The sequence below is a fragment of the Hyla sarda genome, chromosome 3, assembly GCF_029499605.1.
Source record: "Hyla sarda isolate aHylSar1 chromosome 3, aHylSar1.hap1, whole genome shotgun sequence".
Lineage (NCBI taxonomy): Eukaryota > Metazoa > Chordata > Amphibia > Anura > Hylidae > Hyla > Hyla sarda.
This window is the reverse complement of record NC_079191.1, coordinates 387551454-387623386: the sequence shown is the minus strand read 5'-3', so window position 1 is coordinate 387623386 and position 71933 is coordinate 387551454. Positions and strand designations below refer to the sequence as shown.

The 71933-nt window shown below is 46.7% G+C and overlaps 2 protein-coding genes and 1 long non-coding RNA gene across 16 annotated transcripts in view; 2 read left to right on the top strand and 1 right to left on the bottom strand.

Annotated features, from left to right (window-relative positions):
• The window catches only part of LOC130362852 (zinc finger BED domain-containing protein 4-like), a 9378-nt gene extending 1850 nt beyond the window's left edge, over positions 1 to 7528 (top strand). For 3 of the 8 annotated variants that reach the window (XR_008891597.1, XR_008891595.1, XR_008891596.1), the window contains exons 2-4: positions 2645 to 2727; positions 4041 to 4362; positions 7338 to 7528. Coding sequence is in view for 5 of the 8 variants with exons in the window: in XM_056567927.1 (XP_056423902.1) it covers positions 1087 to 2394; positions 2645 to 2662 (1326 nt within the window). In the remaining 3 variants the exon portion in view is untranslated. Of the gene's footprint in view, positions 1 to 18; positions 2395 to 2644; positions 2728 to 4040; positions 4363 to 7337 lie in introns of those variants that run through there. The other 5 variants (XM_056567927.1, XM_056567926.1, XM_056567928.1 and 2 more) reach the window with 5 other exon arrangements.
• Positions 7529 to 29871: 22343 nt separating this feature from the next.
• On the top strand, positions 29872 to 39242 carry LOC130362854 (zinc finger BED domain-containing protein 4-like). Of its 7 annotated transcripts, none has more exons than XR_008891598.1 (4): positions 29872 to 30354; positions 34366 to 34448; positions 35762 to 36083; positions 39086 to 39242. XR_008891598.1 is itself a non-coding variant. In XM_056567932.1 (4 exons), the coding sequence occupies exons 1-2, from the start codon at positions 32808 to 32810 to the stop codon at positions 34381 to 34383; spliced, it is 1326 nt and encodes a 441-aa protein (XP_056423907.1). In that variant the 5' UTR covers positions 31827 to 32807; the 3' UTR covers positions 34384 to 34448; positions 35762 to 35835; positions 35914 to 36042. The 7 variants fall into 7 exon arrangements, 5 of the variants coding, with proteins under 5 accessions (XP_056423907.1, XP_056423906.1, XP_056423910.1 ...); XR_008891599.1 differs by lacking the exon at positions 29872 to 30354 and adding an exon at positions 30766 to 31190; XM_056567932.1 differs by lacking the exons at positions 29872 to 30354; positions 39086 to 39242 and adding an exon at positions 31827 to 34115 and having other exon boundaries at positions 35762 to 35835; positions 35914 to 36042.
• On the bottom strand, positions 36077 to 41184 carry LOC130362855 (uncharacterized). The gene is made up of 3 exons (XR_008891600.1): positions 40646 to 41184; positions 39083 to 39196; positions 36077 to 36304 (listed from the first exon to the last, which is right to left on the bottom strand). It is a non-coding gene; the product is annotated as an uncharacterized LOC130362855 (long non-coding RNA).
• Between the last annotated feature and the right edge of the window lie 30749 nt (positions 41185 to 71933).

Genomic DNA, 71933 nt, shown 5'->3' with positions numbered 1-71933 from the left:
TTCGCGAATTCACGAATATGCGATATTCGCGAATAAAATTTGCATTGCGAATATTCGCGAGCAACACTATTAGACACCAAGAAGGAGAGGGAAACAAGAAGCAGGGCTCACAATCAGACATGGACATAATGCATTTAAGTACGCCTCTTCAAGGTGTACACATTGGAAGCATAGAAGAGGAGGTACCCCTTGATTTCATTCATGATGTGTCCAGTCGTGAACAATATCAAAGTCCTGTATTGCCACTCCTATTTACAACTGACCTTCCAGAATCATCACCACCATCATCCTCTGGCTCTTTAGTTGTAATGGATACACCACCCTCCCATTCAAGTAGTGCCACCGTCCCCAGTACAAGGCCTCCAGCTTCCAAAAGCAATCCCCTCCCGCAAAATGCCCCATCTGCACTACCCGGTTCCAGTTCCAGCCGGAAATCTAAAGTTTGGGAGCATTTTTCAATAGTTGGTGATGGTAGATCAGCTAAATGTAAGCTATGTGGCAGGGAAGTCAGTCGTGGTAGAGTTATAGGGCATCTGACTAATTCTGGCATGAATCACCATTTGCGCACACACCACAAGCCAGTCCTGTTAAGAGAAGACAGTGGGTTGTTGTCACCTCAACCTAGTAAAAAAGGGCAAGTAGTTCTAGTTCCAGTGCTACCATCAGCTCAGATAACCTGGACAAGGGGCACAGAGGTGAAGCTGTTGACCCCAGTCAATCAAAACAGCCCACCTTGGATCAATTTAGTGGATTTCATTCCAGGGGGATTTCAAGACAGCAGTCCCGTAAAATTACCCGCCTCATTGGCGAGCTCATAGCCGTCGGGGGAGCTCCCTTTAACATGGTGGAGGGGGAACCGTTTAAACGTCTAATGCAGGCAGTTGCACCCCAGTATGTAATTCATCCCGTACTACATTTAGTCGCAGTATAGTACCCTTCTTACATAAATCTTGTGTGGAGTTAATAAAACAGGAGCTAGGCAGAGCCGCAGGACAGTCAGTACATTTCACCACAGACTTGTGGAGTGCTCCCAGTGGGCAGCATGCCTTCTTATCACTAACAGCACACTGGTGGCAGCCCATTGTAATGGAACCAGCCCAAATTACATCAGGGTCAAGAAGCACAGGAGCTGATGTTGTAGAAAAACAAAATCAGGGGCACTGCTCATTCCTACTGCATGCAGAGGTTTTAGATGAGCAGCGCAGCTCGCATAACATAACTCGTGCATTACAGAAAATGGTGGCAGAGTGGCTTGGGGAGCAGGCAAATACACAGGCGAAGATGGGGTTTGTGGTCACTGATGAGGCAGCCAATATGTTAAAAGCACTGCGGGATGGCAAATTTGTTGGTGTCCGATGCTCCGCCCATGTCCTCCATCTTATAGTAAAGGCTGGTATAGATGACACCACTGAGAGCAATACAAAGCTCTCTGAAGTGTTAGACTCCTGTAGGAAAATTGCAGGCCATTTTCATAGAAGTGTGAAGGACAGTCACATTTTCAGGCAGGAGCAGATTAAGGCAGGTCTTCCTCAACACCGCCTGAAGCAGGATGTAAGCACCAGGTGGAATTCTACATTGGACATGCTTGAAAGAATTCTGGAGCAACAAAAAGCAATACATGCAATGTCACATGAACATGTCCTCGGTGTGACCAGACCACTTAGCAGGGAGGAGTGGAAAATAATAGCTCAGGTGGTGACTGTACTAAGCCCCTTTCGTGCAGACACAGCAAACCTAAGTCAAGAATATGCAAGCTTGGCTCAAGTCATCCCCCTCTTTACCCATCTTGTTAACAAAATGGATGCCATCCTCAACCATAGAGAAAACTTGTCTGGAGGATACATAGTACCTGATGTTGCCACACTTGTCAGGAGACTGCATGGACAATTAAACCGGAGGATCACAGAGCTCACTGATGCTTGCCCTGAACTGATGCTTGCCACCATGTGTGACCCCCGAATTAAGGGCAAAATGGCACTCCAAGCCAATTCCCTAACAAGCTGGAGAGAGAAATTAATCAACAGGGTGTGTGACAGGCAAAGACACTTGGTTGTGCCGTCAGAGAGGGACAATGATGATGATGATGAAGAAGAAGAGGAGGATGAGTCTGCTATGTCATCATCACCCATCACAAACACTGCTGGACACTCATCAAGAGCTGCTGACTTTTGGGCAGAAACTTTGCAAACCTTGGTCGGACACACCAGACAACCCTCAAGGATACCCAGAGATAAGGTTGCAGAGACTGTAAAAAGTTATTTGTCTGAACCCCATCTGGCACCTACAGCGGATAGTCTCAAGTACTGGGATGAAAGGAGGGCGATTTGGCCTGCTCTCTCCATGGTGGCCCAGGAGCTCCTATCCTGCCCCCCAACCTCTGTGCAAAGTGAACGGGTATTTTCAGTCACTGGTAATATTCTCTACCCACAGCGTTCACAGCTGGCCCCTCAGCTCATGGAGCAGATGACTTTTCTTAAAGTAAACATGCCCAAGCTGGGATATCCTGCCCTAAGCTTTGACACCGATTGGTTATGAGTTCTACAGTTCAAGTTAAAAGTTGAAGTTCTTGGTTACAAGTTGGAATGTTGGATCCCGTTGTGTTATCAGTTGTTATTTAATTTATCTCTTTCCCTCCTTCTTTTAGGATTTAGTGGACATTTAGTGGACAATTTTGTGGATACAACAAGGACGTAAATTTATGTGGTAAAGGAGTTCAGCAAATCAGTGGTAAGTAAATGACAATTTTTTTTTCTTAAAGGGGTACTCCGGCACTTAGACATCTTATCCCCTATCCAAAGGATAGGGGATAAGATGCCTGATCGCGGGGGTCCCTCCGCTGGGGACTTCCCTCATCTTGCATGCGGCACCCCAGTTAAAATCAGTCACCGGGGACTGATTTTAACTGGGGTGCAGCGTGCAAGATCACAGGGGTCCCCAGCGGCGGGACCCCCGCGATCAGGCATCTTGTCCTCTATCCTTTGGATAGGGAATAAGATGTTTAAGCGCCGGAGTACCCCTTAAATGACAGTAGTGCTTTACAATGCATTTGACACTTAAGTGACCTCTATTAAATGGAGCACAGATCCCAGCAGCATATTAAAAGTCACAGTGTAATAAATGTATAGCTTTAGTACCTTAAAGGGGTATTCCGGGCAAAAACATTTGATCCCCTATCCAAAGGATAGGGAATAAGATGTCTGATCGCGGGGGCCCACTGCTGGGACCCCCAGCGATCAGACATCTTATCCCCTATCCTTTGGATAGGGGATAAAATGCTGTTGGACGGAATACCCCTTTAACTTTAATCCCCAGGTGGACCATTACACTTAAAAAGACAATATGGCTGTGTCTCAACATTCGGAAAAGCGGGGCCCAGTGTCATGGACCGACCAGGGACAGTGAGAGTGAGCCCTAAACTGAGCTCTCCCTGCCTACTTGCCCACTCACCCTAAACGGTGAGTCGACAACTTGGAGCCGGTCCCTTCCTGCGCTAAAGTGCAGTGGCGTAAAAACACAATATATATTACTAAGTCGGTCCAAGACAAAAAAGGAAAACAATAATACAGACTGAGGTGGAGTTATTAAGCCACACTCGCCTAACACATGTGTGAAAGGCTTAACTCTTCCACGCCTGGAAGAAAAGCACAGAAAACATATAATGCATGAAAAACAATGTCGGAACAGGGCCTGAAACGGGAAAATGCAAAAACAAATAAACGGACATTACACCGAGATTCACAATGCCTCAGGACCCCACCTCTCCAACTGTTGAGGTAAATAATAATAATAAATTAGAGGTACTATTGCAATACACATTTCATGCACTGGTGGAATCTGTGCTCTGCTATCAAAGTTATCATCAATCATGTAGACACCACAACAGGAGATCAATTTTTTCTTACCTACAATATTTTGATGGCAAAGGCCTTGAATGCAAATGTAGCAATAAATAACAACTGTAATCATCATTTTTTTGCCTTGTATGCCTGCTGTCTACAATCAGCCAGCATAATCATACCAATTGCATGTTTATATTGTAGGCAGGATTTGGCACCATTTTGTATGAGGCTACAATATACAAGTCAACATGAAACTTTGGTAATAGAATACAGAGGTAATACAATAAACCTGAACATTGCCAACATTTCTAACATAACAAAACTGTCAACCAGCCTAAAAATATTGCCATCAGGAGGTCCACCCTTAGCTGTGCTGTGGCCTGAAGGTGCTGGCCAACATCACTTGGAAGTCGTCAGCCTGCCGACGGTGAAGTCGGTGCATGGTCCTATTCAAGCGTCGCATCTCCCATGCAAGGTGCCTCGTCTCCCTGGACAACCTGTCCCTTTCTTGGAGTACCCTAAGGTACGTGTCCATTGGGACAGATGCGGGTGCTGGGGTTGGAGATAGTGGACTGGGTGGACTGGGGATAGCTGGTGAACAGGCAGCTGAGCTCAGGGGTTGGCCCATGTCCTCCTCAGGTACTGGCACATTATCATCTGCCTCAACGTCCCTCCAGCTCTCCAATTGTGACAGGACAGGTGATGGTGGGGAACTGTCATGGTGACTCCTTAATGAAGCCTGGCCTTGTTGATCTAAAAAATAAAAATAATAATAAAAATAAAAAAAAGGTATTTTAAAATAAAAATCAAGTGACTGAAAGCAGTTGTGTTGTTGATCATTACATGATACACAACATACTCTCCCTAATGCTTAACAATATAATAATTAAGTTATTGTACTGGTGTATATTTGTCATCTAACCCTATAAATGTTATACACCATTATAGACCACAAATATACACCATTGCAAATAGCTAACCATGCTTTTTTATCACAATAGGCAATTTAGCTGAGTAATTTACATAATATCCACATTGCTATCAATATAGAATTAGAAAGTACAAATTTACGAGTTGTGTGGACATGTCAAAAGATGACATTACAGTGTGTCTCATTCCTTTGACTCGCTGACATCTTATTCTTAAGGAAAGGGGTGGCCGTAGATCACTCTATTTCCGGGCTTTCAATCATGTGACCATTTCTCAACATAACTTACCTGTCCTCGGGGCTCCGGCGCATCCTCTTCAGGATCCCCTGCATCGTCAGCGTTGTCATCACGTCGCTGTGCACGCCATCCTGTCATCCAATAGGAGCGTCTTGCATAGTGGCGTAATGGCGGCGACGGAGAGCGAGGATGCCGAGGAAGCAGAGGCCTTGCCGGAGCGTCGGGGACACGGCGACAGCAATGGCAGGTGACATCCAGGGCAGCGGTGAAAAGCGGTGACGGTCCGTAGCGGCGGGGAAAGGTGAGTATAACCTTCAATACCAGTGGTCTTCAACTTGCGTATCTCCAGATGTTGCAAGACTACAATTCCCTGCAGTGCCCGGACAACAGTTGGCTGTCAGGGCATGCTGGGTGTTGTAGTTTTGCAACATCTGGAGGTCCGCAGGTTGTAGACCACTGTTCTATATTTTACAATGCACGGATCCCTCAACATACGATGGTTTCAACAAACAATTGTTCATTTGGAACGGATTACCATCGTATGTTGAGGGACCACTATATATGCTGTTCAGTTCAGCCATTTTGTCTGATATGCTCTATGTTAATTATTTAATCAATCTCTATGGGGGCCTGCTCTACTTCGTTATTTGGTCTGATAGTACAGTGGTCCCTCAACATACGATGGTAATTCTTTCCAAAATGACCCATCGTTTGTCGAATCCATCGTATGTTGAGGGATCTGTGCAATGTAAAGTATAGGAAGCTGTACTCACCTGTCCCCGCTGCTCCAGACCGCATCCTCACCGCTCCCGATGCTGTCCCAGGGGCTCCCGATGCTGTCCCGCTGCTCCGGGTCCACTTCATGATCCTCCGGCTTCTTCCGCATCTTCTGCAGGGTCCGGGCCTTGCTTTCTTGTGACGGTATTGCGTTGCTGCGCCGGGACGGCATGCGTAACGACGTAATAACGATGCCGGAAAGTGAGGCCCGGACCCTGGAGAAGATACAGAAGACGCCAGAGGATCGTGAAGTGGACCCGGAGCTGCGGGAATAGGTAAGTGAACCTGTCCGGGATGCTTAAACTGCTATCCGACAGCAGCTTAAGCATTTTGCGCTGTCGGATAGCAGATAATGCGATGGCCCCGACATATAAAAGCATCGTATGTCGATGCTGACATCGACATGCGATGGCCTCTGAGAGGCCATCGTATGTCGATTTGATCATATGTCGGGGCCATCGCATGTCGGGGGGTTACTGTATAGGACAACAACGGGGTAGACTAGATTCCCTGGCATCTGCATGTCCCAACATTACAAATGGCATAAATGCTTTAAAGGGGTACTCCGGTGAAAACCTTTGTTCTTTTAAATCAACTGGTGGCAGAAAGTTAAACATATTTGTAAATTACTTCTATTAAAACATCTTAATCCTTCCTGTACTTATTAGCTGCTAAATACTACAGAGGAAATTCTTTTCTTTTTGAAATGCTCTCTGATGACATTACGACCACAGTTCTCTCTGCTGACATTATTATAACACTTATCACACTTTATTTATTTTTGTCCTTAGTGGGATTTGAACCCAAGGCCCCAGCACTGCACGGCAACAGTGCTAACCACTGAGCCACCATGCTGCCCTTAGCATACATCCGCTATGCATGGTTGCTAAAATGGACAGAGATGTCAGCAGAGAGCACTGTGTTCGTGATGTCATCAGTGTTCCAAAAAGAAAGGAATTTCCTCTGTAGCATTCAGCAGCTAATAAGTACTGGAAGGATTAAGATTTTTTTGATAGAAGTAATTTACAAATATGTTTAACTTTCTGCCTCCAGTTGATTTAAAAGAAAAAAGGTTTTCACTGGAGTACCCCTTTAAGAATCAGTATTGAGCTAGGGGTGGGGGGGGGGGGGGATACAAGTATATAGTAATACAGTTATTGTATAAGTTCTAATAGTTATTTTTTATTTTTATTTTCTTGTTGGTTTATCAATTAATATTATTGTAATACATAATTAATCATATATATATATATAAAAGGGATGACCGCAGCACTCCATAGATTAAAAAAGGCTTGAGAATGGTGTTGTGAGGACACCGAAACGTCGCACCAAGTTTTGTTCATGGAATAAAGACAATTTTCTTTTTTAATCTATGGAGTGCTGCGGTCATCCCTTTTGTTTTATGCTGTCCATTTGGACCCAGGACCAGGGTCCCAGCGACTGATGCGCACCCCTACTATTTTTCCTATTTTCCACTGAGGTGCTGCTCTACCCCGTTTTCTCTCTATCTCTATCTCTATCTCATCTAATCTATCTATATCATTTTACTCACCAGATCTCTCTGCCTCGGATGTCTGAGCCTCTGGCAGGAGGTGCTTCTTCAATTCCAGCTCCCAGTTCTTGAAGTTGAAGTTTTTTGACTACTGATGCCCTGCAGTCATAGTACCTGATTGTGTTTTACATAAAATAGTTTATTCAAGTTTATCATACCATTTCCGTTTTATGACAATAAACTGTTTTGTTGAGAAACAATTTTGTTCTTTTGCTTGAATGCTCATATTTCTGCATTTATACCACACTACACAGATATAGTCAGACTTATCCTCTTTATCTTTACTAGTTTATCAAACCAATCCTTCAAGTCCCGGGAAATGTCAAAATATACTATAGCAGTGTTTACCAACCAGGGGTGCCTCCAGCTGTTTTAAAACTACAAATCTGAGCATGTTGGACTATACTAGTATATAGTCCATAGGTTAGTGTTTCCCAACCAGGGGTGCCTCCAGCTGTTGCAAAACTACAACTCCCAACATGCTGGGAGTTGTAGTTTTGCAACAGCTGGAGGCACCCCTGGTTGGGAAACACTGACCTATGGACTATATACTAGTATAGTCCAACATGCTGGGAGTTGGAATTTCATTTGGAGCAGCTGATGAGCCACATGTATGAGGGCATGATGGTAGTTGTAGTAACTAACTGCAACTCCTGACTTAAAAAAAAAATAAAAAATACATAAAAAAAAGTCACATTAAAAAGGGTACTTTTTTTTAAATCAACTGGTGCCAGAAAATTAGGCAGATGTGTACATTTTAATTAAAAAAAATATTATTCCTTCCAGTACTTATTAGCTGCTAAAGAGGAAATTATTTTGTTTTTCAAACAGAGAGCTCTCTGCTAACATCACAAGCACAGTGCTCTCTGCTGACATCTCTGTCCATTTTAGGAACTGTCCAGAACAGCATATGTTTGCTATGAAGATTTTCTCCTACTCTGGACAGTTCTTAAACTGGAAAGAGATGTCAACAGAGAGCACTGTGCTCATGATATCAGCAGAGAGCTCTAGGTTACAAATAGTAATGAATTTCCTATGTAGAATTCAGCAGCAACTTAATACGTACTGTAAGGTTTATGGAATCTGATCAACTTTCTGGCACCAGTTGATTTAAGAAAAAATAAAAAAGTTTTCAACCAGAGTACCCCTTTAAAACAAAAATGGTACTGTCAAAAACTACAGATTGGGGTGCATCATACAGGACCGTATAAGGAGAACTAAGAAAGTTATAGGGGTCAGAATACAAAAAATTGCCCCCTCATATGTGTATCCTCATGTCACGCATACATAATTACCGGTAGTTATGCAGATGAGCAAGTCCACTATTTTTTTGCAAGAACGGTGGTTCCCCACTTATGGAGCATTTGCTTTAGGGGCGAAACCACAGATACACCGGTATACACTAGATGTAATTACAAATTTAGGATGTAAAGGACATATGTGTAACAAACAATAAAGGTTATGGAATGGTATTGTCCTAGACCAAGACCAGCATAGTTTATGCTTTGCAATATGTCTTTGCCAACACATTGATGATGATATCATACTGAAATATTTACTCACCGATGCCTGATGCTGAGAACTGTCCTGTCCGCTGTGCCTCTTCCAACTTGGAACACTTTCTCCCTCACCCGGCTCCAGGCGGCCATCTTCTCCTGGGTGCCCACTGTCGTGTTGAATAACACAGATTTTTCTGTGCTAACAGCAGCCACCAGTGCTACGTTCTCTGCCTCCGTGAATTTCGTCCCTCTTTGTTTTTTGGCTGGTGGACTCGCATTGAGTGCAGACTCTCAGACTCAGATGTGTGGCTGCCACTGCCAGAGTCCGATATTGTCCAACCACTTTGTCTTGCGATTGGACCTGCTCGGACTTTACTCCTCCTCTTCTCTCCTCTCCTCTCCACGCCACCACTACACTCAGACACATCATCCGCACGCTCACTCACACATGCTCTATCACTCACATCCACAACAGCACGCTCACCCTCACCATCGTCTCTCCCAGACACCACAGACACAATTTCTCTCATTCCAGACATTGTTTTTTTCACACAATTTACGCACAATACAATCAATTTCTCACTCTCAGTACACGCTGGCAAGATTTATCAATCTGTGTGAGAGAAAAAGGGGAGTGACCACAACAGCCAATCACATGTCAGATAATGAACTCTGGTAAAGTGAAAGCTGAACTGTGATTGGTTGCTATGGGAGACCAGACCACTCCACTCTTTCTCTCACACAGTTTGATAAATCTGGGCCACTGGGTGAAAACTCTGAGCCCCTGACTGACCTGGCCTAACTTTACTTTGGCTGTTTTCGTTAATCGTTAGGAATACAGCAACATAAAACGAATAATGTAATCTGCCGAATTCGAAAGTGAAACGAATGCGGCCGAAATAACGAATGCGGCCGAAATAACGAATACGTCCGAAGTAACGAATGCGGCGAATGTAACGAATGTGTCCGAAATAATGGACGGGTCTGATATAACGAATGCATCCGAACGATATTTTGGATGGATCCGAAAATATACGGATGCATCCGAAAAACAATGAAACGAATTACTCGATAACGAATGTGCAACAGAACCGACATTTTTTTAATACGAAAATGTACGAAACGAAAAAAAACAAATTTTTTGGTCGTGCACAAGTCTAATACATATGCATATATATATATATATATATATATATATATATATATATATATATATATATATATATATATATATTAGTAGCCAGGGCAGTGGGAACAGCACAATGTATATGGCACAGCAGTATTATGTCACTGTATATCAATGACTGTGCTGTGTTCTCTGCCTGGCCTGGCCCATATATCATATATAATATATGTAGTATGGGCCAGTTCAGATGACACAGCACAGTCATTGGTATACAGTGACATAATAATGCAGGTCTATATACATCAGCTGCCCTGTACTGTACCCACGGCCCTGGCTGCTATATATAAACATATATATATATATATATATATATATATATATATGTATTGTTACACCAAGCGCTCCGGGTCCCTGCTCCTCCTCGGAGCGCTCGCGGCGTTCACCTCTGTGCAGCGCCCAGGTCAGATCCGCTGACCGGGAGCGCTGCACTACTGTCACTGGCGGGGATGCGACCCGCGTAGCGGGACGCACCCGCCCGTGGCTCGCATCTCAATCTCCTCACTTGCCCTGTCCTCCGTCTGCTCTGTCCCGGCGTGCGGCCCTGCTCCCAAGGGCGCATGCGCCGGCACTCTGAAATTTAAAGGGCCAGTGCGTCATTGATTGGCGCCTGGCCCAATCAGTACCTGCACCTGCTCCCTCCTTATAAAAACCCACTTCCCCTTCCTGTCATCGCCGGATCTTGTTGCCTAGTGGCCAGTGAAAGCATTTTCTGTGTTCCCAACCTGTGTTCCAGACCTTCTGCTGTTGCCCCTGTCTACGACCCTTGCTGCCTGCCCTGACCTTCTGCTATGTCCAACCTTGCTCTTGCCTTGTCCTTCTGTATTGCGCCTGTCTCAGCTGTCAGCTGGGGTTGAGTCGCTATCGGGTGGAACGACCTGGGGTTACCTGCCGCTGCAAGTCCATCCCGCTTTGCGGCGGGCTCTGGTGAAAACCAGTAGCCCCTTAGACTCCGTTCCCCTGGTACGGCCCACGTCATCACCCCACTGACACAGAGGATCCACCACCAGTGTCCTCGCTGTATACCTATCCGGATCCTGACAGTAGATTCGGCCATGGATCCCGCTGAGGTCCCGCTGCCTAGTGTCGCTGACCTAACCATGGTGGTCGCCCAGCAAACCCAACAGATCGCGCAACAAGGACAGCAGCTGACTCAACTGACCGTCATGCTGCAACAACTTTTGCCACAGCATCAGCAATCATCTCCTCCGCCAGCTCCTGCATCTCCTCCGCAGCGAGTGGCCGCTCCCATCTCCGCCTGTCTCTACCGGACAAGTTTGATGGGGACTCTAAACAGTGCCGTGGTATCCTGTCCCAATGTTCCCTACACTTGTAGATGATGTCGGACCAATTCCCCACTGAACGGTCTAAGGTGGCTTTCGTGGTCAGTCTCCTGTCTGGAAAGGCCTTGTCATGGGCCACACCGCTCTGGGACCGCAATGATCCTGCCACTGCCACTATCCAGTCCTTCTTCGCTGAAGTTCGTAGTGTCTTCGAGGAGCCAGCCCGGGCCTCCTCTGCCGAGACTGCTTTGCTGAACCTAGTCCAAGGGAGTTCTTCCGTAGGCGAATACGCCATCCAGTTTCGTACCCTCGCCTCAGAGCTATCCTGGAACAATGAGGCCCTCTGCGCGACATTCAAGAAAGGCTTATCCAGCAACATCAAAGATGTACTGGCCGCACAAGAAATTCCTGCTAACCTGTCTGAACTTATCCATTTGGCCACCCGCATCGACATGCGTTTCTCAGAAAGACGCCAGGAGCTCTGACAGGAAAAGGATCTTGTTCGCACCAGGCAATTTCTCTCCCCGGCTCCTCTCTTCCAAAGTCCACTACAATCTGTTCCTGTGCCTTCTGCCGAGGAGGCTATGCATGTGGATCGGTCCCGCCTGACCCTACAAGAGAGGACTCGCCTCCGTAACGAGAATCTATGCCTGTACTGTGCTAGTACCGAACACTTCCTAAAAGACTGTCCTATCCGCCCTCCACGTCAGGGGAGACGCACTCCGTTACCTTACAAAGGTGAGACGACTCTAGATGTGAATTCTGCTTCTCCACGTCTCAGTGTGCCTGTGCGGATTTCTCCTTCCGCCAACTCCTCTTTCTCTGCTGTGGCCTTCTTGGACTCCGGTTCTGCAGGAAATTTTTATTTTGGCCTCTTTTGTTAATAGGTTCAGCATCCCAGTGACCAGTCTTGTCAAGCCGCTCTACATTTCTTCTGTCAACTGAGAAAAATTGGACTGCACTGTGCGTTACCGCACAGAACCCCTGCTTATGAGCATTAGACTGCATCACAAAAAAATTGAATTTCTTGTCCTACCCAACTGCACCTCTGAAATCCTCCTCGGTCTGCCATGGCTCCAACGTCATTCTCCTACCCTTGACTGGAAGACCGGGGAGATCAAAAGTTGGGGTCCATCTTGTCTCAAACAATGCCTCACATCTGCTTCCACTTGTCAAACCCCTGTGGCTCCACCTATACCGAGTCTTCCCAAGGCCTACCAGGACTTTGCCGATGTTTTCTGCAAAAAACAAGCAGAGATCTTACCACCTCATAGGCCTTATGACTGCCCCATTGACCTCCTTCCTGGTACCACTCCACCCCGGGGCAGGATCTACCCTCTGTCTGCCCCAGAGACTCAAGCCATGTCCGACTATATCCAGGAGAACCTTAAGAGACGTTTCATTCGGAAGCCCTCATCCCCTGCTGGAGCGGGGTTCTTCTTTGTCTCTAAAAAAAGACGGATCCTTACGGCCATGCATTGACTACCGCGGTTTAAATAAAATCCCCATCAAAAACCGCTATCCCCTGCCTTTGATCTCTGAACTCTTTGACCGTCTTCGTGGTGCCAATATTTTCACTAAATTGGACTTAAGAGGCGCATATAATCATATTTGCATCAGGAAAGGTGATGAGTGGAAGACCGCATTCAATACCAGATACGGACATTTCGAATATCTAGTTATGCCCTTTGGGCTCTGCAACGCCCCTGCAGTCTTCCAGGACTTCGTTAATGAGATATTTCGGGACTTGTTATATACCTATGTTGTGGTTTACCTGGACGACATCTTGATTTTCTCCTCTAGCCTGGAGGAACACCGCCGTCATGTCCGTCTAGTGCTCCAGAGACTTCGTGAAAATCACCTGTATGCCAAAATGGAAAAATGTCTTTGAATGCAATTCTCTTCCTTTCCTAGGTTACCTAGTCTCTGGCCAAGGGCTTCAAATGGACCCAGACAAACTCTCAGCGGTTTTAGATTAGCCACACCCTTCTGGACTCCGTGCTATCCAACGCTTTCTGGGATTTGCCAACTACTACCGACAGTTTATTCCCCATTTCTCCACCATTGTGGCCCCTATTGTGGCCCTGACCAGGAAGAATGCCAACCCTAAGTCATGGCCTGCTCAAGCAGATGAGGCCTTCAATCGTCTCAAAACTGCCTTCGCTTCTGCTCCAGTGCTGTCCAGACCTGACCCATCGAAACCTTTCTTTCTGGAAGTGGACGCCTCCTCAGTTGGAGCCGGAGCCGTACTTCTCCAAAAAAACTCTACCGGACGTAACATTACTTGTGGTTTCTTCTCTAAAACTTTCTCTCCGGCAGAAAAAAATTACTCCATTGGAGATCGTGAACTTCTAGCCATCAAGTTAGCACTCGAAGAATGGAGGCATCTATTGGAGGGTTCCAAACACCCCATTGTCATTTACACTGACCACAAGAATCTCTCGTACGTCCAGTCTGCTCAGTGTCTGAATCCTCGCCAGGCTAGATGGTCGTTGTTTTTTACCCGCTTTAACTTCGAGATTCACTTTCGTCCTGCAGACAAAAACGTCAGGGCTGACGCCCTTTCACGTTCCTCTGATGCCACCGAATCTGAAGTCCCTCTGCAGCATATCGTACCTCCTGAGTGCCTGGTCTCCTCTGCTCCAGCTTCTCTGGGACAAACTCCTCCTGGAAAGACTTTTGTTTCTCCACGCCAGCGCCTCAAGATCCTCAAATGGGGACATTCCTCTCACCTTGCTGGCCATGCTGACATTAAAAAGTCCATCCAGCTTATTTCTCGTTTGTATCGGTGGCCTACGCTAGAGGGTGACGTCACTGATTTCATTCGGGCCTGTACTGTTTGCGCCCGGGATAAAACCCCTCGCCAGAAGCCTGCTGGACTCCTCCTTCCTTTACCCGTCCCCGAGCAGCCATGGTCCCAAATTGCCATGGATTTTATTACGGATCTGCCTGTATCCCATGGCAACACCGTCATCTGGGTGGTCGTTGATCGTTTCTCCAAAATGGCACACTTCATTCCACTTCCAGGTCTTCCTTCTGTGCCACAATTGGCGAAGCAATTTTTTCAGCATATTTTTCGCCTTCACGGGCTTCCCACGCATATCGTCTCGGATAGAGGCGTTCAATTTGTGTCGAATTTGTGCTCTCTGTAACAATTTAAAAATCAAATTAAATTTCTCGTCCTCCTATCACCCCCAATCCAATGGACAAGTAGAGAGAGTCAACCAGATTCTTGGTGACTATTTGCAACATTTTGTCTCCTCCCGCCAAGATGATTGGGTCGACCTTCTACCCTGGGCTGAATTCTCGTATAATTTCAAAAATTCGGAAACCTCTGCCAAATCCCCGTTCTTTGTAGTGTACGGCCATCACCCTCTGCCCCCCTCCCCATTCCCACTTCTTCTGGACTGCCTGCTGTAGATGAAGTTACCCGGGACTTCTCTGTTATCTGGAAGGAGACTCAAAAGTCGCTCCTACTGGCCTCGTCTCGTATGAAGAGACATGCGGATAAGAAGAGAAGAACTCCTCCTGTGTTCGCTCCTGGGGACAAAGTGTGGCTCTCTGCCAAGTATATCCGCTTTCGCGTTCCCAGCTACAAGCTGGGTCCACGTTACCTTGGACCATTTAAAATCAAGAGTCAAATCAATCCTGTCTCCTATACACTTCATCTTCCTCTTTCTCTTCGTATTCCTAACTCCTTTCATGTTTCCCTTCTCAAACCTCTCATTCTTATCCACTTTTCCCCCAAGGTCACCGCTCCTGCTCCTGTCTCTGGCTCCTCTGATGTCTTCACTGTAAAGGAAATCCTCGCCTCCAAGGTAGTCAGAGGTAAAAAAAATTTTCTCTTAGACTGGGAGAATTGTGGCACCGAAAAGAGGTCTTGGAAACCCGAGGATAATATCCTCAACAAGGAGCTCATCCACAGGTTCCTAGGCTCCAAAAAGAGGGGGAGACCAAAGGGGGGGGGGACTGTTACGCCGAGCGCTCCGGGTCCCTGCTCCTCCCCGGAGCGCTCGCGGCGTTCACCTCCGTGCAGCGCCCCGGTCAGATCCGTTCACCGGGAGCGCTGCACTACTGTCACTGGCGGGGATGCGACCCGCGTAGCGGGACGCACCCGGCCGCGGCTAGCATCTCAATCTCCTCACCTGCCCTGTCCTCCGTCTGCTCAGTCCCGGCGTGCGCGGCCCCGCTCCCTAGGGCGCGCGTGCGCCGGCTCTCTGAGACTTAAAGGGCCAGTGCGCCATTAATTGGCGCCTGGCCCAATCAGTACCTGCACCTGCTCCCTCCTTATAAAAACCCACTTCCCCTTCCTGTCATCGCCGGATCTTGTTGCCTAGTGCCCAGTGAAAGCATTTTCTGTGTTCCCAACCTGTGTTCCAGACCTTCTGCTGTTGCCCCTGACTACGACCCTTGCTGCCTTCCTGGACCTTCTGCTACGTCCGACCTTGCTCTTGCCTTGTCCTTCTGTACCGCGCCTGTCTCAGCTGTCAGCTGGGGTTGAGTCGCTATCGGGTGGAACGACCTGGGGGTTACCTGCTGCTGCAAGTCCATCCCACTTTTCGGCGGGCTCTGGTGAAAACCAGTAACCCCTTAGACTCCGTTCCCCTGGTACGGCCCACGTCATCACTCCACTGACACAGAGGATCCACCACCAGTGTCCTCGCTGCATACCTATCCGGATCCTGACAAATATATATATATATATATATATATATATATAGTAATCAGGGCAGTGGGTACAGCACAGTCAATGTATATAGCCCCACAGTATTATGTCCCTTTACTCGCTGGCCTATACTGGCCGGCCTATACATGGTGACTAAAAGAGTGCAAAAAAAAAAAGTAAATACATGTGATTTAACACCTTTCGTAATAAAAGTTTGAATCACCCCCTTTTCTCATTTTTCAAATGAAATAATGTAAAAAAAAAAAAAACACTATAAACATATGTGGTATCACCACGTGTACAAATGTCTCAACTTATAAAATATAATGTTATTTAAGTTACACAGTGAAAGGCAAAGCGTGAAAAAATATCAAAGTCCAGAAGTGCGTATTTTTGGTTGGAAAATAAAACGCGGTCAAAAGATGTCATCAAAAAAAATGGTCCTGATAAAAACTTCAGATCACAGCACAAAAAAATGAGCCCTCATATCGCCCTGTATGCGGAAAAATAAAAGGGTTATAGGGGTGAGAAGAGACACTTTAAAGCAGACTCATTTTTGTACAAGAATTTTTTTTAAAGTAGTTAAATAGAAATAACCTATATAAGTAGGTATCATTTTAATCGTATGGACCTACAGAATAAAGATTAAGAGTCTTTTTTACCGAAAAGTGCACTGCATAGAAACTGACGCACCCCAAAAGTTGCTAAATGTTTTTTTTTTTTTCAATTGGTGATTGTGGTCTCGATCACTATGTGAAGTCTGCAGAAAATGATGCAGGGGCCTCATGTTTGAGTTATGCCTAAGGCCTCCCAAATTCTAGAGCCGCCTCTGGATAACAGTAAAAGAGGGCTGGCCCTGCGATGTCCCAGGCCCACAGGCTTACCTATGGCCCTGGTGGGGACGTGGCTGCGTAACCTGCTCACCTGCGTGCCCCACATGACATCAGGGTAGGGTATGAGACTCCTCCCCCATATTCGGCCAGCGCCGCCAAGTTTAAAAAATTACTGTGTGTGCTGTAGCTGCCACCTGCCTGAGGTCCTGCCGCCGGCGCACATTATTCTCTGCCCCAGGAGTTTCCCCCAAAGGTATCACTAGTCCACCAGACATGAACTGACTTGCCATTCAGGTGCACAGAAAAGCTAGGTGACAATGTCTCACCAAGCTTTTCCATGCTCCTGAATGGCATGTCTGCTTATAGTAGCTGAGCTATTATAAGAACATATGCCACTCAGGAGTATGAAAAAGCTAGGTGAATCATTGTCACCAAGCTTTTCTGGCTTCGTGAATGGCATATCTGCTAAAAAAGCTCAGCTATTATAGACAGATTTGCCTATAACATATAATCAAAGCTGTCTATAATAGCGGAACTATGATAAGCAAATATGCCATTCAGGAGCCCAGAAAAGTTAGATGACAATTTCTCATTTAGCTTTTTCATGCTCCTGAATGGCATTTCTGCTTATAATAGCTCAGCTGTTATATACAGCTTTGACTATATGTTATAGGCAAACATGTCTATAATAGCTGAGCTATGATAAGCAGATATGCCATTCAGGAGAATGAAAAAGCTAGGTGAGAAATTGTCACCTAGCTTTTCTGGGCTCCTGAATGGCATATCTGCTTATCATAGCTCAGCTATTATAGATAGTATAGTAGCTGAGCTATTATAAGAACATATGCCACTCAGGAGTATGAAAAAGCTAGGTGAAACATTGTCACCTAGCTTTTCTGGGTTTGTGAATGGCATATCTGCTTATAATAGCTCAGCTATTATAGACAGATTTTCCTATAACTTTTTGTCAAATCTTTCTAGAATAGCTGAGCTATAATAAGCAGATATGACATTCAGGAGCCCAGAAAAGCTAGATGACAATTTCTCCCCTAGCTTTTTTATGCTCCTAAATGGCATATCTGCTTATAATAGCTCAGCTATTATAGAAAGCTTTGATTATATGTTATAGGCAAATCTGTCTATAATAGCAGAGCTATTATAAACAGATATGCCATTCAGGAGCATAAAAAAGCTAGGTGTGAAGAGCTTTTCCTTGTTTCTGAATGACATATCTTCTTATAGCTGTACTACTTAATGCAGTGCTGGGTGATTGCTGCACCTAAAATGTTTCCCTACCAATTTTGCAGAAATGATATACGTCTGGAAGGAATAGTGTTGCTCGCGAATATTCGCAATGCGTATTTTATTCGCGAATATCGCATATTCGCGAATTCACGAATATTCGCGAATATAGCACTATATATTCATAATTAAGAATATTCGTTTTTTATTTTTTATTTTTTTCACAGTACACATCACAGTGATCATCCCTCTCTGCTTCCAGCTTGTGTGGTGTAAAGAAGGCTCTAATACTACTGTGTGAGACTGGTGCGCGCATTTTCGCATATGCGAAAAGTTGCATATGCTAATTTTCGCATATGCGAATTTTCGCTTATTTTAATTTTGTATATGCAAATTTTCGCATATGTTAATTTTCGGATTCGCGAATTTTCCGGTTTTGTGAAAATAAAACGAGAATATTACGAATTTGCGAATATTCGCGAATATATGACGAATATTCGTCCATATATTCACGAATTCGAATATGGCCTATGCCGCTCAACACTAGGAAGGAATCGTCACAGCGGTCCGAGCTAGGTGGAAGCTTCCTATCTTCCCTACCCAGGTGCTGCTCTGCTTCCTTAACCCGTTCCCTGAGTGAAGGGTTTCTCAACCTCCTCCCCTCGCCCCCATTCTCTGTCAACCTGCAGTACCCCTCATCCTCATGCCTGCCAACCAGCACTCAGATAGATAGAGAGATAGATAGCAAGGTGGTGCAGCGGAGACCTCAACAGAGTAGGGCATCTTGTTGTTTTAAACAACAAAAAAACAAACAAAAATTTTTAAATTATCGAATCAATTACTTTGAACCGTCCTATCTTCCCTGCTGCGTTGCCATCAAGCTGCTTTTACCCAGGTCCTTAACCCGTTCCCTTCCTCCGAGTCAGCGGTATTTCCATCTCCACCCTTTGTTGTCAACCTGCTCCGCCACCTCATCCCATGGTACCACTCATCCCTGCCAACCAGCACTCCCACACGTCCTCTCACCAGGCAGCTGCCACGGCTTTCTTCTCTGCCCAATCTGACACCTTCCACAACACCTAGCACCCCCATTCGCTTACAATGTAACCACTTACCACAATGCTCCAACCCCTTTCGGGTGGGTCCAGGCCAGCAAACTCCTCAGCATCCAGCACTCCGTCCGTGATTTCACCTTCTCCACAGCAACATCCTTTCAGCATCATAGCATCCTGCACGGGAATCGAACCTTCAGAGTTGTGTGGAGTGGAGAAGTTCCCCAGGGAAAAAGCATCAGATGAAGATTGGTGACTAGATGCAGCTGGAGGATCGTGTCGAGTGGAGGTGGGTGACGGACCCAGGAGAGTACCCGGGAAGTCCCATGGCGATGGTTGACGAAACCAGAGGTGGAGGCATCGAATGGAGATGGTTGACGGATCCAGAAGGTATCGTACAGACCTCAACAGAGTAAGGCATCTTACAAAAAAACGACAAAAATGATAAAAATATTGATTCCCTAACTTTGAGGCCATTAAGCTTCCTATCTTCCCTACCCAGGTGCTGCTCTGCTTCCTTAACCTGTGCCCTTCCTCCAAGTATTTCCCTTCTCCCCTTTCAACCTGCTCCACCCTCAGCCCACGGTACCATTCATCCCCAAGGTGCTGCTCTGCTTCCTTAACCCGTTCCCTTTCCCTGAGTGAAGGGTTTCTCATCCTCCTCCCCTCGCCCCCATTCTCTGTCAACCTGCAGTACCCCTACCCCTCATGCAGTACCCCTCATATGCGATATTCGCGAATAATATTCGAATTGCGAATATTCGCGAGCAACACTATTCGTGAGGAAAAAAAACAAATAACCTCAGAGACGTACAGGGATCGAACCCAGGACCAAGCATTTGGGAGACAGAAGACTTGAGACTGAGCCACCGCAGAAACCTATAACTTGTGCCCTTCTGTAAGTTTCCGGCAAGAGGTTTGTGCTTCCTCATCTTTTCGGCTTTCGTGAGAAAAAAAAACACATAATTTCAGACACATACGGGGATCGAACCCAGGTCCAAGCTGTTGGGAGGCAGAACATTTGAGGCTGAGCCACAGAGAAGATCTACACATTTAGCTCTTCTGACAGGGGGTATGTGCTTTTCCATCTTTTAGGCTTTCGTGAGGAAAAAAAACAAATAACCTCAGAGACGTACAGGGATCGAACCCAGGACCAAGCACTTGGGAGACAGAAGACTTGAGGCTGAGCCACCGCAGAAACCTATAACTTGTGCCCTTCTGGCAAGAGGTTTGTGTTATCCCAGGGATCGAACTCACTAGCCATTGCTCCGGAGACGGAAAGCTTGAGGCCGAGCCGCCGCATGGTTGAAGCTGAAGAGCTAGATCGGGTCAAGAATTCTGCCCTATCTCATCGACTGAGTGTATAGCCCAGTGGATAGCGTTGCTGCACCGTAACGGTGAGGTCATCGGTTCGTCTCCCGTGTCGGTGCTGTGGCAAACACAAGCAGATTGGTGCTGAGGGTCGGTTGTCGTTGTGCAGCTAGCAAACCGGAGGATGACCAGTGAAGATTGATGTAGCTGGAGAGTTGTGTTGAGTGGAGAAGTTTCCCTGGAGATGAATAAGGTGAGGATTGGTGAAAGATGCAGCTGGAGGATCGTGTCGAATGGAGGTGGGTGACGGACCCAGGCGAAGGTTGACGAAGTATCGAGGCGATGGAGGATCGAGTGGAGGTGGGTAACGGACACAGGCGAAGGTTGACGAAGCCAGAGAGGGGGATAATTGACAGATCCAGAAGAGGGAAGGTACCAGAGGTGAAAGGTCACACTGGGAGGGTGGATTCGGAGGTGGCCAAAGGAGGAGAGAGAGAGAGATAGATAACAATGTGGTGCAGCGGAGACCTCAACAGAGTAGGGCATCTTGTTGTTTTAAACAACAAAAAAACAAAAAAAAGTTTTTAAATTATCGAATCAATTACTTTGAAGCCATTAACCGTCCTATCTTCCCTGCTGCGTTGCCATCAAGCTGCTTTTACTCAGGTCCTTAACCCGTTCCCTTCATCCGAGTCAGCGGTATTTCCATCTCCACCCTTTGTTGTCAACCTGCTCCGCCACCTCATCCCATGGTACCACTCATCCCTGCCAACCAGCACTCCCACACGTCCTCTCACCAGGCAGCTGCCACGGCTTTCTTCTCTGCCCAATCTGACACCTTCCACAACACCTAGCACCCCCATTCGCTTACAATGTAACCACTTACCACAATGCTCCAACCCCTTTCGGGTGGGTCCAGGCCAGCAAACTCCTCAGCATCCAGCACTCCGTCCGTGATTTCACCTTCTCCACAGCAACATCCTTTCAGCATCATAGCATCCTGCACGGGACTCGAACCTTCAGAGTTGTGTGGAGTGGAGAAGTTCCCCAGGGAAAAAGCATCAGATGAAGATTGGTGACTAGATGCAGCTGGAGGATCGTGTCGAGTGGAGGTGGGTGACGGACCCAGGAGAGTACCCGGGAAGTCCCATGGCGATGGTTGACGAAACCAGAGGTGGAGGCATCGAATGGAGATGGTTGACGGATCCAGAAGGTATCGTACAGACCTCAACAGAGTAAGGCATCTTGTTGTTTTTCAGCAACAACAAAAAAACGACAAAAATGATAAAAATATTGATTCCCTAACTTTGAGGCCATTAAGCTTCCTATCTTCCCTACCCAGGTGCTGCTCTGCTTCCTTAACCTGTGCCCTTCCTCCAAGTATTTCCCTTCTCCCCTTTCAACCTGCTCCACCCTCAGCCCACGGTACCATTCATCCCCAAGGTGCTGCTCTGCTTCCTTAACCCGTTCCCTTTCCCTGAGTGAAGGGTTTCTCAACCTCCTCCCCTCGCCCCCATTCTCTGTCAAGCTGCAGTACCCCTCATCCTCATGCCTGCCAACCAGCACTCACCAGGCAGCTGCTGTGACGGCTTTATCTTTCTACCGCAGAAACCTATAACTTGTGCCCTTCTGTAAGTTTCCGGCAAGAGGTTTGTGCTTCCTCATCTTTTCGGCTTTCGTGAGAAAAAAAAACAAGTAATTTCAGACACATACGGGGATCGAACCCAGGTCCAAGCTGTCGGGAGGCAGAACATTTGAGGCTGAGCCACGCAGAAGATCTACACATTTAGCTCTTCTGACAGGGGGTATGTGCTTTTCCATCTTTTAGGCTTTCGTGAGGAAAAAAAACAAATAACCTCAGAGACGTACAGGGATCGAACCCAGGACCAAGCACTTGGGAGACAGAAGACTTGAGGCTGAGCCACCGCAGAAACCTATAACTTGTGCCCTTCTGTAAGTTTCCGGCAAGAGGTTTGTGCTTCCTCATCTTTTCGGCTTTCGTGAGAAAAAAAAAAAAGTAATTTCAGACACATACGGGGATTGAACCCAGGTCCAAGCTGTCGGGAGGCAGAACATTTGAGGCTGAGCCACGGAGAAGTTCTACACATTTAGCTCTTCTGACAGGGGGTATGTGCTTTTCCCTCTTTTAGGCTTTCGTGAGGAAAAAAAACAAATAACCTCAGAGACGTACAGGGCTCAAACCCAGGACCAAGCACTTGGGAGACAGAAGACTTGAGGCTGAGCCACCGCAGAAACCTATAACTTGTGCCCTTCTGGCAAGAGGTTTGTGTTATCCCAGGGATCGAACTCACTAGCCATTGCTCCGGAGACGGAAAGCTTGAGGCCGAGGCGAAGGTTGACGAAGTATCGAGGCGATGGAGGATCGAGTGGAGGTGGGTAACGGACACAGGCGAAGGTTGACGAAGCCAGAGAGGGAGATGGTTGACAGATCCAGAAGAGGGAAGGTACCAGAGGTGAAAGGTCACACTGTGAGGGTGGATTCGGAGGTGGCCAAAGGAGGAGAGAGAGAGATAGATAGCAAGGTGATGCAGCGGAGACCTCAACAGAGTAGGGCATCTTGTTGTTTTAAACAACAAAAAAACAAACAACATTTTTTAAATTATCGAATCAATTACTTTGAAGCCATTAACCGTCCTATCTTCCCTGCTGCGTTGCCATCAAGCTGCTTTTACCCAGGTCCTTAACCCGTTCCCTTCCTCCGAGTCAGCGGTATTTCCATCTCCACCCTTTGTTGTCAACCTGCTCCGCCACCTCATCCCATGGTACCACTCATCCCTGCCAACCAGCACTCCCACACGTCCTCTCACCAGGCAGCTGCCACGGCTTTCTTCTCTGCCCAATCTGACACCTTCCACAACACCTAGCACCCCCATTCGCTTACAATGTAACCACTTACCACAATGCTCCAACCCCTTTCGGGTGGGTCCAGGCCAGCAAACTCCTCAGCATCCAGCACTCCGTCCGTGATTTCACCTTCTCCACAGCAACATCCTTTCAGCATCATAGCATCCTGCACGGGACTCGAACCTTCAGAGTTGTGTGGAGTGAAGAAGTTCCCCAGGGAAAAAGCATCAGATGAAGATTGGTGACTAGTTGCAGCTGGAGGATCGTGTCGAGTGGAGGTGGGTGACGGACCCAGGAGAGTACCCGGGAAGTCCCATGGCGATCGTTGACGAAACCAGAGGTGGAGGCATCGAATGGAGATGGTTGACGGATCCATAAGGTATCGTACAGATCTCAACAGAGTAAGGCATCTTGTTGTTTTTCAGCAACAACAAAAAAACGACAAAAATATTGATTCCCTAATTTTGAGGCCATTAAGCTTCCTATCTTCCACACCCAGGTGCTGCTCTGGACCTGGGATTGAACCCAGGTCCAAGCTGTTGGGAGGCAGAACATTTGAGGCTGAGCCACGGAGAAGATCTACACATTTAGCTCTTCTGACAGGGGGTATGTGCTTTTCCATCTTTTAGGCTTTCATGAGGAAAAAAAACAAATAACCTCAGAGACGTACAGGGATCGAACCCAGGACCAAGCACTTGGGAGACAGAAGACTTGAGGCTGAGCCACCGCAGAAACCTATAACTTGTGCCCTTCTGTAAGTTTCCGGCAAAAGGATTGTGCTTCCTCAACTTTTCGGCTTTCGTGAGAAAAAAAACAAGTAATTTCAGACACATACGGGGATCGAACCAAGGTCCAAGCTGTCGGGAGACAGAACATTTGAGGCTGAGCCACGGAGAAGATCTACACATTTAGCTCTTCTGACAGGGGGTATGTGCTTTTCCATCTTTTAGGCTTTCGTGAGGAAAAAAAACAAATAACCTCAGAGACGTACAGGGATCGAACCCAGGACCAAGCATTTGGGAGACAGAAGACTTGAGGCTGAGCCACCGCAGAAACCTATAACTTGTGCCCTTCTGGCAAGAGGTTTGTGTTATCCCAGGGATCGAACTCACTAGCCATTGCTCCGGAGACGGAAAGCTTGAGGCCGAGCCGCCGCATGGTTGAAGCTGAAGAGCTAGATCGGGTCAAGAATTCTACCCTATCTCATCGACTGAGTGTATAGCCCAGTGGATAGCGTTGCTGCACCGTAACGGTGAGGTCATGGGTTCGTCTCCCGTGTCGGTGCTGTGGCAAACACAAGCAGATTGGTGCTGAGGGTCGGTTGTCGTTGTGCAGCTAGCAAACCGGAGGATGACCAGTGAAGATTGATGTAGCTGGAGAGTTGTGTTGAGTGGAGAAGTTTCCCTGGAGATGAATAAGGTGAGGATTGGTGAAAGATGCAGCTGGAGGATCGTGTCGAGTGGAGGTGGGTGACGGACCCAGGCGAAGGTTGACGAAGTATCGAGGCGATGGAGGATCGAGTGGAGGTGGGTAACGGCCACAGGCGAAGGTTGACAAAGCCAGAGAGGGAGATGGTTGACAGATCCAGAAGAGGGAAGGTACCAGAGGTGAAAGGTCACACGGGGAGGGTGGATTCGGAGGTGGCCAAAGGAGGAGAGAGAGAGAGAGATAGATAGCAATGTGGTGCAGTGGAGACCTCAACAGAGTAGGGCATCTTGTTGTTTTAAACAACAAAAAAACAAAAAAAAATTTTAAATTATCGAATCAATTACTTTGAAGCCATTAACCGTCCTATCTTCCCTGCTGCGTTGCCATCAAGCTGCTTTTACCCAGGTCCTTAACCCGTTCCCTTCCTCCGAGTCAGCGGTATTTCCATCTCCACCCTTTGTTGTCAACCTGCTCCGCCACCTCATCCCATGGTACCACTCATCCCTGCCAACCAGCACTCCCACACGTCCTCTCACCAGGCAGCTGCCACGGCTTTCTTCTCTGCCGCCCTGTCGTATTTCAAGGCAACAGTTTACACATATGGGGTATTTCCGTACTCGGGAGGAATTGCATTAGAAATTTTGGGGGCTTTTTCTCCAAGACTCCCAAAACTTGTAATGCAATTTCTCCTGAGTACGGAACTATCCCATATGTGGGTGTAAAGTGATCTGTGGGCGCGGATTTTACAGTGGTTCTGACATAAATGAAAAACAATAAATACCCACATGTTACCCCATATTGTAAACTACACCCCTCATGGAATGTAACAAGGGGTATAGCGACCCTTAACACCCCACAGGTGTTTGACTAATTTTCGTTGGATGGTTTCACTAAAATGCTGGTGTTACCCTACATATTTCATTTTCAAAAGGGAGAATAGGAAAAAAGCACCCCAAAATTTGTAGCCCCATTTCTTATGAGTAAGAACATACCCCATATGTGGATGTAAAGTGCTGCGGGCGAACTAAAATGCTCAGAAGAGAAGGAGCGCCATTGGGCTTTTGGAGAGAGAATGTGTCTGCAATTGAAAGCCATGTGTGTTTACAAAGCCCCCATAGTGCCAGAATAGTAGACCCCCCATATGTGACCCCATTTTGGAAACTGCACTGCTCACAGAATTTAATAAGGGGTGCAGTGAGCATTTACACCCCACAGGTGTCTGACAGATTTTTGGAACAGTAGTTTGTGAAAATGAAGTGGGGTGTAAATGCTCACTGCACCCCTTATTTAATTCTGTGAGGGGTGTAGTTCTGTTCTGGCACATGGCCCCCGACTTCCATTCCAACTAAATTCTCTCTCCAAAAGCTCAATGGCGCTCCTTCTCTTCTGAGCATTGTAGTTCACCCATAGAGCACTTTACATCCACTTTTGGGTATTTCCAAGAAATGGGGTTACAAATTTTGGGGGGCTTTTTCTCCTATTACCCCTTGTGAAAATGAAAAATTTGGGGTAACGCCAGCATTTTAGTGAAAAATATTGAATTTTTCATTTTTCACGTCCAACTTTAGCAGAAATTTGTCAAACACCTGTGGGGTGTAAAGGCTCACTGTACCACATGTTACGTTCCCTGAGGGGTGCAGTTTCCAGAATAGTATGCCATGTGTTTTTTTGCTGTTCTTGCACCATAGGGGCTTTCTAAATGCGACATGCCCCCCAAAATAACATTTCAGCAAAATTTGCTTTCCAAAAGCCAAATGTGACTCTTCTAAGCATTGTAGTGGGCCAACATTGGACTTGATGTCCACACATTGGGTATTTCCATACTTCGAAGAGATGGGGTTACAAATTTTGTGGGACATTTTCTTCTATTACCCCTTGAAAAAATGTAAAATTTTGGGGAAAACCAGCATTTTGGTGAAAAAATAAATAATTTACACAACCGACTTTAACAAAAAGTTGTCAAACACCTGTAGGGTGTTAAGGCTCACTGTACCCCTTATCATGTTCCTTGAGGGGTGTAGTTTCCAAAATAGTATGCCATGTTGTTTTTTTTTGCTGTTCTGGCACCATTGGGGCTTACATTTGGCTTTTGGAAAGCAAATTTTGCTGAAATAGTTTTTGGGGGGCATGTCTCATTTAGAAAGCCCCACATGTCACATTATTTGGGAAACAACACCCCTCAAGGAACGTAACAAGGGGTACAGTGAGCCTTTACACCCCACAGGTGTTTGACAAATTTTCGCAAAATGTGGACATGAAAATAAGAAATTTTCAGTTTCACTGACCATTATTCCAAAAATCTGTCAGACACCTGTTGCATTCCTTGAGGGGTGTAGTTTCCAAAATAGGGTCACATATTCAGGCACCATGGGGGCTTTGTAAACGCACATGGCCTTCAATTTCAGACGCATTCTCTCTCCAAACGCCCAATGGCGCTCTTTCTCTTCTGAACATTGTAGTGCACCAGCAGAGCACTTTACATCCACATATGGGGTATTTCCATACTCTGGGGGGATTTTTTCCTGTTACCCCTTGTAATAATGAAAAATTTGGGTTAACACCAGCATTTTTGTGAAAAAAAATAATTTTCATTTTCAATTCCCACTTTAACGAAAATTCATCAAACACCTGTGGAGTGTTTAGGCTCACTATACTCCTTGTTACATTCCATGAGGGGTGTAGTTTCCAAAATGGGTCACATGTGGGTGCTTCTTTTTTTTTTTGCGTTTATGTCAGAATCGCTGTAATGATCTGCCACCTCTGTGCAAATCACCTCAAATGTACATGGTGCTCTCACTCCTGAGCCTTGTTGAGCGCCCGCAGAGCATTTTACATCCACATATGGGGTATTTCCATACTCAGGAGAAATTGTGTTGCAAATTTTGGGGGTCTATTTTTCCATTTACCTCTTGTGAAAAGGAAAAGTATGGGGCAACACCAGCATGTTAGTGTAAAAAATAAAAAATAAATTTAAAATAACATGCTGGAGTAGACCCCAACTTTACCTTTTCATAAGGGGTAAAAGGAAAAAAGGCACACCAAAATTTGTTAGGCAATTTCTCCTGAGTGCGGAAGTACCCCATATGTGGCCCTAAACTGTTGTTTTGAAATACGACAGGGCTCGCAAGTGAGAGAATGCGCATTTGAGGCCTAAATTAGGGATTTGCATGGGACAGACCCAGATGCAAGAATTAAACTTACCTCTGACACCAAAATTACCCTACGGTGCCTCTAGCTGTTGCAAAACTCCCAGCATGCCTGGACAGTCAATGACTGTCCGGCAATACTGGGAGTTGTTGTTTTGCAACAGCTGGAGGCTCCATTTTTCTGTTTTGGAAACAGTCCCATACGAGACGTTTTTCATTTTTATCTGGGGGGATGGGGGGAGGAGGGGGTAACTGTGTAGGGGTATGTGTATATGTAGTGTTTTACTTTATATTTTGTGTTAGTGTAGTGTAGTGTTTTTAGGATACATTCACACAAGCGGGGTTTACAGCGAGTCTCTCACTGGGAGTTTGAGCTGCAGCAAAAAATTAGCTGCATCTCAAACTTGCAGTGAAACCCCGCCCGTGTAAATGTACTCTGTACATTTACATGGGAGGGCAAACCTCCAGCTGTTGCAAAACTAAAACTCCCAGCATGCCCTTTGGCTGTCCATGCATGCGGGGGGTTGTAATTAAGCAACATCTGGAGGCACACTAGTTGCAAAACACTTTGAATTTCTTACTTAACTCAGTGTTTCCAAACTCGTGTGCCTCCAGCTGTTGCAAAACTACAACTCCCAGCATTCATGGTCTGTCAGTGCATGCTGGAGGTTCTGGTTTTGCAACAGCTGGAGGCACACGGGAATGGAAACACTGAGTTAGGAAACAGACAATGTTTCCCAAACAGTGTGCCTCCTGTTGTTGCAAAACTACAACTCCCATCATGCACTGACAGACCATGAATGCTGGGAGTTGTAGTTTTGCAACAGCTGGAGGCACACAGGTTGGGAAACACTGAGTTAAGTAACAAACTCACAGTGTTTTGCAATCAGTGTGCCTCCAGCTGTTGCATAACTACAACCCCCAGCATGCATGGACAGCCAAAGGGCATGCTGGTAGTTGTAGTTTTGCAACAGCTGGAGGTTTGCCCCTACCCATGTAAATGTACAGAGTACATTCACACGGGGGAGGGTTTAATGCAAGTTTGAGATGCAGCAAATTTTTCGCTGTAGCTCAAACTCCTAGTGGGAAACTCGCTGTAAACCCCCGCCTGTGTGAATGTATCCTAAAAACACTACACTACACTAACACTAAATAAAAAGTAAAACACTACATATACACATACCCCTACACAGTTACCCCCCCCCCAAATAAAAATGAAAAACTTCTCATAAAGAGCCTCCAGCTGTTGCAACACAACAACTCCCAGTATTGCCGGACAGTCATTGACTGTCCAGGCATGCTGGGAGTTTTGCAACAGCTGGAGGCACCTTGTTTGGAAAACACTGCTGTTGGGTAATTTTGGTATCAGAGGTAAGTGTAATTCTAGCATCTGGGTCCCATGAAAATCCCTAAATTAGGCCTCAAATGGCTCTCTCACTTCGGAGCCCTGTCGTATTTTAGGGCAACAGTTTAGGGCCACATATAGGGTATTTCCGTACTGGGAAGAAATTGCCTAACAAATTTTGGTGGGCTTTTTCTACTTTTACCCCTTATGATAAGGTAAAGTTGTGGTCTACTCCAGCATGTTATCGTAATAAAAAAAAAAAATTACACTAACATGCTGGTGTTGCCTTTTTCACATTTTCACAAGGGGTAATTGGAAAAATAGACCCCCGAAATTTATAAAACAATTTCTTGGGAGTACGGAAATACCTATTATGTGGACATAAAATGCTTTTCGTGTGCACAACAAGGCCCAGGAGCGAGAGCACCATGTACATTTGAGGTGATTTGCACAGGGGTGGCGGAAACGCAAAAAAAAAAAAAAAAACACCCACATGTGACCCCATTTTGGAAACTACATCCCTCACGGTACATAGCAAGGGGTATAGTGAGCCTAAACACCCCCCAGGTGTTTGAAGAATTTTCGTTAAAGTTGGAATTGAAAATTGAACATTTTTATTTTTTCACTAAAATGCTGGCGTTATCCCAAATTTTTCATTTTCACAAGGGGTAATAGAACCTCCCCCCCATAATTTGTAACACCATTTCTTCTGTGTATGGAATCAGGGCCGGATTAACGTAGGGGCGGATGGAGCGGCAGCTCCAGGCCCCTGCGTAAAAATAGGCCCGGGGGCCCGCACAAACGGCCCGCACAGACCGACCAGCGCACGACCGCTGCAACTCCCTACTCTCCGGCCCCGACCGCTGGGAGTGAAGTTTAAATATAAAACATTTCCTTTGGGCCTCAGCGCTGCTTCTGACCAGCCCCTACTGCCCCTTTAAGAGAGGGGGCTGATGGGGCTGGTCATGTGCCACAGACATTGCAGCTTATTAGTCCCTGCCCGTCCGACCCCTCCCCCGGCTGCTCACTGCAGAGCAGAAGAAAGACGGCAGAGAGAGACACTACCTCACAGCTGTACAGCCTCTGCGGTCTGTATAGGAGCTCAGTCCAGTCTGACAGTCTCCGACCTGTAGAGGCGGCCATCAGTGCGAAAAAGAAGGTCAGAAGGTAACGAGCTCTGTAGATAAGTCCCAGTGGCCGGGGCTGTCTCAGGCTGCATTCAGTCACTAACTGTATACCAGTGACTGTGCTGTGCCCTCTGCCCTATATATGTTTATATATTGTAGTATATGCTGTATGGGCCAGTCAGAGAACACAGCACAGTCATTGATATACAGCAGTGTTTCCCAACCAGGGTTCCTCCAGCTGTTGCAAAACTACAACTACCAGCATGCCGTAGTTGTAGTTTTGCAACAGCTGGAGGCACCCTGGTTGGGAAACACTGATATACAGGGACATAATACTGCTGGGCTATATACATCAGCTGTGCTGTGCTGTTCCCACTGCCCTGGCTGCTATACATATTAGACATGTGCAATTCGGTTCGGCACGAATGTTATATTGAACGAATATTACCGTTTTCGTACATTCGGAGAGATCCGAATGCACGAAAACATACCTTGAGCATTTCCGAATAGCCCCGATAATACGAACAGGCAAACAACAAATGCGTTCGGTGAATAACGAATGCGTTCGTTGTCCGTAAACGGAAGTAAAGAAATAATTCTACATTCTTTTAATTGGTCCTTGGGAGGTCACATGATCGAAGTTCATTGTCACATAGTACCATATGGTAACTTTTAGCCAATTAGCTTACTCCATTTGATCCCTACTGTATTGCAGACAGTAAGGCTGTTTTATTCAGTTGTGAGGTAGTCCTGTGAGACTGGCTGGTGGTGTTACAGTTGCAGTGTGTGAAGTGAGTCACTGGATTTGCAGAAATGGACGGTTTACCTGATGATAACTTGGCTTCTGGCACAGAGACAACAGGCAAACAAGCTAAGGTAACACCTGCACTTTTTTACAAAAGAGGATCACCAGCAAGGCCTGCAGCAAAGTCCCATGCTTCATCAAGTGGCCATACTCATCATCATATCCAAGAAAAAATAAGACAACCACCACTAGTGCTGCTACTGTGGCCCTTAATGTCTCGCAATCTGTTAGACACTAGTGTTGAGCGGCATAGGCCATATTCGAATTCGCGAATATTCGCAAATATATGGACGAATATTCGTCATATATTCGCAAATGTTCACATATTCGTAATATTCTCGTTTTATTTTCGCATATGCGAATATTCGGGCATGCGGAAATTAGCATAAGAGAAAATTCGCATATGCGAAAACTTTGCATATGCAAATTTTCGTATATGCGAAAATTCGCGCCCCCGTCTCACACAGTAGTATTAGAGCCTTCTTTACACCACACAAGCTGGAAGCAGAGAGGGATGATCACTGTGATGTGTACTGTGAAAAAAAAAAAAAAAAAAAAAGAATATTCGTAATTACGAATATATAGTGCTATATTCGCGAATATTCGCGAATTCACGAATATGCGATATTCGCGAATAAAATTTGCATTGCGAATATTCGCGAGCAACACTATTAAACACCAAGAAGGAGAGGGAAACAAGAAGCAGGGCTCACAATCAGACATGGACATAATGCATTTAAGTACGCCTCTTCAAGGTGTACACATTGGAAGCATAGAAGAGGAGGTACCCCTTGATTTCATTCATGATGTGTCCAGTCGTGAACAATATCAAAGTCCTGTATTGCCACTCCTATTTACAACTGACCTTCCAGAATCATCACCACCATCATCCTCTGGCTCTTTAGTTGTAATGGATACACCACCCTCCCATTCAAGTAGTGCCACCGTCCCCAGTACAAGGCCTCCAGCTTCCAAAAGCAATCCCCTCCCGCAAAATGCCCCATCTGCACTACCCGGTTCCAGTTCCAGCCGGAAATCTAAAGTTTGGGAGCATTTTTCAATAGTTGGTGATGGTAGATCAGCTAAATGTAAGCTATGTGGCAGGGAAGTCAGTCGTGGTAGAGTTATAGGGCATCTGACTAATTCTGGCATGAATCACCATTTGCGCACACACCACAAGCCAGTCCTGTTAAGAGAAGACAGTGGGTTGTTGTCACCTCAACCTAGTAAAAAAGGGCAAGTAGTTCTAGTTCCAGTGCTACCATCAGCTCAGATAACCTGGACAAGGGGCACAGAGGTGAAGCTGTTGACCCCAGTCAATCAAAACAGCCCACCTTGGATCAATTTAGTGGATTTCATTCCAGGGGGATTTCAAGACAGCAGTCCCGTAAAATTACCCGCCTCATTGGCGAGCTCATAGCCGTCGGGGGAGCTCCCTTTAACATGGTGGAGGGGGAACCGTTTAAACGTCTAATGCAGGCAGTTGCACCCCAGTATGTAATTCATCCCGTACTACATTTAGTCGCAGTATAGTACCCTTCTTACATAAATCTTGTGTGGAGTTAATAAAACAGGAGCTAGGCAGAGCCGCAGGACAGTCAGTACATTTCACCACAGACTTGTGGAGTGCTCCCAGTGGGCAGCATGCCTTCTTATCACTAACAGCACACTGGTGGCAGCCCATTGTAATGGAACCAGCCCAAATTACATCAGGGTCAAGAAGCACAGGAGCTGATGTTGTAGAAAAACAAAATCAGGGGCACTGCTCATTCCTACTGCATGCAGAGGTTTTAGATGAGCAGCGCAGCTCGCATAACATAACTCGTGCATTACAGAAAATGGTGGCAGAGTGGCTTGGGGAGCAGGCAAATACACAGGCGAAGATGGGGTTTGTGGTCACTGATGAGGCAGCCAATATGTTAAAAGCACTGCGGGATGGCAAATTTGTTGGTGTCCGATGCTCCGCCCATGTCCTCCATCTTATAGTAAAGGCTGGTATAGATGACACCACTGAGAGCAATACAAAGCTCTCTGAAGTGTTAGACTCCTGTAGGAAAATTGCAGGCCATTTTCATAGAAGTGTGAAGGACAGTCACATTTTCAGGCAGGAGCAGATTAAGGCAGGTCTTCCTCAACACCGCCTGAAGCAGGATGTAAGCACCAGGTGGAATTCTACATTGGACATGCTTGAAAGAATTCTGGAGCAACAAAAAGCAATACATGCAATGTCACATGAACATGTCCTCGGTGTGACCAGACCACTTAGCAGGGAGGAGTGGAAAATAATAGCTCAGGTGGTGACTGTACTAAGCCCCTTTCGTGCAGACACAGCAAACCTAAGTCAAGAATATGCAAGCTTGGCTCAAGTCATCCCCCTCTTTACCCATCTTGTTAACAAAATGGATGCCATCCTCAACCATAGAGAAAACTTGTCTGGAGGATACATAGTACCTGATGTTGCCACACTTGTCAGGAGACTGCATGGACAATTAAACCGGAGGATCACAGAGCTCACTGATGCTTGCCCTGAACTGATGCTTGCCACCATGTGTGACCCCCGAATTAAGGGCAAAATGGCACTCCAAGCCAATTCCCTAACAAGCTGGAGAGAGAAATTAATCAACAGGGTGTGTGACAGGCAAAGACACTTGGTTGTGCCGTCAGAGAGGGACAATGATGATGATGATGAAGAAGAAGAGGAGGATGAGTCTGCTATGTCATCATCACCCATCACAAACACTGCTGGACACTCATCAAGAGCTGCTGACTTTTGGGCAGAAACTTTGCAAACCTTGGTCGGACACACCAGACAACCCTCAAGGATACCCAGAGATAAGGTTGCAGAGACTGTAAAAAGTTATTTGTCTGAACCCCATCTGGCACCTACAGCGGATAGTCTCAAGTACTGGGATGAAAGGAGGGCGATTTGGCCTGCTCTCTCCATGGTGGCCCAGGAGCTCCTATCCTGCCCCCCAACCTCTGTGCAAAGTGAACGGGTATTTTCAGTCACTGGTAATATTCTCTACCCACAGCGTTCACAGCTGGCCCCTCAGCTCATGGAGCAGATGACTTTTCTTAAAGTAAACATGCCCAAGCTGGGATATCCTGCCCTAAGCTTTGACACCGATTGGTTATGAGTTCTACAGTTCAAGTTAAAAGTTGAAGTTCTTGGTTACAAGTTGGAATGTTGGATCCCGTTGTGTTATCAGTTGTTATTTAATTTATCTCTTTCCCTCCTTCTTTTAGGATTTAGTGGACATTTAGTGGACAATTTTGTGGATACAACAAGGACGTAAATTTATGTGGTAAAGGAGTTCAGCAAATCAGTGGTAAGTAAATGACAATTTTTTTTTCTTAAAGGGGTACTCCGGCACTTAGACATCTTATCCCCTATCCAAAGGATAGGGGATAAGATGCCTGATCGCGGGGGTCCCTCCGCTGGGGACTTCCCTCATCTTGCATGCGGCACCCCAGTTAAAATCAGTCACCGGGGACTGATTTTAACTGGGGTGCAGCGTGCAAGATCACAGGGGTCCCCAGCGGCGGGACCCCCGCGATCAGGCATCTTGTCCTCTATCCTTTGGATAGGGAATAAGATGTTTAAGCGCCGGAGTACCCCTTAAATGACAGTAGTGCTTTACAATGCATTTGACACTTAAGTGGCCTCTATTAAATGGAGCACAGATCCCAGCAGCATATTAAAAGTCACAGTGTAATAAATGTATAGCTTTAGTACCTTAAAGGGGTATTCCGGGCAAAAACATTTGATCCCCTATCCAAAGGATAGGGAATAAGATGTCTGATCGCGGGGGCCCACTGCTGGGACCCCCAGCGATCAGACATCTTATCCCCTATCCTTTGGATAGGGGATAAAATGCTGTTGGACGGAATACCCCTTTAACTTTAATCCCCAGGTGGACCATTACACTTAAAAAGACAATATGGCTGTGTCTCAACATTCGGAAAAGCGGGGCCCAGTGTCATGGACCGACCAGGGACAGTGAGAGTGAGCCCTAAACTGAGCTCTCCCTGCCTACTTGCCCACTCACCCTAAACGGTGAGTCGACAACTTGGAGCCGGTCCCTTCCTGCGCTAAAGTGCAGTGGCGTAAAAACACAATATATATTACTAAGTCGGTCCAAGACAAAAAAGGAAAACAATAATACAGACTGAGGTGGAGTTATTAAGCCACACTCGCCTAACACATGTGTGAAAGGCTTAACTCTTCCACGCCTGGAAGAAAAGCACAGAAAACATATAATGCATGAAAAACAATGTCGGAACAGGGCCTGAAACGGGAAAATGCAAAAACAAATAAACGGACATTACACCGAGATTCACAATGCCTCAGGACCCCACCTCTCCAACTGTTGAGGTAAATAATAATAATAAATTAGAGGTACTATTGCAATACACATTTCATGCACTGGTGGAATCTGTGCTCTGCTATCAAAGTTATCATCAATCATGTAGACACCACAACAGGAGATCAATTTTTTCTTACCTACAATATTTTGATGGCAAAGGCCTTGAATGCAAATGTAGCAATAAATAACAACTGTAATCATCATTTTTTTGCCTTGTATGCCTGCTGTCTACAATCAGCCAGCATAATCATACCAATTGCATGTTTATATTGTAGGCAGGATTTGGCACCATTTTGTATGAGGCTACAATATACAAGTCAACATGAAACTTTGGTAATAGAATACAGAGGTAATACAATAAACCTGAACATTGCCAACATTTCTAACATAACAAAACTGTCAACCAGCCTAAAAATATTGCCATCAGGAGGTCCACCCTTAGCTGTGCTGTGGCCTGAAGGTGCTGGCCAACATCACTTGGAAGTCGTCAGCCTGCCGACGGTGAAGTCGGTGCATGGTCCTATTCAAGCGTCGCATCTCCCATGCAAGGTGCCTCGTCTCCCTGGACAACCTGTCCCTTTCTTGGAGTACCCTAAGGTACGTGTCCATTGGGACAGATGCGGGTGCTGGGGTTGGAGATAGTGGACTGGGGATAGCTGGTGAACAGGCAGCTGAGCTCAGGGGTTGGCCCATGTCCTCCTCAGGTACTGGCACATTATCATCTGCCTCAACGTCCCTCCAGCTCTCCAATTGTGACAGGACAGGTGATGGTGGGGAACTGTCATGGTGACTCCTTAATGAAGCCTGGCCTTGTTGATCTAAAAAATAAAAATAATAATAAAAATAAAAAAAAGGTATTTTAAAATAAAAATCAAGTGACTGAAAGCAGTTGTGTTGTTGATCATTACATGATACACAACATACTCTCCCTAAGGCTTAACAATATAATAATTAAGTTATTGTACTGGTGTATATTTGTCATCTAACCCTATAAATGTTATACACCATTATACACCACAAATATACACCATTGCAAATAGCTAACCATGCTTTTTTATCACAATAGGCAATTTAGCTGAGTAATTTACATAATATCCACATTAGTATCAATATAGAATTAGAAAGTACAAATTTACGAGTTGTGTGGACATGTCAAAAGATGACATTACAGTGTGTCTCATTCCTTTGACTCGCTGACATCTTATTCTTAAGGAAAGGGGTGGCCGTAGATCACTCTATTTCCGGGCTTTCAATCATGTGACCATTTCTCAACATAACTTACCTGTCCTCGGGGCTCCGGCGCATCCTCTTCAGGATCCCCTGCATCGTCAGCGTTGTCATCACGTCGCTGTGCACGCCATCCTGTCATCCAATAGGAGCGTCTTGCATAGTGGCGTAATGGCGGCGACGGAGAGCGAGGATGCCGAGGAAGCAGAGGCCTTGCCGGAGCGTCGGGGACACGGCGACAGCAATGGCAGGTGACATCCAGGGCAGCGGTGAAAAGCGGTGACGGTCCGTAGCGGCGGGGAAAGGTGAGTATAACCTTCAATACCAGTGGTCTTCAACTTGCGTATCTCCAGATGTTGCAAGACTACAACTCCCTGCAGTGCCCGGACAACAGTTGGCTGTCAGGGCATGCTGGGTGTTGTAGTTTTGCAACATCTGGAGGTCCGCAGGTTGTAGACCACTGTCCTATACTTTACAATGCACGGATCCCTCAACATACGATGGTTTCAACAAACAATGGTTCATTTGGAACGGATTACCATCGTATGTTGAGGGACCACTATATATGCTGTTCAGTTCAGCCATTTTGTCTGATATGCTCTATGTTAATTATTTAATCAATCTCTATGGGGGCCTGCTCTACTTCGTTATTTGGTCTGATAGTACAGTGGTCCCTCAACATACGATGGTAATTCTTTCCAAAACGACCCATCGTTTGTCGAATCCATCGTATGTTGAGGGATCTGTGCAATGTAAAGTATAGGAAGCTGTACTCACCTGTCCCCGCCGCTCCAGACCGCATCCTCACCGCTCCCGATGCTGTCCCAGGGGCTCCCGATGCTGTCCCGCTGCTCCGGGTCCACTTCACGATCCTCTGGCTTCTTCCGCATCTTCTGCAGGGTCCGGGCCTTGCTTTCTTGTGACGGTATTGCGTTGCTGCGCCGGGACGGCATGCGTAACGACGTAATAACGATGCCGGAAAGCGAGGCCCGGACCCTGGAGAAGATACAGAAGACGCCAGAGGATCGTGAAGTGGACCCGGAGCTGCGGGAATAGGTAAGTGAACCTGTCCGGGATGCTTAAACTGCTATCCGACAGCAGCTTAAGCATTTTGCGCTGTCGGATAGCAGATAATGCGATGGCCCCGACATATAAAAGCATCGTATGTCGATGCTGACATCGACATGCGATGGCCTCTGAGAGGCCATCGTATGTCGATTTGATCATATGTCGGGGCCATCGCATGTCGGGGGGTTACTGTATAGGACAACAACGGGGTAGACTAGATTCCCTGGCATCTGCATGTCCCAACAAATGGCATAAATGCTTTAAAGGGGTACTCCGGTGAAAACCTTTGTTCTTTTAAATCAACTGGTGGCAGAAAGTTAAACATATTTGTAAATTACTTCTATTAAAACATCTTAATCCTTCCTGTACTTATTAGCTGCTAAACACTGCAGAGGAAATTCTTTTCTTTTTGAAATGCTCTCTGATGACATTACGACCACAGTTCTCTCTGCTGACATTATTATAACACTTATCACACTTTATTTATTTTTGTCCTTAGTGGGATTTGAACCTAAGGCCCCAGCACTGCAAGGCAACAGTGCTAACCACTGAGCCACCATGCTGCCCTTAGCATACATCCGCTATGCATGGTTGCTAAAATGGACAGAGATGTCAGCAGAGAGCACTGTGTTCGTGATGTCATCAGTGTTCCAAAAAGAAAGGAATTTCCTCTGTAGCATTCAGCAGCTAATAAGTACTGGAAGGATTAAGATTTTTTTGATAGAAGTAATTTACAAATATGTTTAACTTTCTGCCTCCAGTTGATTTAAAAGAAAAAAGGTTTTCACTGGAGTACCCCTTTAAGAATCAGTATTGAGCTAGGGGTGGGGGGGGGGGGGATACAAGTATATAGTAATACAGTTATTGTATAAGTTCTAATAGTTCTTTTTTATTTTTATTTTCTTGTTGGTTAATCAATTAATATTATTGTAATACATAATTAATCATATATATATATATATATATATATATATATATATATATATATATATATATATATATAAAAGGGATGACCGCAGCACTCCATAGATTAAAAAAGGCTTGAGAATGGTGTTGTGAGGACACCGAAACGTCGCACCAAGTTTTGTTCATGGAATAAAGACAATTTTCTTTTTTAATCTATGGAGTGCTGCGGTCATCCCTTTTGTTTTATGCTGTCCTTTTGGACCCAGGACCAGGGTCCCAGCGACTGATGCGCACCCCTACTATTTTTCCTATTTTCCACTGAGGTGCTGCTCTACCCCGTTTTCTCTCTATCTCTATCTCTATCTCATCTAATCTATCTATATCATTTTACTCACCAGATCTCTCTGCCTCGGATGTCTGAGCCTCTGGCAGGAGGTGCTTCTTCAATTCCAGCTCCCAGTTCTTGAAGTTGACGTTTTTTGACTACTGATGCCCTGCAGTCATAGTACCTGATTGTGTTTTACATAAAATAGTTTATTCAAGTTTATCATACCATTTCCGTTTTATGACAATAAACTGTTTTGTTGAGAAACAATTTTGTTCTTTTGCTTGAATGCTCATATTTCTGCATTTATACCACACTACACAGATATAGTCAGACTTATCCTCTTTATCTTTACTAGTTTATCAAACCAATCCTTCAAGTCCCGGGAAATGGCAAAATATACTATAGCAGTGTTTACCAACCAGGGGTGCCTCCAGCTGTTTTAAAACTACAAATCTGAGCATGTTGGACTATACTAGTATATAGTCCATAGGTTAGTGTTTCCCAACCAGGGGTGCCTCCAGCTGTTGCAAAACTACAACTCCCAACATGCTGGGAGTTGTAGTTTTTCAACAGCTGGAGGCACCCCTGGTTGGGAAACACTGACCTATGGACTATATACTAGTATAGTCCAACATGCTGGGAGTTGGAATTTCATTTGGAGCAGCTGATGAGCCACATGTATGAGGGCATGATGGTAGTTGTAGTAACTAACTGCAACTCCTGACTTAAAAAAAAATAAAAAATACATTAAAAAAATGTCACATTAAAAAGGGTACTTTTTTTAAATCAACTGGTGCCAGAAAATTAGGCAGATGTGTACATTTTAATTAAAAAAAATATTATTCCTTCCAGTACTTATTAGCTGCTAAAGAGGAAATTATTTTGTTTTTCAAACACAGAGCTCTCTGCTAACATCACAAGCACAGTGCTCTCTGCTGACATCTCTGTCCATTTTAGGAACTGTCCAGAACAGCATATGTTTCCTATGAAGATTTTCTCCTACTCTGGACATTTCTTAAACTGGAAAGAGATGTCAACAGAGAGCACTGTGCTCATGATATCAGCAGAGAGCTCTAGGTTACAAATAGTAATGAATTTCCTATGTAGAATTCAGCAGCAACTTAATACGTACTGTAAGGTTTATGGAATCTGATCAACTTTCTGGCACCAGTTGATTTAAGAAAAAATAAAAAAGTTTTCAACCAGAGTACCCCTTTAAAACAAAAATGGTACTGTCAAAAACTACAGATTGGGGTGCATCATACAGGACCGTATAAGGAGAACTAAGAAAGTTATAGGGGTCAGAATACAAAAAAATTGCCCCCTCATATGTGTATCCTCATGTCACGCATACATAATTACCGGTAGTTATGCAGATGAGCAAGTCCACTATTTTTTTGCAAGAACGGTGGTTCCCCACTTATGGAGCATTTGCTTTAGGGGCGAAACCACAGATACACCGGTATACACTAGATGTAATTACAAATCTAGGATGTAAAGGACATATGTGTAACAAACAATAAAGGTTATGGAATGGTATTGTCCTAGACCAAGACCAGCATAGTTTATGCTTTGCAATATGTCTTTGCCAACACATTGATGATGATATCATACTGAAATATTTACTCACCGATGCCTGATGCTGAGAACTGTCCTGTCCGCTGTGCCTCTTCCAACTTGGGACACTTTCTCCCTCACCCGGCTCCAGGCGGCCATCTTCTCCTGGGTGCCCACTGTCGTGTTGAATAACACAGATTTTTCTGTGCTAACAGCAGCCACCAGTGCTACGTTCTCTGCCTCCGTGAATTTCGTCCCTCTTTGTTTTTTGGCTGGTGGACTCGCATTGAGTGCAGACTCTCAGACTCAGATGTGTGGCTGCCACTGCCAGAGTCCGATATTGTCCAACCACTTTGTCTTGCGATTGGACCTGCTCGGACTTTACTCCTCCTCTTCTCTCCTCTCCTCTCCACGCCACCACTACACTCAGACACATCATCCGCACGCTCTCTCACACATGCTCTATCACTCACATCCACAACAGCACGCTCATCCTCACCATCGTCTCTCCCAGACACCACAGACACAATTTCTCTCATTCCAGACATTGTTTTTTTCACACAATTTACGCACAATACAATCAATTTCTCACTCTCAGTACACGCTGGCAAGATTTATCAATCTGTGTGAGAGAAAAAGGGGAGTGACCACAACAGCCAATCACATGTCAGATCATGAACTCTGGTAAAGTGAAAGCTGAACTGTGATTGGTTGCTATGGGAGACCAGACCACTCCACTCTTTCTCTCACACAGTTTGATAAATCTGGGCCACTGGGTGAAAACTCTGAGCCCCTGACTGACCTGGCCTAACTTTACTTTGGCTGTTTTCGTTAATCGTTAGGAATACAGCAACATAAAACGAATAATGTAATCTGCCGAATTCGAAAGTGAAACGAATGCGGCCGAAATAACGAATGCGGCCGAAATAACGAATACGTCCGAAGTAACGAATGCGGCGAATGTAACGAATGTGTCCGAAATAATGGACGGGTCTGATATAACGAATGCATCCGAACGATATTTTGGATGGATCCGAAAATATACGGATGCATCCGAAAAACAATGAAACAAATTACTCGATAACGAATGTGCAACAGAACCGACATTTTTTTAATACGAAAATGTACGAAACGAAAAAAAACAAATTTTTTGGTCGTGCACAAGTCTAATACATATGTATATATATATATATATATATATATATATATATATATATATATATTAGTAGCCAGGGCAGTGGGAACAGCACAATGTATATGGCACAGCAGTATTATGTCACTGTATATCAATGACTGTGCTGTGTTCTCTGCCTGGCCTGGCCCATATATCATATATAATATATGTAGTATGGGCCAGTTCAGATGACACAGCACAGTCATTGGTATACAGTGACATAATAATGCAGGTCTATATACATCAGCTGCCCTGTACTGTACCCACGGCCCTGGCTGCTATATATAAACATATATATATATATATATATATATATATATATATATATATATATATGTATTGTTACACCAAGCGCTCCGGGTCCCTGCTCCTCCTCGGAGCGCTCGCGGCGTTCACCTCTGTGCAGCGCCCAGGTCAGATCCGCTGACCGGGAGCGCTGCACTACTGTCACTGGCGGGGATGCGACCCGCGTAGTGGGACGCACCCGCCCGTGGCTCGCATCCCAATCTCCTCACTTGCCCTGTCCTCCGTCTGCTCTGTCCCGGCGCGCGGCCCTGCTCCCAAGGGCGCATGCGCCGGCACTCTGAAATTTAAAGGGCCAGTGCGTCATTGATTGGCGCCTGGCCCAATCAGTACCTGCACCTGCTCCCTCCTTATAAAAACCCACTTCCCCTTCCTGTCATCGCCGGATCTTGTTGCCTAGTGGCCAGTGAAAGCATTTTCTGTGTTCCCAACCTGTGTTCCAGACCTTCTGCTGTTGCCCCTGTCTACGACCCTTGCTGCCTGCCCTGACCTTCTGCTATGTCCAACCTTGCTCTTGCCTTGTCCTTCTGTATCGCGCCTGTCTCAGCTGTCAGCTGGGGTTGAGTCGCTATCGGGTGGAACGACCTGGGGTTACCTGCCGCTGCAAGTCCATCCCGCTTTGCGGCGGGCTCTGGTGAAAACCAGTAGCCCCTTAGACTCCGTTCCCCTGGTACGGCCCACGTCATCACCCCACTGACACAGAGGATCCACCACCAGTGTCCTCGCTGTATACCTATCCGGATCCTGACAGTAGATTCGGCCATGGATCCCGCTGAGGTCCCGCTGCCTAGTGTCGCTGACCTAACCACGGTGGTCGCCCAGCAAACCCAACAGATCGCGCAACAAGGACAGCAGCTGACTCAACTGACCGTCATGCTGCAACAACTTTTGCCACAGCATCAGCAATCATCTCCTCCGCCAGCTCCTGCATCTCCTCCGCAGCGAGTGGCCGCTCCCATCTCCGCCTGTCTCTACCGGACAAGTTTGATGGGGACTCTAAACAGTGCCGTGGTATCCTGTCCCAATGTTCCCTACACTTGTAGATGATGTCGGACCAATTCCCCACTGAACGGTCTAAGGTGGCTTTCGTGGTCAGTCTCCTGTCTGGAAAGGCCTTGTCATGGGCCACACCGCTCTGGGACCGCAATGATCCTGCCACTGCCACTATCCAGTTCTTCTTCGCTGAAGTTCGTAGTGTCTTCGAGGAGCCAGCCCGGGCCTCCTCTGCCGAGACTGCTTTGCTGAACCTAGTCCAAGGGAGTTCTTCCGTAGGCGAATACGCCATCCAGTTTCGTACCCTCGTCTCAGAGCTATCCTGGAACAATGAGGCCCTCTGCGCGACCTTCAAGAAAGGCTTATCCAGCAACATCAAAGATGTACTGGCCGCACAAGAAATTCCTGCTAACCTGTCTGAACTTATCCATTTGGCCACCCGCATCGACATGCGTTTCTCAGAAAGACGCCAGGAGCTCTGACAGGAAAAGGATCTTGTTCGCACCAGGCAATTTCTCTCCCCGGCTCCTCTCTTCCAAAGTCCACTACAATCTGTTCCTGTGCCTTCTGCCGAGGAGGCTATGCATGTGGATCGGTCCCGCCTTACCCTACAAGAGAGGACTCGCCTCCGTAACGAGAATCTATGCCTGTACTGTGCTAGTACCGAACACTTCCTAAAAGACTGTCCTATCCGCCCTCCACGTCAGGGGAGACGCACTCCGTTACCTTACAAAGGTGAGACGACTCTAGATGTGAATTCTGCTTCTCCACGTCTCAGTGTGCCTGTGCGGATTTCTCCTTCCGCCAACTCCTCTTTCTCTGCTGTGGCCTTCTTGGACTCCGGTTCTGCAGGAAATTTTTATTTTGGCCTCTTTTGTTAATAGGTTCAGCATCCCAGTGACCAGTCTTGTCAAGCCGCTCTACATTTCTTCTGTCAACTGAGAAAAATTGGACTGCACTGTGCGTTACCGCACAGAACCCCTGCTTATGAGCATTAGACTGCATCACAAAAAAATTTAATTTCTTGTCCTACCCAACTGCACCTCTGAAATCCTCCTCGGTCTGCCATGGCTCCAACCTCATTCTCCTACCCTTGACTGGAAGACCGGGGAGATCAAAAGTTGGGGTCCATCTTGTCTCAAACACTGCCTCACATCTGCTTCCACTTGTCAAACCCCTGTGGCTCCACCTATACCGAGTCTTCCCAAGGCCTACCAGGACTTTGCCGATGTTTTCTGCAAAAAACAAGCAGAGATCTTACCACCTCATAGGCCTTATGACTGCCCCATTGACCTCCTTCCTGGTACCACTCCACCCCGGGGCAGGATCTACCCTCTGTCTGCCCCAGAGACTCAAGCCATGTCCGACTATATCCAGGAGAACCTTAAGAGAGGTTTCATTCGGAAGCCCTCATCCCCTGCTGGAGCGGGGTTCTTCTTTGTCTCTAAAAAAAGACGGATCCTTACGGCCATGCATTGACTACCGCGGTTTAAATAAAATCCCCATCAAAAACCGCTATCCCCTGCCTTTGATCTCTGAACTCTTTGACCGTCTTCGTGGTGCCAATATTTTCACTAAATTGGACTTAAGAGGCGCATATAATCATATTTGCATCAGGAAAGGTGATGAGTGGAAGACCGCATTCAATACCAGATACGGACATTTCGAATATCTAGTTATGCCCTTTGGGCTCTGCAACGCCCCTGCAGTCTTCCAGGACTTCGTTAATGAGATATTTCGGGACTTGTTATATACCTATGTTGTGGTTTACCTGGACGACATCTTGATTTTCTCCTCTAGCCTGGAGGAACACCGCCGTCATGTCCGTCTAGTGCTCCAGAGACTTCGTGAAAATCACCTGTATGCCAAAATGGAAAAATGTCTTTGAATGCAATTCTCTTCCTTTCCTAGGTTACCTAGTCTCTGGCCAAGGGCTTCAAATGGACCCAGACAAACTCTCAGCGGTTTTAGATTAGCCACGCCCTTCTGGACTCCGTGCTATCCAACGCTTTCTGGGATTTGCCAACTACTACCGACAGTTTATTCCCCATTTCTCCACCATTGTGGCCCCTATTGTGGCCCTGACCAGGAAGAATGCCAACCCAAGTCATGGCCTGCTCAAGCAGATGAGGCCTTCAATCGTCTCAAAACTGCCTTCGCTTCTGCTCCAGTGCTGTCCAGACCTGACCCATCGAAACCTTTCTTTCTGGAAGTGGACGCCTCCTCAGTTGGAGCCGGAGCCGTACTTGTCCCAAAAAACTCTACCGGACGTAACATTACTTGTGGTTTCTTCTCTAAAACTTTCTCTCCGGCAGAAAAAAATTACTCCATTGGAGATCGTGAACTTCTAGCCATCAAGTTAGCACTCGAAGAATGGAGGCATCTATTGGAGGGTTTCAAACACCCCATTGTCATTTACACTGACCACAAGAATCTCTCGTACGTCCAGTCTGCTCAGTGTCTGAATCCTCGCCAGGCTAGATGGTCGTTGTTTTTTACCCGCTTTAACTTCGAGATTCACTTTCGTCCTGCAGACAAAAACGTCAGGGCTGACGCCCTTTCACGTTCCTCTGATGCCACCGAATCTGAAGTCCCTCTGCAGCATATCGTACCTCCTGAGTGCCTGGTCTCCTCTGCTCCAGCTTCTCTGGGACAAACTCCTCCTGGAAAGACTTTTGTTCCTCCACGCCAGCGCCTCAAGATCCTCAAATGGGGACATTCCTCTCACCTTGCTGGCCATGCTGACATTAAAAAGTCCATCCAGCTTATTTCTCGTTTGTATCGGTGGCCTACGCTAGAGGGTGACGTCACTGATTTCATTCGGGCCTGAACTGTTTGCGCCAGGGATAAAACCCCTCGCCAGAAGCCTGCTGGACTCCTCCTTCCTTTACCCGTCCCCGAGCAGCCATGGTCCCAAATTGCCATGGATTTTATTACGGATCTGCCTGTATCCCATGGCAACACCGTCATCTGGGTGGTCGTTGATCGTTTCTCCAAAATGGCACACTTCATTCCACTTCCAGGTCTTCCTTCTGTGCCACAATTGGCGAAGCAATTTTTTCAGCATATTTTTCGCCTTCACGGGCTTCCCACGCATATCGTCTCGGATAGAGGCGTTCAATTTGTGTCGAATTTGTGCTCTCTGTAACAATTTAAAAATCAAATTAAATTTCTCGTCCTCCTATCACCTCCAATCCAATGGACAAGTAGAGAGAGTCAACCAGATTCTTGGTGACTATTTGCAACATTTTGTCTCCTCCCGCCAAGATGATTGGGTCGACCTTCTACCCTGGGCTGAATTCTCGTATAATTTCAAAAATTCGGAAACCTCTGCCAAATCCCCGTTCTTTGTAGTGTACGGCCATCACCCTCTGCCCCCCTCCCCATTCCCACTTCTTCTGGACTGCCTGCTGTAGATGAAGTTACCCGGGACTTCTCTGTTATCTGGAAGGAGACTCAAAAGTCGCTCCTACTGGCCTCGTCTCGTATGAAGAGACATGCGGATAAGAAGAGAAGAACTCCTCCTGTGTTCGCTCCTGGGGACAAAGTGTGGCTCTCTGCCAAGTATATCCGCTTTCGCGTTCCCAGCTACAAGCTGGGTCCACGTTACCTTGGACCATTTAAAATCAAGAGTCAAATCAATCCTGTCTCCTATACACTTCATCTTCCTCTTTCTCTTCGTATTCCTAACTCCTTTCATGTTTCCCTTCTCAAACCTCTCATTCTTATCCACTTTTCCCCCAAGGTCACCGCTCCTGCTCCTGTCTCTGGCTCCTCTGATGTCTTCACTGTAAAGGAAATCCTCGCCTCCAAGGTAGTCAGAGGTAAAAAAAAATTTCTCTTAGACTGGGAGAATTGTGGCCCCGAAAAGAGGTCTTGGAAACCCGAGGATAATATCCTCAACAAGGAGCTCATCCACAGGTTCCTAGGCTCCAAAAAGAGGGGGAGACCAAAGGGGGGGGGGGGGGGTACTGTTACGCCGAGCGCTCCGGGTCCCTGCTCCTCCCCGGAGCGCTCGCGGCGTTCACCTGCGTGCAGCGCCCCGGTCAGATCCGTTGACCGGGAGCGCTGCACTACTGTCACTGGCGGGGATGCGACCCGCGTAGCGGGACGCACCCGGCCGCGGCTAGCATCTCAATCTCCTCACCTGCCCCGTCCTCCGTCTGCTCAGTCCCGGCGTGCGCGGCCCCGCTCCCTAGGGCGCGCATGCGCCGGCTCTCTGAGACTTAAAGGGCCAGTGCGCCATTAATTGGCGCCTGGCCCAATCAGTACCTGCACCTGCTCCCTCCTTATAAAAACCCACTTCCCCTTCCTGTCATCGCCGGATCTTGTTGCCTAGTGCCCAGTGAAAGCATTTTCTGTGTTCCCAAGCCTGTGTTCCAGACCTTCTGCTGTTGCCCCTGACTACGACCCTTGCTGCCTTCCTGGACCTTCTGCTACGTCCGACCTTGCTCTTGCCTTGTCCTTCTGTACCGCGCCTGTCTCAGCTGTCAGCTGGGGTTGAGTCGCTATCGAGTGGAACGACCTGGGGGTTACCTGCTGCTGCAAGTCCATCCCACTTTGCGGCGGGCTCTGGTGAAAACCAGTAACCCCTTAGACTCCGTTCCCCTGGTACGGCCCACGTCATCACTCCACTGACACAGAGGATCCACCACCAGTGTCCTCGCTGCATACCTATCCGGATCCTGACAAATATATATATATATATATATATATATATATATATATATATATATATATATATATATATATATATATCTATAGTAATCAGGGCAGTGGGTACAGCACAGTCAATGTATATAGCCCCACAGTATTATGTCCCTTTACTCGCTGGCCTATACTGGCCGGCCTATACATGGTGACTAAAAGAGTGCAAAAAAAAATAATAATAAAAAAAAAGTAAATACATGTGATTTAACACCTTTCGTAATAAAAGTTTGAATCACCCCCTTTTCTCATTTTTCAAATGAAATAATGTAAAAAAAAAAAAAACACTATAAACATATGTGGTATCACCACGTGTACAAATGTCTCAACTTATAAAATATAATGTTATTTAAGTTACACAGTGAAAGGCAAAGCGTGAAAAAATATCAAAGTCCAGAAGTGCGTATTTTTGGTTGGAAAATAAAACGCGGTCAAAAGATGTCATCAAAAAAAATGGTCCTGATAAAAACTTCAGATCACAGCACAAAAAAATGAGCCCTCATATCGCCCTGTATGCGGAAAAATAAAAGGGTTATAGGGGTGAGAAGAGACACTTTAAAGCAGACTCATTTTTGTACAAGAATTTTTTTTAAAGTAGTTAAATAGAAATAACCTATATAAGTAGGTATCATTTTAATCGTATGGACCTACAGAATAAAGATTAAGAGTCTTTTTTACCGAAAAGTGCACTGCATAGAAACTGACGCACCCCAAAAGTTGCTAAATGTTTTTTTTTTTTCAATTGGTGATTGTGGTCTCGATTACTATGTGAAGACTGCAGAAAATGATGCAGGGGCCTCATGTTTGAGTTATGCCTAAGGCCTCCCAAATTCTAGAGCCGCCTCTGGATAACAGTAAAAGAGGGCTGGCCCTGCGATGTCCCAGGCCCACAGGCTTACCTATGGCCCTGGTGGGGACGTGGCTGCGTAACCTGCTCACCTGCGTGCCCCACATGACATCAGGGTAGGGTATGAGACTCCTCCCTCATATTCGGCCAGCGCCGCCAAGTTTAAAAAATTACTGTGTGTGCTGTAGCTGCCACCTGCCTGAGGTCCTGCCGCCGGCGCACATTATTCTCTGCCCCAGGAGTTTCCCCCAAAGGTATCACTAGTCCACCAGACATGAACTGACTTGCCATTCAGGTGCACAGAAAAGCTAGGTGACAATGTCTCACCAAGCTTTTCCATGCTCCTGAATGGCATGTCTGCTTATAGTAGCTGAGCTATTATAAGAACATATGCCACTCAGGAGTATGAAAAAGCTAGGTGAATCATTGTCACCAAGCTTTTCTGGCTTCGTGAATGGCATATCTGCTAAAAAAGCTCAGCTATTATAGACAGATTTGCCTATAACATATAATCAAAGCTGTCTATAATAGCGGAACTATGATAAGCAAATATGCCATTCAGGAGCCCAGAAAAGTTAGATGACAATTTCTCATTTAGCTTTTTCATGCTCCTGAATGGCATTTCTGCTTATAATAGCTCAGCTGTTATATACAGCTTTGACTATATGTTATAGGCAAACATGTCTATAATAGCTGAGCTATGATAAGCAGATATGCCATTCAGGAGAATGAAAAAGCTAGGTGAGAAATTGTCACCTAGCTTTTCTGGGCTCCTGAATGGCATATCTGCTTATCATAGCTCAGCTATTATAGATAGTATAGTAGCTGAGCTATTATAAGAACATATGCCACTCAGGAGTATGAAAAAGCTAGGTGAAACATTGTCACCTAGCTTTTCTGGGTTTGTGAATGGCATATCTGCTTATAATAGCTCAGCTATTATAGACAGATTTTCCTATAACTTTTTGTCAAATCTTTCTAGAATAGCTGAGCTATAATAAGCAGATATGACATTCAGGAGCCCAGAAAAGCTAGATGACAATTTCTCCCCTAGCTTTTTTATGCTCCTAAATGGCATATCTGCTTATAATAGCTCAGCTATTATAGAAAGCTTTGATTATATGTTATAGGCAAATCTGTCTATAATAGCTGAGCTATTATAAACAGATATGCCATTCAGGAGCATAAAAAAGCTAGGTGTGAAGAGCTTTTCCTTGTTTCTGAATGACATATCTTCTTATAGCTGTACTACTTAATGCAGTGCTGGGTGATTGCTGCACCTAAAATGTTTCCCTACCAATTTTGCAGAAATGATATACGTCTGGAAGGAATAGTGTTGCTCGCGAATATTCGCAATGCGTATTTTATTCGCGAATATCGCATATTCGCGAATTCACGAATATTCGCGAATATAGCACTATATATTCATAATTAAGAATATTCGTTTTTTATTTTTTATTTTTTTCACAGTACACATCACAGTGATCATCCCTCTCTGCTTCCAGCTTGTGTGGTGTAAAGAAGGCTCTAATACTACTGTGTGAGACTGGTGCGCGCATTTTCGCATATGCGAAAAGTTGCATATGCTAATTTTCGCATATGCGAATTTTCGCTTATTTTAATTTTGTATATGCAAATTTTCGCATATGTTAATTTTCGCATTCGCGAATTTCCCGGTTTTGCGAAAATAAAACGAGAATATTACGAATTTGCGAATATTCGCGAATATATGACGAATATTCGTCCATATATTCACGAATATTCGCGAATTCGAATATGGCCTATGCCGCTCAACACTAGGAAGGAATCGTCACAGCGGTCCGAGCTAGGTGGAAAATAAAATACAAGAGGACGACGCTGATGAGAGAAGATATTGCCTGTGAGTCCCACTAAGAAATGGCATAACCATTTGGGCACTATAGATAGGTGGGGTTCACACTTGTGAAAATTTAAATTGTTTAAAGTGCATCTGTCGAATGTTAGTTTCACACTGCCGTTGTACCCTGCCCTTAATGACGTCACAAGCTTCCTGCTCCAGCGTTCGGAACAGTTTGTTTCAAACACTGAGCAGCGGAGCACCCCATTAAACAGCCGTTAGGCCATTTTTTCCCCCCAGCCTTTAACGGCAGTTTTTGAGATGGGGCACAATGTGCAATAACGGGTCCCGATGGATCCAATTTACTATAATGGGGTCTGTCGGGCGCCATTATTTTGTAACGGGACTAGCAGGAGAAGATTGCGCAAGCAGTAATTTTTCTCCCGCTATTCCCCCAGGCTCCCTCGACGGCCGTCATACTGCCGTGTGCTAACGGCAGTGTGAAAGAAGACTTATGCATATGAAATTGCTAGCATAGCCATAAAAGATGTTGGTGTATGGATACTTTACATATCTTCATAGATGTTGTTTGATCCTTTATTTAGCAAAAAAAAATAATTACATTTTATAGGGCTGCATTGAGTGTGAAAGAGGTGTGGCTAGGGTGCGCTAAGGCAACACTTCTCCGCGCCTTCTTTGACACATGCATCCCCTATGTGCTGTGAATGGGGATTGCGATGTAAGAGCAGTCTGACATCCTGTGCATGCACCATGAATAGGGATTGTGGTTCACAACTGGCAACACGTCACTGGCAAGCGAGCCCTGCGTGTTAACCAAAGAAGCAGCGGATGTGACGTCAAATCGGACAGGTGTTACAGTCTGGGGGGCATAGCAGACCCTCTACCACACCTCTTTGACACTCTGGGTCCCCATAAAAGTGAGTTGTTTCTTTTTTTTAGCTAAAGAACAGATTCTATAAAGATATGCAAAGTTTCCATACACTAACATATATTCAGCTATCCTGGTAATTTAATGTGCATAAAACATGTGACAAAATTGCTTTGTGTTGCGTTTTTATTTTATATACTTTGATAAAAAGGCCCATCACAATCTTCAGCACCAGGCCCATAATGCTCTTAATCCGGCCCTGTATGGAAATACCCCATATGGGGATGTAAAGTGCTCTGCTGGCGCACTATAATGCTCAGAAGAGAAGGAGCTCCATGGGCTTTTGGAGAGAGAATGTGTCTGGAATTGAAGGTGTGACGATCCGTCTTGGGGATTAGCTCTGGGATCGTGCTGGACCACACCACAGGATGCGTTTTTTCTCAATAAACCAGCAAACAAACGCTTATAATGCAAATCTGGCACCTTGCCAGTTTTATTAGACAGGTTGCAGGGAAAGAAATAAACAAAAAGCAGGAACAAAACCAAATCCTAGACCGTCTGGTCACTGACTAAACAGATCAGCTTGTCCTGACTAACAACCGCTGAGCTTCCCTCAGCCGATTAAACATATGTCCCCTGCAACCTTCTACTCACAATTCATGTCACTCTTTGAGCCACTCATAGCTCGGGCTGTGTACTCCTCAGCAGGCTCTGTCTCTTCCCTACAGCCCACATGCTGTCTCCTAGGAAGAGCCCAAATTAGACTGAGTTTCCATCTCATATACACCTCCCTTCCCTCCTGCCTCATTACTTAAGAAGCAGGTGAGAGCTTCTGCAGGGTGAGCCAAGGAAATACACCCTTTCCTTGCCACACTGCCACAAAGGCCATGTGCGTTTACAAAGCCCCCATAGTGCCAGAACAGTGGATGCCCCCCACATGTGGCCCCATTTTGGAAACTACGCCCCTCAAGGAATGTAACATGGGGTGCAGTGAGCATTTACGCCCCACAGGTGTCTGACAGATTTTTGGAACAGTGGTCCGTGAAAATGAAAAATGTAATTTTTCATTTGCACAGCCCACTGTTCCAAAGATGTGTCAAACTAGTGGAATGTAAATACTCACTGCACCCCTTGCTACATTCCTTGTGGGGTGTAATTTCCAAAATAGTATCACATGTGGGGGGGGGGGTCCACTGTTCTGACACCATGGGGGTTTTGTAAGCGCATTGTCCCCGACTTCAATTCCAAACAAATTCTCTCTCCAAAAGCCCAATAGCGCTCCTTCTCTTCTGAGCATTGCAGTTCGCCCGCAGAGCTCTTTACATCCCAAATAGTGTGCCATGTGGGGCTTTTTTTTTGCTGTTCTGGCCCCATAGGGGCTTCCTAAATGTGACGTGACCCCCAAAAACCATTTCAGCAAAATATTCTTTCAAAAAGCTCCTTCTCTTCTCAGCATTGTAGTGTGCCCCACAGAGGACTTTACATCTACACATCGGATACCTTAACAAAAAAATCATCAAACGCCTGTGGGGTGCTAAGGCTCATTGTACCCCTTGTTATGTGCCTTGATGGGTCTAGTTTCCAAAATAGTGTTCAATGTGTTTTTTTTTTGCAGTTCTGGCCCCATAGGGGCTTCCTAAATGCGACATGACCCCCAAAAACCATTTCATCAAAATTTGCTTTCAAAAAGCCAAATGTGACTCCTTCTCTTCTGAGCATTGCAGTGCACCAGCAGAGCACTTTATGTCCACACATGGGGTATTTCCATGCTCAAAAGAAATGGGGTTACAACTTTTGGGGGGCACTTTCGCCTATTAACTCTTGTAAAAATGGTAAATTTGGGGGAAAAACTGCATTTTAGTGAAAAAAAAATTTCATTTACATACATCCAACTTTACCAAAAAGTTGTCAAACACCTGTAGGGTGTTAAGGCTCACTGTACCCCTTGTTACATGTCATTAGGAGTGTAATTTCCAAAATTGTATGCCATTAGTTTATTTTTTATTTTTTTTGCTGTTATGGTATCATAGGGGCTTCGTAAATGCGACATGCCCCCAAAAAACCATTTCAGCAAAATTCACTCTCCAAAATCCCATTGTCACTCATTCGCTTCTGAGCCCTCTAGTGCACCCAGAGAGAATTTTACATTCACATTAGAGGTATTTCCTTACTCCAGAGAAATTGGGTTACACATTTTGGGGGGCCTTTTCTCCTTTTACCCCTGGGTCTACAAAATGAAGATTTAGAATTTTCTCCTTCACTTTGCTGCTATTCCTGTGAAACACATAAAGCAGTGTTTCCCAACCTTTTTCAGGTCGGGGCACACCTCGGAAAAAAAAATTCTGCGGGGCACCGCTACCGAGGTTGACGAGCAAAAAAACATAAAAAATAAGAGGAGGAAAAAAAACGGTAAAAATTGCAATGTACTATATCTATTTATCAGTGGCTATGTAGTTTAAAGTGCTACTTTATACAGCAACTCACCAATGACGTCTTCTCTAATTTGCATTGTTGCCTTCTCTTCTCCATCTGGTCCGGGCCATCATCACGATTTCTTCCACACACAATTCTTCACTGTTAAACCTGCAAAACAAACCTATTAGACTCTGCATGGGTTACAGAGGGGTTTAGAGGAGTGTACATGAATGAAAGAGGGGTGTAGAGGAGTGTATATGGGTGACAAAGGGGTGTAGAGGAGTGTACATGGGTGACAAAGTGATTTAGAGGAGTGCACATGGGTGACAAAGAGGTGCAGAGGAGTGTACATGGGTGACTAAGGGGTGTAGAGGAGTGTATATGGATGACATAGGGTGTAGAGGAGTGTACATGGGTGACAAAGGGGTGTAGAGGAGAGTACAGAGAGGTGTAGAGGAGTGTTCATGGGTGACAGAGGGGTATAGAAGGGTGTAGAGGAGTGTACATGGGTCACAGGGGTGTAGAGGAGTGTACATGGGCGAAAGAGGGGTGTAGGAGTGTACAAAGGGGTGTAGAGGAGTGTACATGGGTGACAAAGGGGTGTAGAGGAGTGTACATGGGTGACTAAGGGGTGTAGAGGAGTGTATATGGGTGACAGAGGGGTGTAGAGGAGTGTACATGGGTGACAAAGGGGTGTAGAGGAGAGTACAGAGAGGTGTAGAGGAGTGTACATGGGTGACAGAGGGGTATAGAAGGGTGTAGAGGAGTGTACATGGGTCACAGGGGTGTAGAGGAGTGTACATGGGCGACAGAGGGGTGTAGTAGTGTACAGAGGGGTGTAGAGGAATGTACACGGGTGACAAAGGGGTGTAGAGGAGTGTACAGAGGGGTGTAGAGGAGTGTACATGGGTGACAGAGGGGTATAGAGGAGTGTACATGGGTGACAGAGGGGTGTAGAGGAGTGTACAGAGGGGTGTAGAGGAGTGTACATGGGTGACAAAGGGGTGTAGAGGAGTGTACAGAGGGGTGTAGGGGTGTAAAGAGAGGTGTAGAGGAGTGTACATGGGTGACAGAGGGGAGAAAAGGAGTGCACATGGGTGACAGAGAGGTGAAGATGGCTGTACATGGGTGACAGAGGGGTGTAGAGGGCTGCACATGGGTGATAGAGGGGTATAGAGGAGTGTACATGGGTGACAGAGGTGTGTAGAGGAGTGTACAGAGGGGTGTAGGGAGGTGTACAAGGGTGACAGATGGGTGTAGAAGAGTAAACATGGGTGACAGAGGGGTGTAGAGGATTGTACATGGGTGACAGAGGGGTGTAGAGGAGTGTACATGGGTGACAGAGGGGTGTAGAGGGCTGTACATGGGTGACAGAGGGGTGTAGAGGGCTGTACATGAGTGACAGAGGGGTGAAGAGGAGTGTACATGGGTGACAGAGGGGTGTAGATGGCTGTACATGGGTGACAAAGGGGTGTAGAGGGTTGTACATGGGTGACAGAGGGGTATAGAGGAGTGTACATGGGTGACAGAGGGGTGTAGAGGGCTGTACATGGGTGACAGAGGGGTATAGAGGAGTGTACATGGGTAACAAAGGGGTGTAGAGGGCTGTGCATGGGTGACAGAGTGGTGTAGAGGAGTGTACATGGGTAACGGGTGTAGAGGAGTGTACATGGGTAACAGAGGGGTGTAGAAGGTTGTACATGGGTGACAGAGGGGTATAGAGGAGTGTACATGGGTGAAAGAGGGGTGTAGAGGGCTGTACATGGGTGACAGAGGGGTATAGAGGAGTGTACATGGGTGACAGAGGGGTGTAGAGGAGTGTACATGGGTGACAGTACATGGGTGACAGAGGGGTGTCGAGGAGTGTTCAGAGGGGTGTAGAGGAGTGTACATGGGTGACAGAGGGGTATAGAGGAGTGTACATGGGTGACAGAGGGGTGTAGAGGAGTGTACAGAGGGGTGTAGAGGAGTGTACATGGGTGACAGGGGTGTAGAGGAGTGTACATGGGTGACAGAGGTGTAGAGGAGTGTACAGAGGGATGTAGGGGTGTACAGAAAGGTGTAGAGGAGTGTACATGGGTGACAGAGGGGTGTAGAGGGCTGTACATGGGTGACAGGGGTGTAGAGGAGTGCACATGGGCGACAGAGGGGTGTAGAGGGCTGTACATGGGTGACAGAGGGGTGAAGAGGGCTGTACATGGGTGACAGAGGGGTGTAGAGGGCTGTAGATGGGTGACAGAGGGGAATAGAGGAGTGTACATGGGTGACAGAGGGGGTGTAGAGGGCTGTACATGGGTGACAGAGGGGTGTAGAGGAGTGTACATGGGTGACAGAGGGGTGTAGAGGATTGTACATGGGTGACAGAGGGGTGTAGAGGAGTGTACATGGGTGACAGAGGGGTGTAGAGGGCTGTACATGGGTGACAGAGGGGTGAAGAGGAGTGTACATGGGTGACAGAGGGGTGTAGATGGCTGTACATGGGTGACAAAGGGGTGTAGAGGGTTGTACATGGGTGACAGAGGGGTATAGAGGAGTGTACATGGGTGACAGAGGGGTGTAGAGGGCTGTACATGGGTGACAGAGGGGTATAGAGGAGTGTACATGGGTAACAAAGGGGTGTAGAGGGCTGTGCATGGGTGACAGAGTGGTGTAGAGGAGTGTACATGGGTAACAGGGGTGTAGAGGAGTGTACATGGGTTACAGAGGGGTGTAGAAGGTTGTACATGGGTGACAGAGGGGTATAGAGGAGTGTACATGGGTGAAAGAGGGGTGTAGAGGGCTGTACATGGGTGACAGAGGGGTATAGAGGAGTGTACATGGGTGACAGAGGGGTGTAGAGGAGTGTACAGAGGGGTGTAGAGGAGTGTACATGGGTGACAGTACATGGGTGACAGAGGGGTGTCGAGGAGTGTTCAGAGGGGTGTAGAGGAGTGTACATGGGTGACAGAGGGGTATAGAGGAGTGTACATGGGTGACAGAGGGGTGTAGAGGAGTGTACAGAGGGGTGTAGAGGAGTGTACATGGGTGACAGGGGTGTAGAGGAGTGTACATGGGTGACAGAGGTGTAGAGGAGTGTACAGAGGGATGTAGGGGTGTACAGAAAGGTGTAGAGGAGTGTACATGGGTGACAGAGGGGTGTCGAGGAGTGTACATGGGTGACAGGGGTGTAGAGGAGTGCACATGGGTGACAGAGGGGTGTAGAGGGCTGTACATGGGTGACAGAGGGGTGAAGAGGGCTGTACATGGGTGACAGAGGGGTGTAGAGGGCTGTAGATGGGTGACAGAGGGGAATAGAGGAGTGTACATGGGTGACAGAGGGGGTGTAGAGGGCTGTACATGAGTGACAGAGGGGTGTAGAGGGCTGTACATGGTTGACAGAGGGAAATAGAGGAGTGTACATGGGTGACAGAGGGGGTGTAGAGGGCTGTACATGGGTGACAGAGGGGTAAAGAGGAGTGCACATGGGCAAAAGTGGGGTGTAGAGGAGTGTACATGGGTGACAGAGGGGTGTAGAGGGCTGTACATGGGTAACAGAGGGGTGAAGAGGAGTGTACATGGATGACAGAGGTGTAGAGGAGTGTACAGAGGGGTGTAGGGGTGTACAGAGAGGTGTAGAGGAGTGTACATGGGTGACAGAGGGATGTAGAGGAGTGTACATTGGTGACAGGGGTGTAGAGGAGTGTACATGGGTGACAGAGTGGTGTAGAGGAGTGCACATGGGTGACAGAGGGGTGTAGAGGGCTGTACATGGGCGACAGAGGGGTGTAGAGGGCTGTACATGGGTGACAGAAAGGTGAAGAGGAGTGTACATGTGTGACAGAGGGGTGTAGAGGGCTGTACATGGGTGACAGAGGGGTATAGAGGAGTGTACATGGGTGACAGAGGGGTGTAGAGGAGTGCACATGGGTGAAAGAGGGGTGTAGAGGAGTGTACATGGGTGACAGAGGGGTGTAGAGGGCTGTACATGGGTGACAGAAGGGTGAAGAGGAGTGTACATGGGTGACAGAGGGGTGTAGATTGCTGTACATGGGTGACAGAGGGGTATAGAGGAGTGTACATGGGTGACAGAGGGGTGTAGAGGAGTGTACAGAGGGGTGTAGGGAGGTGTACAAGGGTGACAGATGGGTGTAGAAGAGTAAACATGGGTGACAAAGGGGTGTAGAGGAGTGTACATGGGTGACAAAGGGGTGAAGAGGAGTGTACATGGATGACAGAGGTGTAGAGGAGTGTACAGAGGGGTGTAGGGGTGTACAGAGAGGTGTAGAGGAGTGTACATGGGTGACAGAGGGATATAGAGGAGTGTACATGGGTGACAGGGGTGTAGAGGAGTGTACATGGGTGACAGAGGGGTGTAGAGGAGTGCACATGGGTGACAGAGGGGTGTAGAGGGCTGTACATGGGCGACAGAGGGGTGTAGAGGACTGTACATGGGTGACAGAAAGGTGAAGAGGAGTGTACATGTGTGACAGAGGGGTGTAGAGGGCTGTACATGGGTGACAGAGGGGTATAGAGGAGTGTACATGGGTGACAGGGGTGTAGAGGAGTGTACATGGGTGACAGAGGGGTGTAGAGGAGTGCACATGGGTGACAGAGGGGTGTAGAGGGCTGTACATGGGCGACAGAGGGGTGTAGAGGGCTGTACATGGGTGACAGAAAGGTGAAGAGGAGTGTACATGTGTGACAGAGGGGTGTAGAGGGCTGTACATGGGTGACAGAGGGGTATAGAGGAGTGTACATGGGTGACAGAGGGGTGTAGAGGAGTGCACATGGGTGAAAGAGGGGTGTAGAGGAGTGTACATGGGTGACAGAGGGGTGTAGAGGGCTGTACATGGGTGACAGAAGGGTGAAGAGGAGTGTACATGGGTGACAGAGGGGTGTAGAGGGCTGTACATGGGTGACAGAGGGGTATAGAAGAGTGTACATGGGTGACAGAGGGGTGTAGAGGAGTGTACAGAGGGGTGTAGGGAGGTGTACAAGGGTGACAGATGGGTGTAGAAGAGTAAACATGGGTGACAAAGGGGTGTAGAGTAGTGTACATGGGTGACAGAGGGGTGTAGAGGAGTGTACATGGGTGACAGAGGGGTGTAGAGGGCTGTACATGGGTGACAGAGGGGTGTAGAGGGCTGTACATGGGTGACAGAGGGGTGAAGAGGAGTGTACATGGGTGACAGAGGGATGTAGAGGGCTGTACATGGGTGACAAAGGGTTGTACATGGGTGACAGAGGGGTATAGAGGAGTGTACATGGGTGACAGAGGGGTGTAGAGGGTTGTACATGGGTGATGGAGGGGTATAGAGGAGTGTACATGGGTGACAAAGGGGTGTAGAAGGCTGTACATGGGTGACAGAGTGGTGTAGAGGAGTGTACATGGGTGACAGAAGGGTGTAGAGGGTTGTACATGGGTGACGGAGAGGTATAGAGGAGTGTACATGGGTGACAGAGGGGTGTAGAGGACTGTACATGGGTGACGGAGGGGTATAGAGGAGTGTACATGGGTGACAAAGGGGTGTAGAGGGCTGTACATGGGTGACAGAGTGGTGTAGAGGAGTGTACATGGGTGACAGAGGAGTGTAGAGGGCTTTACGTGGGTGACAGAGGGGTGTAGAGGGCTGTATATGGGTGACAGAGGGATGAAGAGGAGTGTACATGGGTGACAGAGCGGTGTAGAGGAGTGTACATGGTTGACAGAGGGGTGTAGAGGGCTGTACATGGGTGACAGAGGGGTGTAGAGGGCTGTACATGGGTGACAGAGGGGTATAGAAGAGTGTACATGGGTGACAGAGGGGTGTATAGGGCAGTACATGGGTGACAGAGGGGTATAGAGGAGTGCACATGGGTGACAGAGGGGTGTAGAGGAGTGTACATGGGTGACAGAGGGGTGTAGAGGAGTTTTCATGGGTGACAGATGGGTGTAGAGGAGTGTACATGGGTGTAGAGGAGTGTACATGGGTGACAGATGGGTGTAGAGGAGTGTACATGGGTGACAGAGGGGTATAGAGGAGTTTACATGGGTGACAGAGGGGTGTAGAAAGTGTACATGGGTGACAGGGGTATAGAGGAGTGTGCATGGGTGACAGAGGGGTGTACATGGGTGACAGAGGGGTAGAGAGGAGTGTACATGGGTAACAGAGGGGTATAGGAAAGCGGGGGAGGGAGTTGGAAAAGGGAGGGAGAGATGTTTATCTCCTGCGCAGAAAGCACCATCCTCGGCTTCATAACTTCTGGTACATTGTGATGTCATATAGAATGTGACATCACCACAAATATTATTCTAGATTTTCATTTTTTCAGCTTGGACTGAAATATAATGGGGGAGATTTATCTAAACCTGTGCAGAGGATCAGTGGGGCAGTTGCCCATAGCAACCAATCAGATCACTTCTTTCATTTCTCAGAGGCCAATGAAATGAAAGAAGCGATCTGAATTGTTGCTATGGGCAACCGGTCAACTTTTCCTCTGCACAGGTTTTCAGAAATCTCCCCCAATGTGTAGTGGAAAGTTCTGATCAGTCAGTCCAAATATTATTCTAGAGCCGAAGTTATACCTGAGCCTCCGCATCTGTGGTGGACGTCCATGTAGAAATGAAGAATATTCCTCAGTCCACCTCTCATTTACCTCCTAAAATCTAACAGTAAAATAAGTATAAAATAAGCCAATAAAGTTACTGAACCAGAGATTGTTGCAGACAGGGAAAGGGCCGTGCAGCCCATAACCACCTTTCTGAACACTGCCTCCCCAGCTGCACCTCACCAACAACTAGGGGGCGCCTCACAGATTGAGAAGCGCTGGTCTAGAGCACATCCCAGAATCCTTATATTTATGAATCTTCACACTTATCTTTCCAGCCATCTGTCTATCCATCTACTCTTGTACCAATAAAATTGTACTATGAATATTGCTGAGCGATGTGGCTTAGGGTGCATTCACACCACGTTTTTGCAGTACAGTTCCCGTATATGTTTTCTATGTGAAAACCATATGGAACCGTATTGGAAAAAGTATGCATTGACTCTCCATTGAGAACCATATGCCAAAAGATGCATCAGATTGTGTCCGTTTTGCACCCTGTACGGTTTTGTCAGGTTTTTTTCCTGTACCCAAAACCGTAGTCTACCACGGTTTTAGGTCCGGTTGAAAAACTATATTAAACCGTATACGTTTTTTTTAAACATGGGAGTCAATGGGAACCGAATTTCCTCTGTAGTATTCAGCAGCTAATAATTACTGCAAGGATTAATGTCTAATGTCTAAAGAAAAGATTTTGCTTTAACAGTATAAGGACGCAGCACCTGGTCAAGAAAAATAGAGATGTGGCTGGTCACTGAATCACTACCAGACACTATAGGTCTGCCTGGTGGAGATTCCAGGCACTTATGTATTTTTGGTAGCAGATACAATGAAGGTGTTTTTGGATGTATTACTGTTAGATATAGTTTGAGTGCTTTGTCAATGATGCCTGAAGAAAGGGCATCATCTATTATAGTTTTGATCTTACGCTCAATCTCAAATCTGGGATCACTAGATAGTGGTTGGTAAGTATTATTGTCCCCCAATTGGTGCATTGCCTCCTGTATGTATTTTGATCGGCCCATGACCACAACCGTGCCACCTTTCTCCGCAGGCTTGATGACGAGGTTGTGGTCATGGACCAGATCTGTGAGAGCTTGTTGGTGTTGTCTGGTCAGATTAGAAGAAAAATTAAGATCATGTGAAAAACGTTTAAGGCTATCCATGTCTCTCTTGACCAGTTGGCAAAACGTGTCCAGAGGAGTGGAAGTGACAACTGGTTAAAAAGTACTCAGTAATTTTAAATTATATTTAGATAGACTAAAACAATCAACATTTTCAGTAGGTATAGAATGTTCAGTTTTGTCATGGAACCATATTTTTTATTTCAGTTTTCAAAAAAACTGAATCAGATCAAGTTCATTATTAAACCAATTGACATTGTTAGAGGGACAAAAACTTAACCCAAATGACAGTAGCTCAATCTGACTAGGTAACAAAGCATAGATAACAAAGATATTTACCACTGATCGTGGATTTATTGTCTCTTGAATGGCAGTTTCCCTTGTTTGTTCTTGACTTGACGTTGAGTACGAGATCTTGTAGCTCTGGTGATGTTTGCGGCCTCCTCTCCTGGTGGTTTGGCGCTTGGTGTGTCCTGAAGATCTAAAAAAGTATCAGGATTAGACACAACATTGTCATCAGTTGTAGTAGGGTGAGGATCGACATCCTGGTCTCTAGATTTTTTATAGTTGTTTCTACGGTTGGTAGATTGACGTCCCAAGTTATAAACACGATTATTCTCATAATCTGCACTATTACGATACCATTTCTGGCTCTTGGTCATTTCCTGTTCAGTGCGGGATTTAGTTAAAAAAGCAGTTTGTTTAGAAATAAACTTGTCATAGTCCTCGGTAGAGAGAAGGGATCTAAGTTGTTCTTCTAGTGTTCTCACTTTAGTTTTAAGACTAGCAATGTCACGTTGCAAGAATTCCATATTAAGTGTAATAAGATCCAGAGAGTATTTATTAGAAATTTGCTCATATTTAGCAGGAAAGTCCAAGTCATTCATATAAGAGTTATCATGGGGTTGCATATGCATTCCCCTGGGTATGCATTGTGACCTCAAATATACACCCATAGTGGTAAGGTGCAAGTTTAAAGATGGCATCCTTTTGGTGTCAGATTCAAATTGACGTTGTAAATTAATGGTTGAGGGAAGATGCAAAAATGTGGCATCCCCTTCCAGGGAGCCCAAAATGCGTTCTACATCACTGTGAGTGTATGAAAAATTATTGAATGGACTCAGTGTTTCAGAGGAACAAGGATCCATGATGAATAGAATTAAGGGTGCACGCTTCGAACTGACCAGTTAGCAGATATCCAATGTAGAGAAACAGCACTACCAAGATGCATAGGTGTAGGTGCCAGCAGCAAAAACAGTCTTGGTCCAGGACTCTTCAAGATACAAAAGAAAAAATGTTGCAGCACTCAAGCAAAGTTATGGTGAAAAAAAGGTGTAGCTTAGAAGAAGCTCTTTTGATGTTGTCCAGCTCCCCTTGCAGAACCCCTGGCCCTCTTGACTTCAGAACTGGGCAACCCTTAACGGGGTTGATGGTGGTGTCCCACACCACATTAGAGAGGGTAGAGTGGGACACTGAAGGGTTAACATTGACCATGTAATTAATGGCCGCTGCAGAAGATGCCAATGGCACAATGGTTGGTGCCGGTTGATTTGGCCCCATCTCCTTGTCCGGAGTGGGCCACGGCACTGTTGTTGGTGCCCGCAGTTTAGGCCTCACCTTCTTGGCAGGAGTAGGCCTGGGCACTTCACTGAAGAAAGAGGTATCTGGCTGCTGCTGTAGAGTCTCCCTCTCAGTAGGCTCGTCAGTGGATCCATGCGGATCCACTTCCCTGAAGATTACCCCCGGAGGGGTGGCCGGCCAATCGCCGTCGCCATCGGGCAATGGGGGTAATACACAGGCCCCCTCTGTGTTCAGCGACAACTGCTGCAGACGGTCGGCAAGTTTTTGGAACAGTTGGTCTGCGACCGCCACAATCTTCCGTTGCTCCGGCGCCATCTTGGAACTCTCACCGCTTGGAGCGCTGCTTTCCGCCATGTCTGTACACTCCATCTCTTCCTCGTGCAGACTGAAGAGGTCGCTGTGCAGGGCTCCTATTATAATGAGCTTCTCCAAAATGGCCGCCGGCCAGAAGGACGTCATCGGTGCATCCCTGACTTCCGGTCCCCCAGCAAACAACAGCAGTGAATCTAAGTTACCCTTTGGCTGCATGCTGATCACTAACATTAGTAACAATAACACCCTGTCCTTGAAGAACATGCCTCCCGACCTGCACTGTGGGCTCTCAGTAGCCATGTTTGGGTACTTGTTTCCCATTACCCGCGACCACCCTAAAATCTACATCATCAGTTCACATAATCTGTAAAGGCCCCCAATATTTATAAAACACCCCTTGAGGAATTGTGGACACTTGAGACCTGGTATCTATCAAGGCCTCTAGCTGGACCCCCTCTACTACAATTTTCACATAAGGGCAAGGGGCAACATACATCGAGAAACCTGTCTTAGTAGTGGTTAATTCTGGACCTTCAGTAGTTACTCCTGGGGTGCGGTCCTCGACCCCAGGGGATGCCCGTTTAAAGCCCAGCATTGATTCTTCCAGTGTCCAAGTTATTGCAAAAACTACAAATAGGCCGTTGAGTCCCAGGTGGTCTCACAGGGGGAGCATTGGGTGGATTAACAGGACAAGGGGCAGGCTTTTTAAGTGTAAGTGTATCAGGCCTAGAGGACTCAGACCTGCCCACCATCTCCTTGAAAGCTTTAGTCAAATGCTCTATGTCCTGCTGTACATTGTGTGGGTCGGCAGTACAGGAACTAGTGGGAATAAGTGCAGGAATAGGTTGTGGAGGGGGTATTGGTTGTACCGAGGTTCCCAGGGCCTCAGCAGATTGGGAACTAATTTCCTCTGCCTCGGGCCCTGACTCAATAACCTTGATAGCTAGTCTCTTAAAGACTGGGAAAGGCATATAGGGTTTCTGCACCGCCAGCATCCTAAGTTGGGCCTTATTCCATTTATTCTGTGCCCGATCTATGAACCGGTCCATCAGTACTTTGTTACCCTGCTCAGGCGTAATGCCATCTAACTTTTGCACCATCTCTAAAGCATTCTGTAATGCCACAGCATATGCCCGAAGAGTCTCACCTGGCTTCTGACGTCGCACATATAGTCTTAGACATACCTCAGAGGGGGAATGAGACTCGAACACTTGGTAAAGCCCCTCAAAGATTTTTTCCACTGTGGCCTTGTCGGCTGCCGACCAGGTGCGTACCTCCTCCAGTGCAGGCCCCTGCAGCTGTCCTGTAAGTATCTGCACCTGCTGGTTAGGGGGAAAAGAATAAAAAACAAAAAGACTTTGTATCTTCTCTTTGAAGTCCCTCAATGTAAAGGGATCCCCATTGTAATTGGGAAGAACTGAATTCCCCAAAAAGACAGGTGCGGCAACTGGAGCTCCTGAGATGAATGGAGAAGCTGGAAATGAATCAGCTTGATCTTGTCTTGCTTGTTGTGGTGGCCCCGCTGATGAGACCACAGGAGCACCACCATCTTGCTGGGCAGGTGTTGGAGGTGGAGCAGGTCCCGGAGGTGGCATTGGTGCTGTAGGGTCTGACATCTTGGTTTAAAGTGCTGGCCCTTTAAATGAATCTTGAGAATGTAGCACTCCTTAGGTAATGCAGCTGTTCTCAAATCTGGAACTTGAGAGCGGTTATCTCGAACTTGAGAGCGGTGACCTGGAACTGCAGTGCGTTGAGCTGAAACTTGAGTGCAATGGTTGGCAGCTGGAATGAGCTAAAGCAGGATCTTAGCGTAGCGATCTGGCACCTTAGAGCCTTACAATGTGCTGGCTCTTTAAGAACTTTCACCTGCCACAGCACTCTGCTTTTTTTGCCACTCTAGCTGTGCCTGTCTGCAAGTCGTTTGGTTTAGGCTCCACCAAAATGGCTGCCGCGGCTCTGGAGATCTCGGTGGGCGGAGTTTCAGGATCGTGCATGCGGGAAGGCCCTGCGCTGACTTTAACCCCTTCTGATAAGGTTTGCAACTCCGCTGTCTTTTTCGCCTCCCCCCTTACTTTTCGTGCACACTTATTGCACATCGTACCATAAGCACAGTCCCGTACACTTGCATGCGATTCACAGTACATAAATAAAGTCTTTTACATAGGGGGAGTACTCTGTAAATGGTGGCAACAAATGTAGGCACACATCCGTATCCTGTTCGTAAGACGCCAAAAAGCTATGTGGTAAGCTTGTGGGGGTGTAAGGTATATGGGGTGTAGCTGTGCAGTGGTGAAAGGGTGCTGGTTTAACCCTTAACTGTTGTGACGCCAGGGTTGTGGCTCCTCTGTATATGCTTGTCCTATCGCCACCCGTCTCAAGAGCAATAGGGAGGTATAATAAATGATTGTCCACAACCGGAGGTTTCAGAAAACTGTCAGAACTTTTACTGCAGGTTTTATGCAGAATCAAACAGGAACAGTCTTTGTACAATCAGAGTCTATGAGTATCCTGATAGTTGGTTGGGACCTTGCGAGTTTTAAGCTCAGGAGATTTATATGTGCTGTTCCGCTGGATTTAGGGGATTGAGTTTAGGTCCAGCAGTCACGCGGACTTTAGCGGGAAGTTGTATTATAATTCACGGTTTGGTATTATCAGGCTTTGGCCTGGTATTGTCTTTGAAAGTTGCACAGATCTCTACTCTCTGCCAGTCCGGAACCCAAGAGAGTGAGGATTGGCTGGCAGCTCCCTTATATGGGCAGGGGCTGGACTTGAGCTCATTGATCCATACCATCTGTCAATCACTTTACAAGGAATTATGGTCTAAACATGTGACCACCCATGTGACCTAGGAAGGTCCTTTAACATACCTTAATAGAATTAACATTAGTCATGTGACTTAAGGTCCTGCAACACTATATTCACCATTAAATATACAATTAAATATACATATAAACATCACAAAATTAAAGAAGGAAGAGGTGACTAGGGCTATCCCACCAGGAGGATGCTACTGTAGTAACTCTGGCTTTGTGGACCACCATACAAGGTACGGTATACTAAGCAGTATCTGGACACCACACTTTTTCTCCTATTACCCCTAGTGAAAATGAAAAATTTGGGGTAACACCATCATTTTGGTGAAAAAAAAATATTTTTCATTTTCATGTCCATATTTAGCAAAAATTTGTCAAACACCTGTGGGGTGTAAAGGCTCACTGTACCCCTTGCTATTTTCCTTGAGGGGTGTTGTTTCCCAAATAGTGTGCCATGTGGGGCTTTTTTTTTTTTTTCTGCTGTTCTGGCCCCATAGGGGCTTCCTAAATGCGACATGACTCCTAAAAACCATTTCAGCAAAATTTGCTTTCAAAAAGCCAAATGTGAATCCTCTTCTGAGCATTGTAGTGCGCTAGCAGAGCACTTTATGTCCACACATGGGGTATTTCCATGCTCAAAAGAAATGGGGTTACAACTTTTGGGGGGCATTTTCGGACATAGCAGAAGGTCAGGGCAGGCAGCAAAGGGTCTTAGTCAGGGGCAACAGCAGAAGGTCTAGGTACACAGGCTTGGGAACACACTATAACGCTTTCTCAGGGCACAAGGCAACAAGATCCAGCTAGGACAGGAAGGGGATGTGGGTTTTTATAGGAACGGGATGGATTGACAACTGATTGGGCCAGGCACCAATTAGTGGTGCACTGGCCCTTTAAATTTCAGAGAGCCGGCGCGCGTGCGCCCTAGAGAGCGGGGCCGCGTGCCGGGACGTGACAGCCGGGGAACGGGACAGGTGAGTGGATTGGGATGCGACCCGCGGGAGGGCGCGTCCCGCTACGCGGATCGCATCCCCACTGGCAGTAACAGTGCAGCGCTCCCGGTCAGCGGGTCTGACCGGGGCACTGCAGACAGGAGAATGCCGCGAGCGCTCTGGGGAGGAGCAGGGACCCAGTGCGCTCTGTGTAACAGTACCCCCCCTTGTTCTTCCCCTCTTTTTGGAGCCCAGGAACCTATGGATGAGCTCCTTGTCGAGGATATTGTCCTCGGGCTCCCAAGACCTCTCTACAGGACCACAATTCTCCCAGTCAACAAGAATTTTTTTTTTACCTCTGACAATCTTGGAGGCAAGGATTTCTTTTACCACGAAGACATCAGAGGAGCCAGAGACAGGAGCAGGAACGATAACCTTGGGGGTGACCGTTGGGGTGCCACGGGGCGGAGTGGTACCAGGAAGAAGGTCAATGGGACAATCATAAGGTCTATGTGGAAGTAAGACCTCTGCTTTCTTTTTGCAGAATACATCTGAATAGTCCTGGTAAGCCTTGGGAAGGCCAGGTAAAGAAGAAGCCTCAGGGGTTTGACTAGTGGAAGCAGATGTGAGGCATCGCTTGTGACAAGAAGGACCCCAACTTTTGATCTCCCCGGTGGTCCAGTCGAGGGTGGGAGCATGACACTGGAGCCACGGCAAGCCGAGAAGAACTTCAGAGATGCAGTTAGGCAGAATGAAAAATTCAATTTTTTCGTGGTGAAGACCAATGCTCATGGGCAGGGGTTCAGTGCGGTAGCCCACAGTGCAGTCCAATTTCTCTCCGTTTACTGAAGAGATAAAGAGCGGCTTGACGAGATGGGTTTCTGGAATACTGAACCTATTAACAAAAGAGGCCAAGATAAAGTTTCCTGCAGAACCAGAGTTCAAGAAGGCTACTGCTGAGAAGGAGGAGTTGGCGGAAGAAGAAATCCGCAGAGGTATAGTCAGACGTGGAGAGGCAGAATTCACAACAAGTGTCGTTTCTCCTGACGCGGAGGATGGATAGGACAGTCTTTTAGGAAATGTTCTGTACTAGCACAGTACAGGCACAAATTCTCGTTTCGGCGGCAAGTCCTCTCTTGTAGGGTCAGGCGAGACCAATCCACTTGCATAGCCTCCTCGGCGGAAGGCACAGGAACAGATTGCAAAGGACATGGAAGAGAGGAGCCTGGGAGAAAAACCGCCTGGTGCGAACAAGATCCTTTTCCTCACGAAGTTCCTGGCGTCTTTCCGAGAAACGCATGTCGATGCGTGTGGCCAAATAGATTCGTTCAGATAGATTAGCAGGAATTTCTCGTGCGTCCAGGACATCTTTGATGTTACTGGATAAGCCTTTCTTGAATGTCGCGCAGAGGGCCTCATTATTCCAGGATAGCTCTGAGGTGAGGGTGCGGAACTGGATGGCGTATTCACCCACAGAAGAACTCCTTTGGACGAGGTTCAGCAAAGCAGTCTCGGCTGAGGAAGCCCGGGCTGGCTCCTCAAAAACATTACAAACTTCAGAGAAGAAGGACTGGATAGTAGCGGTGGCAGGATCGTTGCGGTCCCAAAGCGGTGTGGCCCATGACAAGGCCTTTCCAGACAGGAGCCTGACCACGAAAGCCACCTTAGACCGTTCAGTAGGGAATTGGTCCGACATCATCTCCAGGTGTAGGGAACAATGGGACAGAAATCCACGGCACTGTTTAGAGTCCCCATCAAACTTGTCCGGTAGAGACAGGCGGAAGCTGGGAGCTGCCACTCACTGCGGAGGAGATGCAGGAGCTGGTGGAGGAGATGGTTGCTGTAGTTGCGGCAGAAGCTGTTGCAGCATAACGGTCAGTTGAGTCAGCTGCTGTCCTTGTTGCGCGATCTGCTGTGATTGCTGGGCGACCACGGTGGTTAGGTCAGCGACACTAGGCAGCGGGACCTCAGCGGGATCCATGGCCGGATCTACTGTCAGGATCCGGACTGGAATGCAGAGAGGACACTGGAGGGGGATCCTTTGTGTCAGTGAGGTGATGGCGTGGGCCGTACCAGGGGAACGGAATCTAAGGGGTTACTGGTTTTCACCAGAGCCCGCCGCAAAGCGGGATGGACTTGCAGCGGCAGGTAACCCCCTGCTCGTTCCACCCGATAGCGACTCAACCCCACTGACAGCTGAGACAGGCGCGGTACACAGGGACAAGGCAAGAGCAAGGTCGGACGTAGCAGAAGGTCAGGGCAGGCAGCAAGGGTCGTAGTCAGGGGCAACAGCAGAAGGTCTGGGTACACAGGCTTGGGAACACACTATAACGCTTTCTCAGGGCACAAGGCAACAAGATCCGGCAAGGACAGGAAGGGGATGTGGGTTTTTATAGGAATGGGATGGATTGACAACTGATTGGGCAAGGCACCAATTAGTGGTGCACTGGCCCTTTAAATTTCAGAGAGCCGGCGCGCGCGCGCCCTAGAGAGCGGGGCCGTGCGCCGGGACGTGACAGCCGGAGAATGGGACAGGTGAGTAGATTGGCATGCGACCCGCGGGCGGCCGCGTCCCGCTACGCGGATCGCATCCCCGCCGGCAGTAACAGTGCAGCGCTCCCGGTCAGCGGGTCTGACCGGGGCGCTGCAGACAGGAGAACGCCACGAGCGCTCCGGGGAGGAGCAGGGACATGGATCGCTCGGCGTAACACTGGTTAGGGGGAAAAGAATAAAAAACAAACAGACTTTGTCTCTTCTCTTTGAAGTCCCTCAACGTAAAGGGATCCCCATTGTAATTGGGAAGAACTGGATTCCCCAAAAAGACAGGTGCGGCAACTGGAGCTCCTAAGATTAATGGAGAAGCTGGAAATGAATCAGCTTGATCTTGTCTTGCTTGTTGTGGTGGCCCCGCTGATGAGACCACAGGAGCACCATCATCTTGCTGGGCAGGTGGTGGAGGTGGAGCAGGTCCCGGAGGTGGCATTGGTGCTGTAGGGTCTGACATCTTGGTTTAAATTGCTGGCCCTTTAAATGAATCTCGAGAATGTAGCACTCCTTAGGTAATGCAGCTGTTCTCTAATCTGGAACTTGAGAGCGGTGATCTCGAACTTGAGAGCGGTGACCTTGAACTGCAGTGCGTTGAGCTGAAACTTGAGTGCAATGGTCGGCAGCTGGAATGAGCAGAGTGCCGCAGCACTCTGCATTTTTGCCCCTCTAGCTGAGCCTGTCTGCAAGTCGTCTGGTTTAGGCTCCACCAAAATGGCCGCCGCGGCTCCGGAGATCTCGGTGGGCAGAGTTTCAGGATCGCGCGTGCGGGAAGGCCCTGTGCTGACTTTAACCCCTTCTGATAAGGTTTGCAACTCCGCTGTCTTTTTCGCCTCCCCCCTTTCTTTTCGTGCGCACTTATTGCACACCGTACCATAAGCACAGTTCCGCACACTTGCATACGATTCACAGTACATAAAGTCTTTTACATAGGTGGAGTACTCTGTAAATGGTGGCAGCAAATGTAGGCACACACCCGTATCCTGTTCGTAAGACGCCACAAAGCTATGTGGTAAGCTTGTGGGGGTGTAGGGTATATGGGGTGTAGCTGTGCCCTATCGCCACCTGTCCCAAGAGCAATAGGAGTAGCTAAGTATTTTAATTGTCAGCGACACAAACACAAAGTCGATACGAGAATGCTGCAAGCCATTGCAGTAACTTCAAATGTAGTTAAGGGAGCTAGCCCCCATGGAACCCGTAGCATCCAGCAAGGATGCCTGAGTCACTATCTCAATGAGCAGTTTGGAGAGGGAGTCAAGAGCAGTTCTAGCGAAGGAGCGTCCATCTTTCTCGACAATGCACTTGAAATCCCCGTTATCGTGGGACTAAAGGGGTATTATTTCTTCTTACAGAGAGTGTCATAAAGATGATTGTAGACTTACAGGCCACATATGTTCGATTGGGAATTCTGGGAAGAAAGGATCTGCAAAGCAGCTCTCTCTCACTACTTTTCCTAAGTGGTCTGCAACATCTGGCTGTAGAGAGGTATTCTCTCCTTCTGGAAGATCTCTTGTTTGGCATACATTCCCTGTTAGTTTGCAAGACTGATGATTGGAGTGAAACACTAACTTTAATGGCAGGGTCACACAGGGATGCATCCGCATTGTATTTGATGTTGTGGATGCACCGCCAGCAGTCACGGAGGGACTGCAATGCGAGCTCCCGGCTTCGGCCGGGTAGCTCTGTGTGTCTGCTTGTAGTAGGGTGTTCTCAGCCGTAAAATTGTGTTTCATGTAAAGCTTGTTAAAAAAAAAATGATTAAAAAAAAAACATACACTGCATGGTAATAATTTTTAAAGGATCCTGCTCTATGAAACACCATTCAGCTGAAAAAAGAAAATATCACTGAAAACCACCAAAATGAAAGCCAAAATAGCACTTTTCTTGCCTCTTTTAGGTAACTAGAATCTGTGCATATGTTTGCTGTATGTACTAGCCAATTACACGCGATAGTACTTTTAATAGTATATTAGATTAGTATTTGTATACCAAAATGAGTGGAACCCACACAGAGAAAAGCTATACTAGAAAGATTTGTACTTTTTTTTTTTTTTTTTCTTTATCAAGTTTTGGTTTCCCAATACTGCTACAAAGTACTGTCATGTAAAAGTTGTTGCATGTTACTGGTGTCACACACAGAGTTGTGTGGGAGTTTTAGTGCAGTTTTTTGAGCCAAGGCCAGTAGATGATTATACCAAAATGGAAATTTTAAAGAAAGTACTAAAACTTTTCTTTCATGCTGGATCCATCTCTAGCTTTTGCTCAGAAAGCTCTAAAACGGCACTTTAAACTGCATTTTCAGCCAAAACGTAATTTTAGAATTCCTCGTAGCATAATTTTTATCCTG

What these genes read in the sequence shown, in the direction of transcription:
- LOC130362854 (XM_056567935.1), top strand. Translation starts at nt 32,808, where the DNA reads ATGGAACCAGCCCAAATTACATCAGGGTCAAGAAGCACAGGAGCTGAT.